At 41.5% G+C, this 60,948-nt stretch overlaps 1 protein-coding gene across 6 annotated transcripts; it reads right to left on the reverse strand.

Moving 5' to 3' along the window:
• Positions 1–13,821: 13,821 nt before the first annotated feature.
• On the reverse strand, positions 13,822–60,614 carry ACSL3 (acyl-CoA synthetase long chain family member 3). Of its 6 annotated transcripts, none has more exons than XM_030227112.2 (16): positions 60,531–60,614; positions 46,594–46,697; positions 41,671–42,092; positions 35,203–35,380; positions 31,254–31,363; positions 29,905–30,043; positions 27,988–28,138; positions 27,244–27,367; positions 27,012–27,083; positions 26,383–26,522; positions 25,509–25,681; positions 24,670–24,744; positions 23,855–24,046; positions 22,943–23,057; positions 18,253–18,410; positions 13,822–17,919 (listed from the first exon to the last, which is right to left on the reverse strand). In XM_030227112.2, the coding sequence occupies exons 3-16, from the start codon at positions 42,019–42,021 to the stop codon at positions 17,756–17,758; spliced, it is 2,142 nt and encodes a 713-aa protein (XP_030082972.1). In that variant the 5' UTR covers positions 42,022–42,092; positions 46,594–46,697; positions 60,531–60,614; the 3' UTR covers positions 13,822–17,755. The 6 variants fall into 6 exon arrangements, with proteins under 6 accessions (XP_030082972.1, XP_030082970.1, XP_050833874.1 ...); XM_030227110.2 differs by lacking the exon at positions 60,531–60,614 and adding an exon at positions 60,459–60,523; XM_050977917.1 differs by lacking the exon at positions 60,531–60,614 and adding an exon at positions 51,483–51,564.
• Between the last annotated feature and the right edge of the window lie 334 nt (positions 60,615–60,948).

Raw genomic sequence — 60,948 nt, forward strand, 5'->3', positions numbered from 1 at the left:
AATTCTGAACCTGAGGCTCAGATTTCTTCCTGTGTTTCAGTGTTTTGGTACTAGTCCTGATAGCCACAGCTGTGAGCGTGCAGGGACAGGGTCCCTGAATGCACAGTGCAGAGAATGGGCTGTGAGCAGTGCAGGATCATGCCAGCTCTAACAGGACAGCATTTCTTTCCTCTTAACTGTTAGGACAACTTTATTTCCTTCAGTTAACACAAGCACTCCTAATCCAGCCCCGTGTGGACAATGATGGAGTCTGAACAATCTAATCCTCCACCACCAGGACCTTGGCTAATGCCCTCCCATTCCTCCTGCATGACAGACATTTGGAAGGAGCTCCAAGAGGGCTGGGAAAGCCCAAGGAGAAGCCCTCCTGAATCTCCCTCACCATTGCTGTGAGTGCCCCCCTGCAGATCCCAGGGGGCTGCACTGGCATCAAACTGAGCCAAGTGTGCAGCCCCCAGGAATCACAGCCACATTCCACACCCTGCTGGCTCTGTGCCCACACCACCCATGGAAAACTGCCCCTGTGCCATGTGGGGAACAGCAACAGGAGAGAGCACACAGCAACAGTGCAACTAGGCTGATCAAAGGAATCCAAACCAAATTCCCAAATGGATTATTAACAAATTATACCAAAGAAAAGAAATTTAGCAATAAAAAAATGCCTGCTCTAGGCAGAGGTGGTTTACTTGCAAATGATAAAAAAAAAAAAAAACCCAGAGGGAATGCATTTTTCAAATGTAATCTTTTATATCTCAGTAGGCAGACATGAAAAAATTTTGTTAAAGGAAAGATAACCATTGTTTGGATGGAACTGTGCTTTTAGAACTTAGGGGAAAACTCTCTCTTCCTCTCTTGGATGCTTGTAACATGTGAATAATCAGCCCAAAGTAAACAACATGTGGTCTTGGGCTGTCTTTTCATGTGAGGTTGGTATTTCACTTGAAACTAGGAGGTGGCAGGAAGTGGGGAGCTCTGCACAGATACAGGAGACCTTGTGCTTTCCCAACAAGCTCTGGAAATATAATGTGTCTAAAGGAAAAAAAAAAAAAATCCTGTTACAGATGGGAAATGCAAAAAAAATTACATTTAAACACACAGAATGAAAAAATGTCTCTTTGAGTCACATAACTAGAGAATTTTGTGTAGCCTTGCTTACAACATTTCCTGACCCTTTCATGAGCATTTCAGTGCTCCAACGTCACTGAGTGCCAGGCAATTCTTAAACTGCAGTGTTAAAGGAGCTCCTGAAAGCAACACAACTGCTGCATTATCTGCACTATAGCTCCTGAGGAGTGGTGGCTGCTGGCACAAACCACCCACCTGGGGAAGAGGAGCAGTGCCCTGGCACAGAAAGGCTCAGCCCAGCAGGGGCTGTGCTCCCCTCACAAGGAGTCCATCAGCTGCTCTCTTCAGCAGGGCTCCTGAAAGAATGATGAGTGTTTGCCATGCTGCTGCCCATTTTCACATCCACACGGGCTGTGGAAGGTTTGTCTTGGTTTTCTGAACCACTGCTCACTCACCCAGCCCCAGCATGACCCAGCTCCTGCCTCCCTGGCAGGGGATGCACACAAAGCATCAACTCCCTGAGTTTTCCAGCTGCCTGCTCCCTTTCCCTGCCCCAAAACCTCTCTCCCACACGACCCACCCATATCCCCAGCCCTCCCTCTGTATGGTTTTGACCCCCACCCTGCCCAGCCATTCAATCCAGCTCAGCCAAAGCCCAGGAGAGGTTTGTTCCCTCCAGGCAGCCCACAGGATTTGGCTGGGTCCCTGTGTCCCCCAGGCTCAGCTTCGTGCTCTGTGGAGTACCAGGGCAAGAGGACACAGTCTGCTCTCACACAAAATCCTTCCTCTGGGAACAGAGAATGCAAACTGGAAGCCATTGCTTTGAATACTGGGATTCATGAGGTCCTTGCTTTCATTTCTGGGCTTGTCACTTTCTGAGTTTAACACCCCACCTTCCCCTCTGTGGCTCCTGTCCCTTGCCTTTGATTTCTCCCAGATTATCTCATTTTCAACATCAGTCCTTCCAAAACCAGGTTGCCAAAGCATCTCCTTAAAAGCTCTCTAAAATCAAGCTCCTATCTTGTAGGGTGGGAAGTGAGATAGAAAAAAAATTTTAAATAATACTAAAATACTATGAAAAATATTCCTGTGCACTCAGTACACATCCTTGTACTTGTCTATACCTTCTGTGCCTTTTCTCTGACATTACTGGCTGTACACACAATGTGTCATACCAAACCAAATTGCTGTGCTTGTGCTGGGGCAGGACTGTGCTTTTCTGGAGCTAAATACCTCACACTTTTCTGAGCCCTGAAGTAGCAATCACACCCCACACGTTTGGGAAGCACTCTGGGACAGCTCTGCAGGGTTCCAAGGGCTTTCCCAACACCTCCCTTGAAGAAAGAGCTGTCCAAACCCATTCCTTCCTTCTCCCCAAAAATGAACTCCCTTTTTTTCCAGATTTCCCTGGGGGTGCAGCTCAGCACCTTGCTCTGGGGCTGGTGCAAGGCACATTCCAGGATTGCTTCCAGCCCCTTCTCCTCCTTTTCCTGAGAGATCACCCATGCTTTAGTCAGATATTTCTAATTTTAAATAGTTGTTCATTTGAAAGCAGAGAGGGGTGCATCTATTCTGGAAGGTTCCCTGCCCAGGTCCTCGTTGCTTGGTATATTCTATTAGGATTGGAGTGCAGACCAAGAAAATACTAATCTGAATTCATTTCCATTTGTAAATAACAGATTGAAATGAAAGAGTGAATGCAGATTTAACAGCATTAGGATTAGCTAGCAGCATAAGCAAAAAAATGAACCATGAAAAAAAACCTCACCAAAAAAAAAAAAAAAAAATTTAAAAGCCAGTTCTTTGGGATTAAGGAGTTTTGACAATTAAGCTTTATGATTTGCTGCTGAACCAACCAACAAGTCAAAATATGTCATTATTTTTTTCTAAACCCAAGAACTAACAAGGAAAAAAATAAACTCCAATCAATGTTTTGGTCTATTATAAAGGCTTTTTTTTTTTTTTTTTAAATATCAGGATCTGAAGATTACTGCAGAACATAACTGAAATGTAAACAGCACAAGATTGCCAGGGATGAGCTGTGCCAGGGTGCAACTTTGAGATGACAAGGGCAGAACCAACTTGTTCTGGACTCCTGCATGATGTGGGGATGAATAAAACAAAACTAATCTCTTCCAGTTATGGGAAGGATGAAAGGCAGCTGCAGAATCACTCAGACAGGCACAGGTCAGAAGCCCCTGAGGATACCACAGCCCTTACCTGCAGGAGCAGCAGGCTCTGCCCACCTGCTGCAGCCCTCTCAGGAGGCAGGGCTGAGCTGAGGGACATTACAGGATCCCAAATGTTCCCAGCAGGAAGCTCACAACCCCCCACTACACTTCATTTTAAGGAAAGAAAATATCTCTTGTATTACAGGCACCCAACCAGCACAGGCACAGCCTGGGAGCTGCTCAGTTCCACAGGTCACAGCAAAGCCACACAGAGATCATTCCTCACTGAAGCTCTGGGCTGCTTTGTTTTTCTGGAAGGTGAATCATACTCTGCCCTTGGGGTTTAATACCTACATCCTTTTCTAGAAAAGGTTCCTACCACCTCAGCTCTGCAAATTGCCTCACAACATCCCACTGATGTCAACAGCAGCAAGGGTTGGTCCCCTCTTCTCTGTGCCCCAGAGCACCACAAATCTGCCCCTTTGCAGCCACCTCCAGGTCTCACAGTTCAGTGCTGGCTGGTCCCTGGCACATCCCTGCCATTGGCTCCCCCTCAAACACAACTCACATGGACTCTCTTTGGTGTTCAACAAACTGTAGAGGGTGATCTTGTCCCCCAGTGAGTTGCAGCTGGGTCAGTTGCTGAAGATTGGAGGTGGGCCTGATCTCAACAGGCCACACCTGCAATCAATAAGAACTAGTGCTATATAAGAGTAAGGAAAGAGGAGAGTCAGATTACTGTGAGGACCTGGAGAAGTCAGTGTGTAGAGGAGCTGCCTGTGAGCAACATCAAGAAGGTATGAAGCTCTGATAATATGAAATCCTTGTACTATGATGATAGAACCTTTGCTATCTAAGACAACAACAAACCACAACAGGTTTGCTGCAGGTGGGAGCTGGGATAGATCCTGTCTCATCAGCAAACTCAGGGTAAGGAAGCTTAGATCACCACTAAAACACAAAGTTGCCTTTTTAGGTTTTTTGGTGTTTGGCTCGTGTCTTTTTATCCTTATCCTTACTCGTTTCAGGGCCTGATGAAACTCAAAAGGGATGAAAAAAGAAAAGAAAATAAAACACAGACATTAATTTAGGTACCCAGTGCTCAGACACTTCCAATAAATTGCCCAGTGCCTTGCTGTAATTGAGCTCAGGAAAGAAGCCATTTTGCTAAATTAAAGGGATTAGAAGCCTTATGAGTAAAGTGATCCTAGGCTTTGCCCCCTAATTTATTAGCATTTTCATTTAATTTCTCTTATTTTACTCAACCCTTCATATTTCAGAGCTGGTCAAGTTGCAGCCACACAGGTTCATTATCACATGTTAAAATCCACGTGGCAGGCACCTTGAGAGCAGGGACTCCAGCAGGAGGAGCTGCACAGCCCCAGCCCGAGTTGCCATGGCTACAGTGATGCTCAGGGAGATGAGATTGCCATGGCACCGGCAGGAGAGGCCACGGGGGCAGGGGACAGCTCCTGATTCCAGAGGCCGAGGCTTTAATTAATGAGGGATTGTAATGGAGCCAACTGCACACAGGTAATGCAGATTTCTGGGGCCATTTCTCTTGGACTAAACTTAGCAGAGGTTCTGGCCCAGCTTTAAAAACAAGTGGCAAAACCACACGAGTTTGCTAACAAAATAAATCACAGACAAAACATATTGGATTTCTATTGTTATAATAATAAACTGGGGGCAATTAATATGGACTAAACATAACAAAAAACCCAAATGAGGATTCCTCACATCTACATGAACTCCATACAACTTTTTAAAGATGAAAGGTTGAGGCAGATATAGTGCAAGGAAAACGAGCAAGCAGCAATCTCCTCTGTACCAGGAATTTTAATACTGGAAATTTGTCCAGGACTGGGGGTGTTCCAAACTCACTCTGTGTGACTCACAGGCACTCCTAAGCAGGACCATGTTATCAGCTGCCCCCATTTAATCAGATACCTTGCAGCACTGAGGCACTCACCTCACACAGCTGAGCTGTTGCCAGGACACCATTCACACTTCTGGCTCCCCATTAACATCAGCTAATAATCTTCTGCCCTGGGCTTTCAAAGCACTCCAGAAGGATCCAAGGCTGCTGTAAGAAAGCAGGACAAGAGAAAAAAGCTTCTTGCTCTTGCAAGCAGTCAAATTAAGTTTAGCCCATGGCTTTTGCATGCCTCAGATAACCAGGAAACCAGAAAAATAAAATCCTAAATCCATTACTTTAATCACCTGGGGATCTGAGTTGTGAATTTTGAATTACAACTTGCCAGGAGTCGGCAGGAGCAATTAAACTTTAAAAAGCAGACATGACCACAGGTTACCCTGCCTCCACCCCTTTCTCCCTTCCCTCTCCCTGCTTCCATGCACAGCTGGGTCCCTCCTCCTTCCCTGGAAGCCCACAGCACAGCCCCATCTCTGCTCAGCTGCCTTCCCATTTTGTTCAGAGCACAATTTGAACAGAGGTTCAGACAGGGGCACAGAACTGTTCATCCTGAACAAAGCTTCTGGGATCAGCATCCCAGGGCTGGGGAAAGCCCTGCTGCAGGGGCTGGCCAGCACTGCTGCTCCTCAGCATGGACCAGGCCAGGGAGACAGAGAAATTCCAGCCAGCCTCATCTCACCCCATTATTTTGCTCTGACTGAAACACACTGTTATCTTTGACCCGACTCTCCTCCCAGGGTGCAATCACAGCACTTGTGAAATGCTGCTGCTTCTGCAGCACTAAATCCTCAGTGGGGAAACCAGATCCACAGATATGAGTCTGAGCAGGAGCTGCAGACCCCCAGTAAGCACCACGTTTCCAGGGCTGTGAGTCCCAGGCTCTGCACTGCTAACACTCACTCCATGTCCTTACCCTCAGCAGGAAGGGAACAGGGGCACAGGGAGATGAATGCCAAGGCTGCTGCAGGAAGCCAACAGAGCAATAAATGTCCAACCTCTACTGCAGCAACCAGACTGTTCTTAGCCTCAGGTGGGCTTGTGTCAAATCTTATTTCAGCTGAACTTGATATTAGCCTTCAGAACAGGTAAAATAAAGAAATCCTTGCATCTATGAAAAAAAAAAAAATTACAGGCAAATAAAAGAGGGATAAGAACACCAAACCAAGACATTTTGTTGAGGTTGGTGTGATGGTACCTGGGTGTGAGAAGTGGAGATTTCCAACTTGCACCCTTCGTTCTGTCTCTGGACACGTCACTGGCTCCAGGACTGAGAGGAAAACACAACTGGGTCACTGCCCAGCAGGAACACGACCTCCAGGGAGGTCAGGGGCTCTCCCCTACAGCAGGAAAACTACAAAGGAGGGATTCAGAAGAGATAAGATTTTTTTATTTTGCTCTGCTATTGTGAAATAGACAGTCAAAATCCTTTCAAAAATAAACAAAGTAGGACTGGGAAAATAATTCTTTACAATAATGAAAGGTATTGCTTTTTTCTTGATCCAAAATGTGAGGGAATCAGGTCAGAACCGTGGGTCTTTGCTCTTGTGGGAGATTCCCAAATTCACAGGAAAACAAACGTTGCTGCTGCTCACCCAGTCATCCTGCAGTCACCAAGTCATGCACGCAACTGCTATCGTAACTGAGTCATTGAGGAGCTGCAAACATTTCCCACCATTTTCCTGTAAGGTTGTGGAGTTTTTTTGGTCTAGTGACTGAAAAGAAAAAAAAAACCAAGTCAGCTCCAGCCCAAAAATTTAAAATTACACTTTAAATATTACTTAAATTGTATTTAAATAGTATAAATATCTATTGCCATCATTCACACCTTCTGTCAGCTGAGCTTTCTTACACTGCAGTTTCAGGGAATGAACACACTCTGACTGTGCCCCAAGATATTCACACAGCTGACTTTTAAGGCTATCACATGGGCCAGCAGAGAAACAGCAGCAGAGATTTTTTTCTTTGAAATTATCAATTCCAACATTTCAATTCATTAGGCCGAGGAAATAAAATAAATTCGAGTAAATGATCCAACCTCACACGGTCTGAGTTACTGATTCCCTCAGTGCTGCAGGAGCATTCCCCCCAGAGTGGCTGCAGTGACAAGGGGCTCTGTGACACCTGTTTGCTGATGTCCCCAGCACCCCACACTGGTTGGGAACCCCCTGGCTAAGGTGGGAGCAGCTGCAGGGGAGCCAGGCTGCTCCAGCCCCACCTCTGTAAACACCTCCAGAAGTGAAACTCCTGCCGACAGCTGGAGCTACAAACTCTAGAATCCAACAGATGGAAAGGAGGGATAATGAAGAGGATTAAAGTTTCAATATACTGTAGAAAAAGTTTTGACTAGACTTCTGTCAACTCAGAAAGTCTTTTGCTGCAGCAAACACATGCTTCTGATTTTAAAAATGATTTATAAATTAGGAGTAAGATACCAGATGTGGAGATGATGCAAGCATTTGAGCTGCATCAATCTTTAAAGCTATTTCTCTCTGAAAACTATGAGAAAGGTCTTGGCAGCAAAGTCAAAAAGTTTTTAAAAAGGGTGAAAGGATACTAATTGTTTATTAAGGGGAGCTGGGAAGAAAACCAAAGCAGGGCTGTGGACCAGTGGAAGCTGGGTTATCATTTTGTGCAGCCTCTGCTGAAGGCTACACAGCGTCCTTCGCTGTGTAAAGTCAGTGTTCAGGAGGAACGAGCTCACTTCAGGGGCTGCTGTGGGGAGGGAAAGGCTCCGTTTGCCCGGCGGGGTTTGTGCCAGCCCTGCATGGGGAGGGCGGCTCTGCCCTGCCCTGCCCGGCGCCCCCGTTGTCCTGCGGCCGAACTGCGGGAGAGAGCCGGGGCAGGAGCACACCCACTGCCAGCACTCCCGTGGCACTGCCAACTGTCCCCATGGCACTGCCAGCGCTCCCCGTGGCTTGCCAGCGCTACCCATGGCACTGCCAACTGTCCCTGTGGCACTGCCAGTGCTCCCCGTGGCTTGCCAGTGCTCCCCGTGGCACTGCCAACAGTCCCTATGGAACTACCAGCGCTCCTGTGGCACTGCCAGCCCTCCCCATGGCACGGCCAGAGCTCCCGTGGCACTGCCAGCACTCCTGCAGCACTGCCAGCACTCCCTATGGCACTGCCAGAGCTCCCGTGGCACTGCCAGCACTCCCCATGGCACTGCCAGCGCTCCCGTGGCACTGCCAACAGCCCCCATGGCACTGCCAGAGCTCCCTGTGGCACTGCCAGAGCTCCCCGTGGCACTGCCAACTGTCCCCATGGCACTGCCAGCACTCCCCGTGGCTTGCCAGCGCTACCCATGGCACTGCCAACTGTCCCTGTGGCACTGCCAGTGCTCCCCGTGGCACTGCCAGAGCTCCCTGTGGCACTGCCAGTGCTCCCCATGGCACTGCCAACTGTCCCTATGGCACTACCAGCGCTCCCGTGGCACTGCCAGCGCTCCCAATGGCACTGCCAGCGCTCCCTGTGGCACTGCCAGCACTCCTGCAGCACTGCCAGAGCTCCCTGTGGCACTGCCAGTGCTCCCCGTGGCACTGCCAACAGTCCCTATGGCACTACCAGCGCTCCCGTGGCACTGCCAGCATTCTCCGTGGCACTGCCAGCGCTCCCAATGGCACTGCCAGAGCTCCCGTGGCACTGCCAACTGTCCCTGTGGCACTGCCAGTGCTCCCCATGGCACTGCCAACTGTCCCTGGGGCACTGCCAGCGCTCTGGCTCGGGCAGACCAGGGAATAGCCAGGGACTCACACAGGTACAGGCAGAAGAGAGCGGGGAAGAGAAGGAACCCAACAATTCTTTAAAGAGTCTCAGACCAAAACCTGAGAGCAGGCGGAGGCTGGCTGTAATCTCAGCCCTGAGGGGCCAAGAGGATGTGAAACGGTGTCAGCATGAGTTCCTAAAGAGACTTTCTGAGGCTTTGCTGCATTGAATCAGCACAGGATTCTTCAAACCACAACGGGCTAGAAATTTCTATCACAATAAAGCTGTTCTGAGTACTACTGGAGCTTTCTTGAAAATGTAAATAAACAAAGGCAAACAGATGGAAATAATTATAATTCAAATACTTGGAATTGTTCTAGTGCTGCTTACAACTGTCCCAAATCGAAAAGACGAGAAAAAAAAAAAAAGAAAAAAAAGAAATCCCTCCTGGCATAACCAGGTGGGAGGTTCCTGGGCTCTGGCCCATGCAGCACACACTCCATGGAGCCCTGAGCAACAGCCTGGCATCCCGGGCACCCCTCACCCCCAGAGAGGGACAAGCCCTTGGAGTGGGACAGCCAGGGAGTGGCCCAGCAGTTCAGGTGACTGACCAGGTATTTCCTGTGGCACACAAGGGCCAGGACCGTGGTTTAGCAAAGGAGGGGGGCAGCCAGTGCCCTCCAGCACAGAGGGGGATGTAGAAGGGGTGAAGGGGCAGCATCCTGGCATCAGGAGTGCATTCTGTGGCCAGTTAATCTGTCAGACATCACATGGCAACTCAGAACCTTGTTTAATATTAACTGTGGGGTATTTGGACTAATGGAAAAAGAAAGGTGTCATGATAATGTAATTTTTTTTCTTTTCCTTTTTTAAAATCAGGTTTTCCATTTCCCATTGAGCTGGGGCTGCTACAGACCAGCATCACTGACTATTCACAAATCCTCAAGCCAGAGGCTGAGGACAGCAAATCTTTGCTTTCATGGCAGGCATTTCTCCCATGGAATTCTTTCTCTCCACCAGATTAGCTCACCTGGTTCCACCAGGAGCACAAGGGCAGGGTGGGTACTCACCTGCACAGTGCCCTGAGCACAGGCTGCTGCAGGTGACACCTGGCAGTCACAGCCTCACTGTTCCAGCACTTCTGAAAAAATCCTCTCTAGGAATCTCTGCCAGTCAAGACTTACAGGGAGCATCATGCCTCCTGTGGAAGCAATCCATTCTATCTACATCTTTTTGTCAATTCTGTAAAATAATTTAAAGACACAAACCATCAGTTATGGAAAAAAAGCACACCAGAAAGGTCTGATCAGCCCATGGTATAATGAAGTTACTGGTAGAAAATAAAAGTGATAGAAGGAAATGGAAAAATGGTTTAAAAACAAGTATTCCTTAGTAGCACTGGGAAAAATTCTGGGGAAAGTCCCAAATCTCATCTATTTATGAACACATTAGGAAAATTACTGCAAAACACACACTTCCCATCAGCAACATGCTGCCCTCAAGCAGACCTGTCACCTGCCAGTCCTGGAAAACCTCAGAAAACCCTCATTGCTAAGCACATGGAAGAATAACTGCATGGGAGATACTTTCAAAGGGATTTTCCAGAAGTTTGTCAAGACTTCAAATAAAAATGAAAGACATTTCTGAGACAAGTTTTAGCACATTTTACTAATAACATCTTTGGAGAGACATCAAACAGTTCAGCAGCAACCATCTCCCCCCAAGTTCCACGGTGGTCTGCAGCAGGAAGGGACAGCCCAAAGCCTCCTGGTCCCAAATCTGCCCTGCTACAGGGTCACCTACACCATGTTTGCTTGTGCCTGTCAGCCTGGGGAAGTGCAAAGGCACAGGCACACATCCCACTGGAGCTGCACTCAACCAGCAACTTATCAGCTCATTTTGCTACAGAAATATATCAATGGGTATCAAATCAACCCATTTTGCTACAGAAATTACTCTTGAAAAGTCTCCTTTTTTTGGTTCTCCTGTTGTTTTACAGCTCTTTGCCGCTTTGGCAATCAGGGGAGGGAAGAGGATGTGATGCTGAACAGGCCACGTTGCTCACTGGCAGCCTCAGTCCTCCTGCTAATGATGTCACACTGCTTTAGCTGGAACACACCAAGTCCTGAATTGCAGCAAAATGGAGCAAAGTCACCTCATTTCCAAGAAACCTGGCAGAAATACCTAGTAAATGTGTGTGAGATCCAGAGAACTGATGAAACATAAAATGCTTAATGAGTTTCAGTGAATAGCTTCCTTACAGCTTGTTAAACACCCACAGCCTATCTTCCAACTACACTGCATAACAGGAACTATGCTTTCCAAATCATTCTTCAGCCTTGTAAGCTATATGCTTAAGATTTAAAAACAACTATGCGTATATGGTACTAGAAAACATACTAAAAATAGAGAGTTTGCTGAAAAATTCCCCAATACAAATCTTATTTCAAAAAAACTGAACTGTATCTGATCAGCACTATGATAAATACAGTGAATTTTATAAGAATTTGATAGTTTCATTTGCTATTAATAATTTCATATTTCAAAGTGATGCTTCTTTCTCCCTTAACATCTCTAGGAGCCTAAAGTAGCAGAAACTCGATGTAAATTCACTTTTTGTAAGCAAACTCACTCAGTCTAAGGGTCTACATCAAAATCTCACCATTTCAGAGGACTAAAGGTCACCAGCCAGCAGGCTCATTGCCAAACACTACTGGGATTGCACATCAATGGGAAGCCATGTAAACTATTCCACTGAAGTTTAACCCTTACATTCACAAAGTTGGCTCCCAATTATCTGCAAATAATCACCAAAACAAAAACCAACCAACCTACCCAGCCTTGCCACCAACAGAAGGCATTCCAGGTCCAGAGAAAGAAATAAACACACACCTGTAATGCAGTGGGAATACATGGAAATTCAGGAGCTAGGGATTCAAATATGGCACGTGGCTTTTCCTGCTGTTGCACTTGGCAAGGCTGAGCACCCCTGAAGTCTGATATAAAACATCTTTTTGACATTTCATGCAGGACAGGCAGCACTATCCCTTTGGGCACATGTGCTTCCAGGAAACTGAAGCCACCCAACTCCCAACAGGGAAACAGTGCTTGTTTTTCTACCAACCACCAGGTACAGGGGACCAGGCAGCACTTTGGGGATGCCCATCCAGGCAGATGAAGTGCCCCAATGGCCAGCCCTGGGCAAGGTCTCTACACTGGGCAGGGAGGCAGCTGAAGCCAAGCCTTGTTTGCACATAAAGCAGGAATTAAATGCTGAAGCCAGTCTACATGATGAAATCTGGGATTCCAATCAGAGACAGTACTTGGTAAAAGCCACGGGTATCTATTTTAATTGTAGCCATAGAAAACACTTGCCAACACTCTCTGAAACATCCAGCCAGCCACAGCTGCTGTCCCTCCAGCCCCACAGCTGGATCCAAGCTGGACAGACACAGTCCCACTGCCCCCAGCTCCAGCTCCCCATGTGCAGAAGCTGCCCTGCCTGGGAACACTCCCTCATTTCCCATTTATCACTGGCACCTTTCATCCCAAACAGAAACTCTTCTCCCACTGGCTGCCCAGCACAAAGAAAAGGCACTTCTGTCACCTGCTCCCTGGATTGCAGAGGGCACACAAATCCCCTTTACATCAACTGCAGGGAAAGCCAGAGCTCCCTCCCACACCACTCAGGTGTGCAGGAGAGCACTGAAAAGGAGGGCAGGTGACCCAGAGAGCAGCAGGGCCATGGCCAGCACTGCCCAGCAGCGCCCTGGGACTGCAGGGAAGGACAGGCACTGCTCTCAGCAGAGCTCAGGCCTGCCTCTCCTTTAACCTTCAGTGCCAAGACAGAAATCCTACACACACAGAAATAAAAACAGGCTTTAAAAAATATTTAGAAGTATTACAATTATTTTTTTTAAAATGACTCACCTTTTCAACTGTTTGGGTGCTCCCTTTCCCTGCTGTCACCCTAGATTTTTGCAGACAGTAACAGCAACTCAGTTCTACAATGTTTTTATTTGCATTTTTATTATATCTATTTTGGATCCTATGCCTCTCTAATGGCTACATTAACATATTTATTGTTATGGCTACACTTACCCTTCCTGAAATTAGTTGCTATTATAAATAGCTATTGTAATAGTTTTGAACTTGTTTATTTCTCTTTACTAAAGAAACCCCTAACAACATTTTATTAGCTATAAATGTCTAACAGAAAAAGAAAAAAAAATCAGTTAAAGTGAATCACATTATCCTAAATAATTTGAAATAAGTTTTCAGTCTTAAAACCTTCCAGTATTTTTGAAAGAAAAAAAATAACTTAGGATATAACTGAATCTAGAGGAAGCTGGAGCATTCTCCTGGCTGGTTAAAGGGATAAACACAAATATCAGCTACGAAGCAAGGAGGGTTTGACATTTTGTCAGCACTATGAATGACCCTGGGCATTTGGGGAACCTGTAAATAGAGACCCAAAAAAGGGAAAAAGAGGCTTCTGCTGAGATGCCTCCAGGCTGGACTGTCACCAGCAATGGTTTGTGAGATTGTAATCAAAATTTGAAATGTAAGGGCTCAAGACCTCTTAAGAAGTCCAATTGCAAGCATCTAGTATCTGACCCTTCAACACACAAACTTAAGGGAAATTACACACTAAATACAAGTCCTAGCACCTTGGATAAGAAAAAAAACAGTCATAAGCCTACAGCTTTACACCAGGTATTACCCACAGCCAGTGCTTTTAAAACCAGGTAAATGGCAGATCATATGCAAATAAAAATTGGCCAAACATGATTAATTTTTTGTAGTGAAAATCCAGGCTAACCTGGTAATTCCTGCTCCTGCATTCAGTCCAAAATGGTCACACACATTTGAAACACCTGACAATAGTGAACACATTTCTATATTATCAGCTCTGTACCACTGAAAAAACTGGATGTACAGGACACAATCTGTGAAATTAATTTTATTTTTGAAACATGATATCCAATTACAAATAAATAATTCATACAATATAACTCCGTTAGGGTATACAATGTTCAGGCAGTTCATAGTAACAACCAAGATCACATTGAAAATGAGTTTACATTAAATAACCCATTACAACAATATACAATTGGTCATTCAATTCATGTTTCAGCCTGGTCCAAGGTGTAGGCAAGTTGAAAATTGTTCCTCTTACCAGTAAAGAAACAGATGTACACTATTTTATACCAAGTCCAAGGTAGTTAATACACCACAGTAATAAAAATTAAAAATGCTGCATTGCATCACCTAAATGTAGGTTTAGTAGAGAATAAAAAGGTTGTGAATTTTAACAGGACAAAGGTTATTGCAAAAGAGTTTTATGTCCTATAGCAATTTCTGCATAAACTTACCAGCTTTACAGGGTGTTCCTAATGTAGGGTTTGGATTCCACACCCTTCTCTGCATCCTGTCTGTAAAGCAGTGGGATGTAGGGACCTGCTATGTTCTTAGCTCCAGTCACACATTGCTGCTCACTGCCATTTCAGCAGAATGTTTCCCTGCTCAGCTACAGCTCCCCTCTGAGGTGTGCTCCTGCCTCTGGGAGACCTGCACCAGCAAACTCAACACTGGCTTTTCTGACATGCAGCTTTTGTACTTCTCACCTACCCAGAAACCCTATGCTCTGTAAAGAACACTTCCATCTAGACTGAATGATAGCCTAAAGTCCTGAAAATATTTCAAAGAATTGTGAAATTTAAAGGATATTCACAGCATCCCTGGAATTTCTTGGTCAACCATTTTAGTAATGAAATAGATAGATTTTCACAAGAGAGTAAGCAGTTACAATTTTCAACGATTCAGAGACCTGATAAGTTTTTATTTACAAAAGTTTTGTTAAAAATCCCCCTCTTTTGGAGGCCCTTCAGGTGAGGTATATGCCCCTTGCTGAGATTGTTTAAAGTTACAGCTCTTTCCATTACAGATCCCCCACGTGACAGAGACCACTCCTCCCAAACACCCATCTCAGCTCCTGCACAGCTGCCCACAGCCCCTGGGACAGTGCAGTGAATTCCAGCAGGGACTTTTGTTCTTGTTACTCAGGGCATGGGAAGACACACACAAAATAAAAAGAAATTAAAAATAAAAAGGAGGGAATTCCCAGCTGGCAAGCAGTGCATCTCAGCAGGGCTGGAACAAACCCCTCCAGAGCTGTGCCTGTGCTCAGCAATGCAGGAGCACAGGGTGGCAGCCAGAAGGAGCTGGCAGCCCAGAGGAGCTGGGGAAGGAGCCCCACACCTGAGCTGCAGCTGACTGAACATCCATCCCAGCCCCAGCACCCACAGCACAGGTGGCCTCAAAGGGACAGGGAAGTACTCACAATCCAGCAGGAGAGGAGTCTGTCTTCTGCTACAAATCAAAAGAAAAAAACCCACACTCATCACAAAGATTTTTAAAAAGTCTATCTCCAGCACTGAGAATGAACTTAATGAACTGCTTTGTTTTCACATTCTGTAGAAGAAATAAATGTCCACAATGAGTCTTAATGCCTAATGAAAGAGAAACTATATATATCACATCCATTTTAAACATAAAAAAACCTGAACTGTAAAATCAAATGCACAGTTAGACTGCAACCCCATCTTGAGACTGGATTAGAAAAAAGAAAATAAAACTACTATTTCCAAACCATTTTAAAAGTTTCCTTTATGCAATTTCTCAAAAGGGGATTTAAGCCCTTAGCAGAACAAAATACTAACTTCAGATTTGTTTAACCAAAAGCAGATTTATTTTCTTAAATCTGCTGTACAATGCACCAAGTGATATACATAGTACTTCAGCAATTTATTATTTTTCACTAAAAAAATCACAAAAATATTTGAACAATGTACAGTCTGTGCTGAGTTCTACATAAGAACATGTTGATGGAGCACAGACACAGATTTAAGTGTTAGTAATGTCTAATACATGGTGTGACACTTCCCTACAGCCTTGGCAATTTTTCCACATTTGGATCCTTCAGTCATTTTTCAACATTTGTCTTATATCTATTTGTCACAAGGTTTTCATTCATGATCTGGATATCTAAAGGCAATAATATCAAAAATATGGTTCTGATTTCTTTTGTTGCTTCTATTTCCATTTGATTACTTACACCAAAATTTACCAAAAGTTAACAGTTTGTCATGGGCAGCAGCAGGAGAAATCCATAATTAGCACAAACCACCTCATTATTTCATCAGGGAACCTGCTTGATAGCCTTCAACTCCTATGAGTCTGCTTTCTATAATCAGTGGAGAGCATTAATTAAAACAGTATTTCAGAGGTTTATAAAATGAGAATCTGCACATCAAATACCTCCCAAAACCTCATGTCACAAAGACAATCAGCAGGAACTCCCTCTCCCAAACCAAGCTTCTGACCTTCAGCATTGCTCTGTGCTACCACAGCAGGGTACTAAGTAAGCATCAGGACCTCGAGTTTTAGTACTACAAGTAAATGATACACAAGAGAGTAATCTCCAAACTAAATCCATTTTAGTATTTGCTTCATCACAAAGTTGACTGATGTATGCTTTTTCACATTCTCATGTAACCCTGAATATTCTTTCCAGAAATATTTCGAAAATAAAATTCACATGTGAAACAAATCTGAAAGCTCTTACTCAAGATGAAAAGAGCCCCCACATTTTCTCAAACAATATCCATGAATCCCTATTGAAACAGAAATGGAGACTCCTTCCCAAAGTAAGAATTAGATGTAACAAACCAAACAACATAAATAACTCTGGCTGACAAATGCTTCAAATATCTGTTTTTAAAGCAAAAGGTACTACACAAAAGAACACAGAATCAAAGGGAGATTTTTAATGGCACAAAGGGCAGCTAGGCACTGTGTGAGCTGAGAACATAACTGTCATTATGACTTTAAAAATCCCCCCAGGAAGATTTGGGTTGCAGCTAGGGCAGAGCAGAGGTCTTGCCAAACCTTAATAAACAACAAAAGTGGAAATCCACTGTAATGTCCGGACCTAATGAGAAAAGACAAAGGTTGCTACAGTCCCTCTGCTAAAAGGACACAGTCAAGATTGTAAAGTATAAGGTGAAATTAATGATCAGAGTTCATATTAGCACTACACAATTCAGCTCTGGATGAAATGGTCACGAGCTATTTAAAAAAGGAGTTTCTGCATCTGAGAGATTACTCTTAGGTTTAACTTCTGCTGTGTTAATAGCATCTTCTGTATGAAAGGAGCTTTAACTAACACCTGCAAGAGTACCTGCCTCGAGGCAGAGCTGTGCCATGACCATCCTTCCATTTTCAGATAAAAATAAAAGTAACCATTAGGCACATATTGAAGGTGCATTACACAAGCTGGAATGTCAAACATTTTCTCCCTCAGATTTACACAGAAAAATAGCACAGCAGCAAATAACCTGGTCCTCTGTTCAACAATTACCTTGTTACAAGCATTTTCAATGTACATCATGTCACAACTTCAATACCTTCTTATCTTTAAATAATTAGGTAAAAAAAGGCCCCCAGTATAACCATTTCTTATATAGCCAAGTTCTCTCTATATACATCCAAATTTTCAAGATACAAATAAAACATTATACAGGATTTATAAATGTTTAAAAACTTGAGGCTTCAGAATCAGGCTTCCCAAAAAGACCTGGGAAAATCCACAGACTGACAAGGTAGCAGAGAAAACTGGAGAAAAGGAGACACACAAATTTGCTGCCGTAACATTTCACTAAACTTGCCAGTCATCACGGTGATGTCATTAGAAAGAACAGTTTAAGCTGGACATGAGGAGTGGTGGTTTTGTGTGTTATCTCAAGTGTTGAGTTGAGACAGGCAATTCAAGTATTTGCTGTTTGATCCCAGCTCAGCAGAGCAGCAGTGGGCAGAGGGGTTATTTGACGTTTTTGCCGTACATGCGCTCAATGTCCGGCTGGTAGAACGCCGTCAGCTCCTTGCGCTTCAGCTTGAACGCGTCCGTCACCAGACCAGTCTCTGGGGTCCAGGGATCTGGGCTCAAACGGATCTTCACTGGGATTTCAAACTTCTCCAGGTTTGCTGAGAAAAGAAACATTCTTAGTACAGAACCTCAGTGGAGCCCTTTTCCTAAAGTTAAGCATAAAAAGAGAAATCATATTCTCACGCACGTGACCCAAATGAAGAAGTGTTCCTCCACCCCTCCACAGGTTTGACCACCTGTGGGGTCACAAGCAGAAGGACAGAACCTGCTAGTACTTCTTTGTACAATTTCCACAGAAATGCTGGAATAAAGCCCACTTCATACAGGTTCAATGAAATGTACACACCCAAGGAAATATTTTAGGGCCTATGCTTACCTAGTTCACAGACACTGCAGTCCACAAGATTGATAGCATCTACCCAGCCACTCACCTGCCACAGCAGCCTCAGCTAGAACCTTCAGAACTTCTTTTTCCATCTCAGGACTGTTACAGATCTCTTCCCAGGTTCCTTTAAATCCTTTCTTTCGGGCTAGTTCTGCGAGCTCCTTTTGATTTGGCACAACAAATCCAATGACATAAGAATGGAAACTGAGAAGCACAATGTACTTTAGTATGAATTTGGCAAAGTAAACAACTCTTCAAAAACAACATTTCAAGTTGGGGGTTTTACACTTCATACAGAGATATTGCTCTTAACAGCTGGCTTTTGTTCACCTGATAATCCTCCTGAAATAGTACACAAATTACCTCTGCCTGCTTAAAAGTAAGTAGAAAGAGAAGCTACTTACCTTACAGTAACTGGATTGCTTCAAGGTGTGCTGTCCATATGCATATTCCACTGTGTCTCATGCCCAAAGCTTTGGGAAGCAGCAGCCACACGATGTCACTGCCCTGCTCTGCTCATGTTTGGCAGCCCGGAATGGAGCCTGGTGTGCGGCCTCCCTACCTCAGTTTCCTCTCAACTGCAGAGTCCAGTTACTGTAGAGGAGTAGAGGACTGCAGTGAAGAGGGGTTGGACAGCAGGTTGTGGAATGAGCATATGCACAACACATCTCAAAGGATGCCTGCTTCTGTAAGGAAAGTGACTTCTCTTTCTCTTTTCAAGTGATTGTCCATACACTCACTCTACTGTTGGCACTCTGCTCCTGACATGCCAGAGCATAGGAAGATGTGATCTCCTATGCTTGGGCCCTAAATTGTGCTTTAGTCTTTGGGCCCTAAAGCACAATTCACTCTGAAACAGGTATTCAAAGCTTTTCTGATGGTGTAAAGTTTAGGTAAAATGTGCACAGAACCTCACACAGCAGCTTTCTAACAAAGCAAATCACAGAGCCAGAGTTGAAAGTGATCTCAGAAGAACTCCTAATCAAATCACCTGCCCTGAAGAAGGGTCAGATACATCTAACAGATGTTTGTCTACATCTTGCTTAAACATCAGCAGGCACTAATGCCAACACCTCATCACTCGTAGCATGGATAAGCTGCGGATGATGGCAACTCCTGGCTCTTCCTCTTTGAAATTTACCTCACAATTGTCAGATGTCCCCCTCTTTTCCACAGAAGCTATTTATTCATTCACAGATTTTTCTTGTCACCTTTTTAGTTTTGCTTCCTTTCTTAGGTTTATTTAGACATATCAGCAGTGCCCCTTCCTCCTAATTCATCAAAGGTCTCTGCCCAGACATTGCCATTTTTTTCCTGGACTCCTTTCATGAGGTCCCTCTCTTCACATGGGCTACATGTGGAACTCAGACCCCTTAATACTTGTTAGAGCAACTAGATCATCATGCATTTGTAGGCAATACATCTGATTATGCCTTTTACCTTCTAACAACAGCATGGCAGTTGTGGACTCATGTCAGCTCCTACAGATGTGCTACCAACTGGTGGTTCTCACCCTTAACTTCTGCAGTCTATTCAGCTGTAAGTATAATTTACAACTTCTCTCTTTCAACTTACTGCTGTTTTCAAGCAAATCTCCATCTAGCCAAGCTTGCTCTGAATTCTCATCCTATCCTCCACTGTGGCTTTGGTTCCCTCCCATCTTAACTATCAATAGAATTATTAAATCTTTTCAAGTCTCACCAGACAGATCATTAATACAAGCTCTGGAAACTTAGCCCTAGCATACAGACTACTGTACTATATCCTTTAAGGTCTTCAAGATAATTTTAAGATATTACCTCTAAATATGCTCTTGGTTACTGCACATTACAATTTTCTCCTTTCTTACTGGCAGGAACCATAATGGGCATCTGACAGGCATTGAGAAGACTGCACCAGAGACCACGATAAACACAGACTTCCCTGGCAGCATCATCACAAACTTTGCCTGCCAGCACAAAACTATTCTCATTTTTCTCTTCCTGTAATTGTATTAAAGGATGATTTCAGATTGGCCTCACTATCACTACTGCCTGCATCTCACCTTCTGCCTTTGCCTCTGCCCCATTTCCCCCCATACACACTCATGCTGTACTCTGCACTGAACCCTTGTGAACTTTGTTCCCTGCTGTGCATTGTGTGTGAAGGCACCTGGGACACAAAGGACTCAGGCACTTTCATCCCTGGTTCCTGTATTTTGACATGCTCAAGATCATGTCCAATATTACCAGTGTCTCCAGGTATAAACAGCACACAGAAGTAATCAGTTGGTTGTATAAGCATCAAACTTTCTAAAATTCAGCCCCTTCAGTAGAAGTGTTCTTGTTCTGGACAAACAGGTTCATCCAACTGTTTTTTTTCTTGGAAAGAACACCTTGCAGCTCTCAGTTCCTGGTATATGTAGTTTTTCATTCTGTGCCACAAAGTTAAATCTTCACTTGTTGCAGTTCAAATGCTAAAGCACTGCTTTGTCTTGAGAGGTATCCTGAAGGTACATCTTCCCTCTCAGCAGTCACTGCCCTGTCACTGCTCCTTATGCCAATCCTTTGTATTTGGCACCTTTGTCTCGGAAGTGATTTTCAGTGGAAATTTTCAGACTTTGGCCCTCAAGACCTCCTTAGTCATCTCTTCCATGATGAAAGATTTTGCCAAAATGTCAGTCCTACACTAGGCAGCCTCATTCCTTGCTGTGCTTACAATTCTACCCACGTATGGCTCTCAGACCTGTGGTCAGAAACATATTTAATGGCACTACACATAAATATCACTGTTTCTATTCTGTAAAGCCTGGTCCTTATCTTCTTGAGATAACTGAGGACTTCCTCAGGTTTTTTGTTATGTTTGCTCATTCCTCAGGTAACTGAACTACTTATTTTCCTGAAGTGATGCTTGAAGCCCACTTAATGTGTCTTGGATGGGTGAAATGTTGATAAAGCAATAGGATTCTCCCCTGACAGAGCTCTAATCACCATTCCTTTTAGCAAATGTTTTTTATTCCTTATCTCATTTATTTTGTCTGAAGTCAATACAGCTTTTGAAGTAGCAATATCATGCAACAACTCTGATTCCCTACTACCATGTCCAGAGGAACTTTGCACCCTAAAATCTACGGTCAAATCAGATATTAAACCCATTTGTAAAAGTCTGCCCTCCTTGTCCTTTTGCATGTGGGAGACAGAACAGCTACAAATAAAGGACTCCTCCTGCACACGAGATCACCCAGGCAAAGTATGAGGAGAGACAGGATCCAAGAAAGGTCACAGGCACTGCTACAAAACCTCTCTGAGCTCACACTGCTGAGCTGAGCAGTTGCCCACAATGAAATGTGCATATGGACAATCATTCAGGGACTCTGTTACATGGCTACTCAGGCCACATTACACACATAACAGTATTAAGTGCAGCAGCCACAGAAAAACCAGTCTGGAATGTCTTGTCTTGCTTCTCCTTGGCCTGGAGTCTTGTTTGTAAATCACCTTTAAAAATTGCTCATAGGTTTTCCTGTTTTTAAGTGACAGACAAGACATGGCCTATCAGAGTCAAGTGTCTTGCTGGCAAGTGCATTTTAGCTTCCAACATTATGCTGACCTGGCAAAATTAACACAAGAATTCAGTAACCTGAGTCCAATAGTGAACAGCAACCCTGGAAGAGAAGAAATCACATGTAGGAAGCTCTTTCTCCACAGATTACAGAGGGTGCTTGGAACAGCTGCAGCTTCAGGCTGTCAAAGCCAGCAAATGTGAGACTCACACAGTCCAAACCAAAAATAAAGCTTAAAAGAATGCAAATTTCCTCAGCAGTGGCTGGCCCAATGCATGCCAGCTTACTGATCCAAAACTGTCAAAACTGCAGTTACAGATGACTACACAAACTCCCCCAAAATTAGAGAACCAGGTGAACAAACCAGAAGTAATTGTTTTATTTATTACCACTGAGCAATTCTCTGGTATGCTTATCCTGGCTTCTTTCAAAGTAAAGTGGGGCTTTTTGAGACATTAATGGGAGTCAGAATATTTCTGATCATTCAGAAGCTCCAAAACAACTTTCCAAACATCAGTGTCAAATGTCAAGAGGAAGCAAAGACCACCTGAATTATATTTATATGTGTAAGAGCTAAGAAACTCTAGAAATAGAAACTTAAGACATGTTTGAGCCCTTATCACCTCATTTATTAGTACACATATAAAGCAAATAGAAATAACATTTGATTGTCATTTATTGTGTGTTTGCACAGTGTTTAGATTGTGGTTTTTCTCAAACTTCAAGGTGGTGCACTGCAGGGATAAAGAAAAGTAACTTTAAATCACAAGCCAGCTACTGGGCCATTGGTGGCTTTCCCTCCCAGCTTCCTCTGAAGTACCAAAGTACTTCCTCTGAAAGACAAATGACAACTAATCACAGCAAAGAACAAGGTGTCCTAGGGTTTCTGAAGGTAACAACCTCACAGTGCTTGAGTGATGCCTTTAATTAATGCAATAGAGGTCAGCTGCTCTTCAGATTGGGGAAGGGAGAATGTAAAACTCATCAGTGGTATTTCCCAATAAATAATGACAACAAATGAGAAAGGAAAAATAAAAATGGATTTCAGATCTTTTAGTTTTGATAGTTATTCCATTGTATTATAAGTAAAATCCTTTCTTTAACTGATTAAAAAAATTCTACCAATTGAATGGCAAAAAATTTTGCTTCAAGAGGACAAAGAATAGAGCAGTAACGAAGTATAAGCTGCTCTTACCTGCTTGCATATGCACAAATATTATCCACCAATGGGAGATTCTTCAGAGCTGCTTCCACTTTGCCAAGAGAAACGTATTCTCCTGCCTGCAGTTTTACAAGATCCTTCTTGCGATCTAGCAAGGAAGAAAGGAATTAGGTGTTAATTACAGAACAGAAAACTTTGAGACACTGCTTTTACATTTTTCTGAAATGCTTATTTAAATACCCAAACTGACTCATGCTTGGTGAATGTACCAGAAACCTTTAATGTCAGGTTTCTAGAATGCATTTTATCAGTCTCTGTCCCAACAAAATGAGGGATATTACAGTTCCATGCATTTTCTGCCTTCAGAACAGCATTTCCTATATGACAGCACCATCATGTGCATGGAAGACAAACAGGACTATGCAAAAGCCACTGTTAGCCAGGAGCACACATTTTGTGCTGTCTGGCCCAGACCCATAAGGCAGGACATGCATCATTTTGTGGCATTATGTTACTTATTTCAGGCTAAATCCATATCTAAAGAGCAACTGTTCACCTTCTACTTGAAAAACAACAATAGGAACCAAAAATTATGCCTAAATTACTTGAGGTTACTGAACAGAACCATGTAAAATTACACAATAAAAGGCAGTCTATCTACTCAGTTAGCTTGTATTTAACTCCCTAATTACTACCCAGTCTCACTAACTTAGGGAGTCAATGTTAAGACTGCATCAAAGTGAACCAAAAATCAGCTTCTAAAACACACAAACAAGTTTACATTAACATACATTAACAGGACTTCCCTGGGATACATGGGAAGGCTTTAGATTGCATGACAAGATAGGGAGATTTTTTTCTCATCACTGCATTTCACAGCCCTGAAAAACATGTGTGTATATGAATATCTATACATATAGACGTTACCTGCATTTATTTACTCACCAATAATTTTTAGACATCCATCATGATGAAACTCTCCAATGTCTCCAGTATGGAGCCACCTCTGCCCATTCTCATCAACAGTGAAATCTTTTTTGGTTCGTGCTTCATTTTTGTAGTAGCCCACAGTCACATTCTGCCCTCCAATAAGGATCTCACCTCTAGGATACGGTTTATCTGTGTTGTAATATCCACCTAGAAGGATGGGGAGTTGTATTAAGTTTATGAGAATGAAAACATATTTCAAAGGAAAAATTCATGTCATCCTGGCAGTAGTAAGTAATGTGATTTATCAGTTTTACACAGGCTCAAATAAAACCAAATAACTTTGCCTCATAGTTTAGAGAAGAAAAAATCCATAAGGTTTTGTATTAGTCCAAACACACTTAAGTATTATGCATTTCTACTCTACAGTACATAAAAGCCTACAGTGAAAGGAAATATCTAAATGCATTTCAAAATTTATTGTATGTATTTTTATAATGTATCCATTAAGCTTCTATTCTACATGCCAATTTTTAATGACTTTAATATTATGAAGATTATTTTAAAATAATTTCTTAATGGCAACTGAAGTTATCATGCATACTACCTAGTCAAAATGCCACTTGCATTGATTACATCTGTCTGGATATTTCCCTGTATTGAAAATACTGACCAATTTATTTTACGTAGAGCAAACTTTTATAGGCAAAAGTAGCATTTAAAATGCAAACAGCCAAGAAATAGTCTTTAATTATTACTACTGAGGAAAGCCCAATAAAAAAACACAGTTCTTACAAACACATTACAATTAAATCATAAGCAGGAATTCTCACCTTCTTCCCAGTTCATTAACTTGATTTCACAACAGACCAAAGGCGCTCCCACTCTTCCTGTAGTGTAGTCCCAAACTAGAATTTAAATAAGTGCATTTTCAGAAAAACAAAAAACCCAAAGAGGGCTAGAAAAAAAAAATCTTTTGTTGCCATGGATCCTCGGTGAAAATTAACTGCTATTTTTTTTCTGAACTTTAATTCCAAGAAAACTGAATAGATTTATCAAGAGAACACAGATAAAATTCTTATCCCACTAGGAGAGTAGATGGCTGTATTAACAGATACCCTCAGTATCTAAAAAGCAACTGAAACCATTAGGTTCTGTCATATGAAATTGAAATCTGGTGCAGTAAGATTTTAACTCCTGACATCTCAATATACTCAGCAAAATTTGAAAAAAATTACTCAGTTCATGTGGTAAGTACAACCACACCAAGATCCCATTCACACTAGAATGGGTGGCTCTACCACTCACTTTACACATGGGTCACCTGCTTTAGCACAATGCCTCCAAATCAGCACTGCCACTGTCTGATGCATTTTTGGGAACACCTGACAGCAGGACTCCCCGATGACATTTGGTGGCACCAGCAAAGGAGCAGGCAAGCAGGGCCGAGCAGCACGGGGCCGAGCAGCGCAGGGCTGAGCACGAGCACCAGTGCCCAAGGGACATGGTGCCACCCACCTTGGTGATGATGCCAGCCTCAAGGGATGCAGTGCCACCCGCCTTGGTGATGATGCCAGCCCCAAGGGATGCAGTGCCACCCACCTTGGGTGATGCTGCCAGCCCCGAGGGAGGCAGTGACAGTGCCAGCCCCAAGGCCCACAGTGCCACCCACCTTCGGTGATGGTGCCAGCCCCAGCGGACTCGGTGAGGCCGTAGCCCTGCCCCACGGGGCAGCAGAAGCAGATGTTCATGAAGCGCTGCGTGGCCGCCGAGAGCGGGGCGCCGCCGCACAGCAGCACGCGGATCTTCCCGCCCAGCAGCATCCGCACCTTGCGGAAGATAAGGCTGAAAGGCAAAAGGACATCTTGGAGCTTCAAAACAAAGCAAGAGAGAACCTAGTTTTGGATCTGAACTCAGTTTCTACTGTCTTAGAATACACTTCCAAGGAAAGCTTTGAAGGAGCACACTGAAGTTTCCAGAAATACAGGCACAGATTTTTAAGACTGTTTCCATGTTCTAGTTTGAAGATGGGTTTTTGAAGATGTTTGAGAACGCAGATTTAATGAGGCAGTATAGTTGCATGATTTTCTCCTAAAAATACTTTAAGTTGTATAAATTTTGCAAATACCTTATCCTTTACTCTCATGGAAACACAGAGTTAGACTCAATGGTCCTGTGGGTTCTTTCCAATTTGAGGTATATCATCGTTCCCCTCTTGTTAAAATACGGAGTCTACAGTTTTCTGCAGGAATAAACTTCTCATCTTACCCAAAAATTGTATAAATTGATTATTAAATTCCTGATGAAAATTCAATAAATGTAAATTTTCAATCAGTTTCAAGTTAAAGAACACTCCAATTGTATCAGTAAGTATTTAAATCCATCACACAAACTCCTGATTTGTTGTTTCAATTTACACTCAAGTACAGATTTGTTCATGTTCCAAGTGTCAATGATAAAATGAAGAAAAGCACAAGAAAACCAAATATTGCTCCCATGGTAAGACTTTGATTTTTTGGTGCCATTACAAAGGAAGTTAACATTACCTGTCACAGAGTGGGGTAGTGTAACCTTTGGAAATCTGTTCCATTTTGTAGTTGTAGGCCAATATAAATAGATTCCTCTGGAAACTTGTCATTTCATTCACTTTATTCATGACGTTTTTGTAGATTCGATCCATAATTTCCTAGTTATGCAAAAAGATGAACTTTATCTCAAAGAAACAGAAATCCTGAGTTCAGTACAGCAAAAAGAAAACACAATCTAGAAATTCAAGTGAGCTTCAGGTGACAGCCCCACTCCCAGGTTCCCTCCTCTTCCCTTGCTAAGAGACAGCAAGATGTTCATGGAAAGGAAGAAAGCAAAATCTGGGCAAGAGCAGCAGTTAACCCCCAGCTGCCAACTCTCTTTATTCCACTCTTTCACTGTAACAAACTAGAAATGACTAATTAAAAGGGAAATTGAATCTCTCTAGCTATCTTAATTTTGAAAAAGTTTGATACTCATATCATGACTGTTTATCCCCAACATACAAACAAATACCAAAACTATTATTTTAAGGCAGCTTAACATCAAAGATGCTACTTTTCCTATTTTTTATTTTGTTGCTAAATATTGAATTATAAATTATATTTTAAAAAAGGTTTTAAAAACTACTCATCCTTCAGCTACTTACCGGAACTGCTGCCATTAGAGTTGGCTTAAGTGTAGTAACATCCCCTTTGCTTCCTTTCTTGATTTTAGAAGACTAAAGTGAAGAACAAGTTTATTAGCAGACACATTCAAGATCTTTAACATCAGAAACAAAAATTGTACTATTTTTAGAGAAATATTAAAAATATCTGATGTAAGTAATTTTTTATTAATTTCTTTTTTTTTACTGTAAGGACTTTACACCTCCAACATACCTGGTCAGCCAGTGTCTGAGGGGAAGAGTAACCGATGCGGCACCCGTGAGACAGACACACAAGCTCAGCACTCAGCTCCAGAACGTGGGCAAGGGGCAGGTACCCAATATAAATGTCTTTTTCCCTGCAAAGAATTTATTTTAAAATATAGCTTTATGCTGTATCACTAGAGTCCTCAGATGCATCATTAAGCCAAATTCATGCAAAAGTTCACTGCAGAAATGAGAAAGTAGAAAACGCCTTCGAGCTTGACAGCATATTTCAAATCATGTGGGTTTTGTTTCAAAAGTTGCACACTATACTCTGTAGGTTTTAGGCATGAAAAAAGGGTGATGGTTACTCTGATTACTCATCTCAAGACAATTAACCATGTGTTATGGTTGCAAAGACAACTCAGTGGATGAGATTAAAAACTGCACCACATAGAAAGAAGTCACAGAATTTAAACATTAACCAAGGCAAGCACTGCTTAGGAAGGCTTTCAACCACTCTAGTGCAAGGTGGCCTCACAGGTTCTTGTGTGCTGGTCCTGCCCACATACCAAAGAGGAGAGAACAAAGAGTACATGAAGTAGTATCATGTCATTTAGTGCAGTGCTGGAAGATGCTCAGATGTCAGTGCATAGTATGATGTGTCACAGCCATAGCAATATAAAACAATTCACATTCTACACAGTAATTAGTCTAAAATTAAATGCAACTACGTGACTTCTTTACTTGCTGGTCAGTAACAGTTGGTACCCACCCCAGATTTGGGATCCTCTCAGCCATTCCAGTTATTCCAGCAATTATGTTGCAATGGGAGATCATCACTCCTTTGGGAATTCCTGTGGATCCACTTGTGTACATGATCACTGCAATATCCGAGGGCACAGGCCTGGATGGCTGCTTGTTTCCTGCAAGTTGTTAAAAAACAGGATGTGTGATGTGTGGAGAGCCTCTCAAGCTGGGAGATCTGACACACTGACACATTTCAGCAGTGCTGCAACACAGCACCACGGGACTCCTGCTATTATATTCTGCTTTTGCTTGAAAAAGATTGTGGTCAAGCTTAAGTGCCTCCACAAAGAGCAGGAACTCTGCACTGGCTGAGTAACGACTGATTGTCCTTATCCACCACAACAGTTTTCCTATTATTTTTCCCCCACTCCGGCAGTGGAGAGAAAAACAGGCAGAGCTTTGTCTTATCCAAAGCAGCACTGAGCATCCCTGCTTGGGAAGGTTCACTGCCCTGCTTCCACCCCTCTGTGCCTCATGTGCTCCCTGGCAGGGAACAACACACTGCCTCATTTGCAACACCTGCAGCAAAGCACTGCTGAGCCAACCTGAGGTCCCACCTCCATGAATATTTAAAAGAAGTTCAACAGCTTTAATTGGATTAAAGTGCTTTTTAAATACTTGTGCTGAGAGCAAGAAAATACAAAAACTACTGTGCTTACTCAGAGGGAACTGCATCACACACAGTGCGTGAGGCACAGTGCACACACTGAATGAGAAGCATGAAAGCAACATTTAATAATTTTCCACTCACTGAATCCTGCCTATCCTGCACAAGGAACAACATAGAGGAAAAGAAACATAAGCAATAGCTCATCTACTTAATATTAATTGGACATGCTTGACCATAAACAATTCATGATGGGATTTCACAGTTTATGAATGGTTAACTTGACAAAAATAATGTTTATTGTAGTGCAGAGTATGTGACATTTAAAGATTAAATACCTTTTTATATAGCACATAGATTAAAAAATTCCAGGGCTACAACCAAAATTTTTCTGCTGGTGTTGTATTAAGTTGTTTTAGTAGTACATGAAACTGGTATATCAAATAGGGAAATGGATCTTCCAAAGAAATTGAGAGGTCATGGTGTTTGGAACAAACCTGCCATTCCCCTGAACATCAAAATCAGATGGACTGACCACCCCCCCACTCCTAAAATACAATCCAACATTCCTGAGCCTGCAGTAGTTAAGAGATTCTGAAAACACAAAGGATAAGAACAAAAGAAAGCAATTACTGAATATACTGAAATCTCAAATATTAGGATGGGCAGCTCTTCAGAGCCAAGAATAAAAATTTCTTAAGATTACAATTAAAATAAGTACTAAAATTCTGAATTAGAGTTCTAAAAATATTACATAGACCAGAAATAGAGTTCAATGAATTTACATAGATTGATGCTTTCAGAAATGGAATAAGTGACCAAGTTCTATCAGATTCAAATGACTATTTTACATTCTGTTATCTGTGAATTTTACAAAACTGAATAGTAACAAAGTACTGATTTCTTTTGTTATAAAATACACAATGATTTTCCTTCTGTGCCCTGAATAACCTGGTTTTAATATGTCTGATGATAAAAACGGTTTCTAAGTTTCTATCCTGAATTAATTGCTTATCCTAAAAACTACCCTTCAACCTGTGACACTTGATTGTGGAGTCAGTTTTTACTCTGTTGAAAAACAAACTTACACTCCAAAATCCCACCACCCACAACAAAAATAAAACAACAAAAAAAATCACACATATTTTATTTAACAGAAAAGGAGATAAGAAAAGGTTAAATCTGCAGAATTTTGAAATCTGCAGTTTCTTCAAGTTTACTCAAGGGGGTCAAACCAGGGCACCAAGAGAGATGGTCTGAAGAAGAAGAACCTACCAGTGCCTGCCTTGGCCCCCATGGCTTGCACAGATGCCATGGTGTGAACAATGACCCCCTTGGGGAACTCTGACCACGTCGTGGGTTTGCCATCCACTGTAATTATGTGTCGCAGAAGTGGAACTTGAGAAACAATTTCCTGTGAAAATGAAAAATAGGTTCAGAATTTAAAAATTTGTTTTATGCCAGGAAGTAAAAAAAAACAAAACCCAAAACCAAGAACAAAATCCTCCATGCTATCTGCTGTATACTTTTTAAAAAGCATTAATATAAAACATAAACTATCTCAGAATTTTAAAGGATAAACCTGCCAAGCTCAAATAGCTGCAAAGCTTGAAGCTTACCAATTTTAAGTCCAAAAACTTCTCCATACATTTACTGATTTGTATTTTATTTCATTAAAACCCCACAAATAAGACTGCAGTGATTTGTAGACATAATTGACTTTCTCTTCCCATAGAACGCAGAGAAAAATTGGTGATACTGAGCTCACAATAATTCTTAGGCTGCTCCTTGGTTATTATGCTATTTAAAATAAGCAACAGCTAGCAAAAATATTGAAAATTACCAGTTAAGCATTTCAAGCAAAACATGAATTCAAAGACATTTATCAGTGTTCTCATGGAAGAAGAGATCATCACCTACAGAAGAGCAATACATTCTCTCACTGCAAACTGAAATAAATGTGCATGGCATAGATACTGTCATTGCAGTAACTTCTTTTTAAAGTTTGGGAAATTCTCATTCAAATTTCCACAGCAGCACAGTTTTTCATTAAAACAATTTCCTTAACTGAAAGGCCCACTTTCCCCAAAACACACAATGATGAAACTCATGCAGATTAGTTGTTCCACTCGGGTATTCCATCAGGGTCAGTAAGTCAAAAAAGTTCTTTGACTGTGCTAATGTTTAGTGAGTTTTTTCTCCCCCTGCATGGAAAAACAGCTCTAACTCCTTAAACACCCATCTTTAGACATAAAAACCATTCTCTGCTGGGAAAACATCTGATAATAAGCCAGGAGCATGATCACAGTTAGCTCTTCATACATTTTTCTGTTCTTCCCATTGTTACATTTATAGGCACTAAATCCACCCAGAAACCACAGCAGTTTCTTGTAAAGGTGTTTTTCCAGGCAGCCCTCCTGCTCTGCAATACTGCAAACTGCTCATTCTCCAGTCACTGAGCAGCCTAAAACCCACTAAAAGCAAACTACCACTTTCTGTACACGAAGACAGATACATAAATTTTCTTCCAAAAGTGTCTACCTATGCAAAGGCAATAAATCATTGCTCTGTACAATGGTGAACAGACACATTGCAAAGAGATAGCCAAAGAACAGCTTTCTGACCTTCAGTTTTGTTTGCATCAGCTCTTTACTAGTAATGATGGTGGTCACCTCTGTTTCGTTCAGCCCATGAACTATTGCTGGGCCTCCCAGCGTGGCGTACAGAGTAACAACTGAAACACAAAGCAGGGCAAATGGTCAGTCCCTGGGTTACATTTTCAAGTGTAGCTCACAAAAAAGAACTGACATTAATCTATTCCAACTTAGGCACCACAGTAAAAATATTTGTCAACTCAAAGATGGGAAAGTTTTGTATTTAAAAAGCCTCTTAACATTTGAATTTAAATACAGTGTGATCTTCAGTTACTCCCAGAAGGCAGAATGAACAACCATTCTCTATGTGACTGTTTACTCTTTTCCAAGGTCTAATTAGAGGTCCCAAAACCACATCACCTTATGAAATTCTCCTGGATCTACTCTCATACTCTCACTGCTTTTACCATTTGAAAAGTAGGCAAACCTTCTCAGTTTAATCACTGTGTTACATTCGTCTTGCACACAGGAAAGAAACGGCTTTCATCCATGTAACTTCTCTTTCCAGAATTCACATCCTCTGCTAATAACCTTTTACAATTGACTGCTAATAACAAATTATTACAGCATGGCAATGTGTGTCATCAGCAGAGAATTCTCACACTCAGGAATTAATCTATGACTAGCTTGTTCTGCCATCTATTTAAAATAATGTAATAAAGGTTTAATCATCACAGTCATTAGACCTTGAACTGACATCATGAGAATCATACAGAACAGCAAGAAAGAAAATATTTAGAAAATTGACTGTAAGAAAAATTGTTTCCTGTTTGTAAGGTCAGCTCATTAGTGAGCGTGTTACACAATGATTTCATATTAACACCTTTAAAAAAATATTTAATTTCCTGGCATTTTCAATGGAATTGAATGATAAGAGAGCAAAAGAGACTAGATAAGAAAAAGGCAACTAAAAATTGAAGAGAAGTATTTCTCTCAAAAAAAAGAAAAATCCTATTTTCCAAGCAGAACACTAAACAGGGTCATCTCATAAAAGCTCTGAGATCAATCAACACAATCCATAATTATAATAATCTTGCTGGGATTTTTGTCACATCAGGTATCTGAATATCTTCTGCTTTTTAGTCTGTATATAGCTGAATATTTAAAGAACATAATTATGAAAATAAGACAATCATTACATTAGGACTGCAAAATTACTGCAGCAAAGATTAAAAATTAAATTAAATAAAGTTCTGTTGTATTCTAAGATTTTTATTTTAATATTTTAAATCCAAGGAGTTACTAACAGAAAACAACTCAAAAGCAGTCTTCCTACACACAAAAGTAAATAGTTGACCTCTACTTATTTTTTTCTTGTTAAAACAGCCCATCATAGTTCAGAACTGTTGCAGGGCAAATGCACATGCACTGTGTTTTCTTTAATTTGGTGGGAGCAAAGTCCAGAAGAGTGCCTCTCCTCGTTCCCACGAGCTCTCTCTCCTTACTGCAGTGACCCCTGTTATATAAACATGTAGCAGAAATTCAGCTGCCCCGAGCCAAGAAGCAGAACCGAGCTGACAACACCGCCCAGAAGGCAGAGCATCATCTCGGGAATAACCACGGGGTACTTAATTACTCATCTGCAAATAAGTACATTAGGACACTCAGAGCTATATGACAGAGCCAAAGGAAAAGAGAGACCATTCATATGATGGTGCACTGATGTCATGGAGAGAGCAAAACTGAGCAATGACTCATCTCTGAAATTCTCCCTTCTCCACAATAGCACTCAAAACTTTTTCAGGCAAATACGAAAGTTTTGATAGTTTTTTCTCTCTTCACTCTCTTGAAAATGTACTAAAAAGGGATTATTTTGTATTCCCCTTTATACATGCAACAGTACAAGTGAGTCTTTGTTATCTGGCCAAAGGCTTGACAAAAAGAAAATCCCCAACAACACTGAATTTACCAGCTCGTAGGAAAAGACAAAACCTTACCCTAAAGAAACAAACAGAACTTCTACAATTTATTGCAAGGTAACTGGAATGTTAAACTGAGTATTTCAGCACCCATCATACATCAAGAATAAAAAGCAAAATGCACCTTTTAAAGGCTTCAGCCACATTTACTTCTGACAAAACCACTCCTGCTCAAGTATGATTGAAAAATGAAACCTAACCTCTCCTATTCTTCCACCATTTGGGGATGCACTTTTGTGTTTATCTGCCTATTCTAGTGAAGAGCTGTTCACACACATGAAGAGGTACTTGGGAAGAAAATCTGTTTTCATGTTAGTACTACTTCTTCTGTCTCTGATCTAGCAATCCCACTCTACCTCCTGCAAATATAAGACTTAAGAAAACTTCAGAAAAAGTCACTTGAAGTGTCATTTAAAATCAAGCAAGTATCTCTAACCATAAAATAACTTGTTTGTGCATGTAATCAGTAATAAATATAATTTTCCTCATTTCAATTCTATAGTGCAAAAGGCATTCTCTCCAACACTACATATGAAGTAGATGAACCTGCTCTATTGGCACCAGCTCTGCGCCCAGCCCATCAGACTGAACACATCTCATATTTGCAAAGAATGTCCCAACACCCCCACAGCAGTTGGCTGGTATCAACCCTGCACACTGAAAAATGCTAACATAAGCCATTTAGCAATGTCTTGCCACTATTACTGCTTCAACATCATCTGAATCTTCCAATTTGTCCTGCAAGCTGCCTGTGAGCACTGCACAGCTCTCTCTTCATCTGCCAGCACAAGTCAGCCAAGTTCACAGAAGATGACAGAGCTTAGCTGCTGAACACCACGTCAGAGTGTGTGCCGAGGCACGTCGCAGCAAGGGGATTTAAAGCTCTAATCCAGCAAACCCAAAAACATCCCATTCTGCTCACAGCATCCAGCCCCTAGCTCAGATTTCCCCCCTCAAATTAGAAATGTCCCTAGGATTTGTGAATGTGCTTCAGCTCCAAAGGAAAAAAAATTGTACAAGCCCTTGTATTTTATTCCCAGGACAGCCACTAGGAATCTGACAGATCCCAAAAATGATAAAAGGGAACTGGCACAGAGACATGTAGTTTAAAAGCAGCACAGGCATCTTATCTGAGAATAGTCAGTGCAGTTCTCTGCTCTGGCTGGCAGGCCAGCAGCACTCACACACTGAAGAACCAACCAAAACCATCACCCATTTAGGTGGGAAGGCACCTGCACACACCATCCACTGCAGCAGAGTGCTCAGAGCCAGGGCCAGTCTGGGTTTTATTTTATGGCTCTACAAGGATGAAGATTTCACAACCATATCTTACTGAAAGGGTAAATGTGGCACAGAAGGGAAAAAGCCAAAGCCTGTGAGGAACAGCAGTTCCTGGCATGCCCTGAGGGACAAGATGTGTCACCCCTGAGAGCATCACAGAACCCAGCCAGGCTGGGCTTAGATAAAGGACATATTAAGGAGTGATGATGAAACAAACATTTAAACAGCTATAGCACTCTGAGACCAGCACTCAGTACATTCCTTACCAAGAAAAAAAGGCCCAACCAAAATCAAAATTGAAGAACTGACAAAATATTCAGATAAAACAAAACTTGCAGGCACAGATGAAGGTTTGACGTCAACTCCTGAAACTGAGTCAATGAATTCGTGTGTGATTTTTGTTTGTTTGTTTTCAGAAACTTGGGAATCTGTACTGATTTGAGATGAAAAGAAAATAAACCCCTCACAAATTCATTGAGCAAACTATACTTACCAAAACCATTCTCCCCATCTGCCAACAGATATAGGTTTCTCTAGTCACCAAAGCAAAAGGCTACAAAGTGCAGTTTCCAACTTAGGCAGTATTTTTTAATTTGAAAACTTTAATGCTCTCTATAAAATCTAGATAAAGTTTTCTTAGTACATAAAGCAAAGCAAGAAAGAGTTTTCAGATTGTGAGGTTGAAAGCCATAAAACCTTCAGGGAAGACAGGTACTCACGCTGGTAGTTGCACATAAAGCAGGCCTGGGCTGCAATCATCCACTCTGCTCTGGTCTCACAGAAGATAGCAATGTTAGTCTTTGGCTGCTGACCCAAGACTGCTAAGCCATTTCCAAAATTAACAGCTTTAATGTATACATCTTCATAAGAAAGCCAGGTATACTTGCCAAGGATGACCTAATAGAAACAATAAAATCAATTTAGAAAATGAAAATCCTTAACTCGTCCAACTACACCTTCACCCACGTGAAGAATTCACGGATGTTTGAGTAACATGTGCTTGAATTGTAACTGCAATTCACTCAAGATAAAGATGACACTTTCTTGCCAAAAGCTACAGGACCTGTGGAAGTTCCAACCTAAATACCATACCACAATACAATATCTCCATGCATGTTACCATCTCAGTTTCTATTTTCACAGAAGGGAAAGCACACGATTCCCACCATCTTTTGTAGCTTCAGGAGCCCTCTGAAAGACTGCTTGGTTACCTGGCCCACATACCTCTGCTTTTTAAAAAAGTTTGGTTTATGTAAAAGATGGGAAACACTAGTGAGCACAGTACATTCTCTGTATTTGCTGTCTTGGATAATTGGGCTACAATTCTACACAAATATGACACTCAGATGTTCATTAAAAAAAATTATTTAAAAAATGGAAACTGGACTCCAGAAAGCAGTATATCAATGGCCTTAGTCAGAAATTGTGAAATCTCTTCCCATTTGTTCTGAAACAAATGTCAAGGGGATGAGCAGTAATAATTTTGCCCTTTTTTTTACTGTTAAACAAAAGCAGGACAGAAGACAGGATAGGAAATGACTGGCAAAGCTCAGTTCTGAGAAGTCATGTAGAATATATTATGCAATCTCACTTTTCCATATGGGAAAGCTGGTGCACAGTAAAACTGGATTTGAATTTACAGGTTTCTGTGTGCACTTGCACCTTGCAGTACTATTTCCTTACTGACTGAGGATATTTCTTTGAGACCAACCTAGAAATTTTCATATGTAGATATAGTATGAAGATGTTTTACACTGAAAATCTGTACTTCAAATTCTTATATCCTACCCATCTATTTATATAAGCACAATGACAATTTCCAAACACAATTTATTAATCAAGTATTTCAGACATGTTCTTTACAAAGAATTAGTAATAAATGCATGCAAACACTACAAAAACAAGAAAAGCTAGAACTAGAAAAGCTCCTTCATTTTTTTCCATGTTTCATTCATGAGTGGGAACTAAATTTCAAAGTTTGGGCTAATCTAACAATTTGTGACATGTAACTACATTTCTAATGTGTCTGTAATTACACATCCGCTTCTTTAATAAAACATATTTAAAAATTTCTCTCAAATTCTAATAGAAAAATAAAATTTAGTAGATTTTCTTTGTCAAGACACTTTTCCAAACTGTTTCATGGTTACAATTAGTTGTAACAATGAGTTGTACCTACTACAGCTTCACTGCATACTGCTCATTAACCTACTTGTTTAGTAGGACAAACAGGTACATGTGCAGCTGCTTGGAATTTCATAAATGTCTTTATGGGAAAATATCATTTAACAAGTCCAAAAAACAACATTTGTCAACAACAGCAATATACAGCAATTCCACCTAAAATACAGATTTCTCACACAAATATCTGCTCAGTTTTTCGTGGTTTACTTCCAGAACCTCTGTTTCAGTGGCAAACAGGCTGTTTCAAAACCCAAAACCTGGGAGTTCCTTTTTGTTTCAACACACCAGGATATTTCTGGTGTGGAAAATTCTCACTGCTTCCAAAAAAAGTATTGCACCTCTTCCTGTCCATCCAAATTTTGGTAATTTGGAATTTAAATTCCAATTTGGGATTTTTTTTCCCCAAAGGCCGTATTTTTGGCAGATGGGGAAGTTCTTGACAAGCTCATCAGCTGAAAACAATTTATAGCAGCAGTAACTTGGGCAATACCCTTTCCCTCATTATACTCTGCCTACAGTGTAGCCTCAGGAAAACTGCTCACAAATAATTAGACCAAGAAATACAAGCAGATTCTTGTTACTGTTTCTGGTAAGCTTGCAAATCCATAAGAGGTTTTAGTAATTTCCACCACTCTCACTGAACTGGGGAACATAAATCTGTAACTGGCCAAAAACTAATCTCTCCAAATAATACTTGTGATTTTGCTTTTTCCCCCCTTTTTTATTCCCTTAAATAATTCATCTTAAGCTTGTTGATATGTAGTGAAAGACCACTCAATGGTGCTTTCTTTTCTTAAAAAGGAAAAATCCTTTTTAAGGATGTGTAGCACTATTGGCTGCAGCTATTTATATGAAAAAATACATTTCTGAAGAACACTGAGATGAGAACAGGTAAGACCTTTTTCAATGCAGCAATTTTGAGTTTTACTTTTCTGCTGCCTTCCATATATTCAAATTCTAGTGTTCCTTCTCTATTCCATCCCTATGACATTTACATTATACACACATTAGTGAATAATAGCTATTCATATATACATATTACTAAACTGGCTCTAAGTCCCTTTCTGCTGCATTTCTCTACCAGCTTCCTCTGCAGGACACAGAGCAGGTCAGTTTCTCTCATACTCCTCATGCTGGAGTGTGTCTCCAAACCCATTTCCCTTCTTGGCCTTGCCCTCAGTAGCTTTTGCTAACATTTTCCAAAGTGTAGGCAAGAAAGACAAGGAGCTACTGGAGAGAGTGCAGTGGATGCCACAAAGATGGTGAGGGGTCTGGAGCATCTCTCTTATGAGGAGAGACTGCAGGAGCTGGTTAGTCTGAAGAAGACTGAGGAGATCTCATTACTGCACACAAATATCTCAAAGGGGTGCCAAGAGCATGGTGCCAGGCTCTTCTCAAGGGTTCCCAGTGATGGGACAAGGAGCAATGGCCATGAACTAAAACATAAGAAATTCCACTTCAACACGAGGAAGAACTTCTTGACATTGAGGGTGAGGAGCCCTGGAGCAGCTGCCCAGGGAAGGTGTGGAGTCTCCCTCTCTGGAGACATTCCAAACCCACCTGGACACGTTCCTGTGCCACCTGCTCTGGGTGACCCTGCCTGGGCAGGGGCAGGACTGGATCATCTCCAGAAGTCCCTTCCAACCCTAACAATTCTGTGATTCTGCTTCTGCTGCCAACAGGTAAGATTGGCATTAGGCACCATAATCCTTTAAACATTCACAGATGTTTAACTTAACAACTTTCAGAGCTTACTTCTGCTTGGTAAATAATGGAAAGAAGATAACTATCCAAGAGCTGGCAGAAGGGCCCAAGAAGAGAGTCTGAGCAGAGATGGAAGAGCCCCACAGAGAGCAGGCAGCAGGACCTGCAGCGCTGGGGTTTTCCCTGGAACCACGGCATTCCATAGGAGAACGCTGCCCTCTCGTGCTCCAGCCTTCCACTGCAGCCTGAGTCACACAAAACACCAGGAGCTAGCCAGACTCCATCAGTATTTGGAAATGCAGAGAAGCAGAGACTAAACACACAGCTAGCATTTCTTTTATCTGGATTTTAGAAACATTAGAATTTATGGTACAAAGGTGTAATAAAAGGTTCTTGATAAAACTGCAGGTTCATGTAGAGTCATTAAACTACCTGATCCCAGTTACCTTTGAAGGTCTTCCTAAAAGTACCTTATAAGGTTTAAAGAACATTGGCTATGATCATGAATTAAATACATCTTCCTGTAAAAGTATATTAAAAATAATACAAAGGAGGTTATTTGAAATGCCCACTTTTGGCCTTTTTCACATGAACACGTGGACTGCAGCTGAATGTATCTGAAAACCCCCACCCTAACATACCACTTACATAGCAATCCATGTTTTTCAACATGATAAGGTTCTTGGCATGGCAAGAACCTTCCTGAACCTTGACTTTAGGCTTTAGTATGAGTTAAGTTCTGAATTTCAAGAATTGCCCATGTGCTTGCTGTTGTACCCAAGTCTCTCAGGCTTTAGATGCATCACCTTCCCCAACAAAGCTGTGTTTTCTTCTCCCCACTATGTCTTATTTATTATGTTCCCAGTAATTCTGTTCTTGGTTACCGTCCCTTTTTAAAGCCGAGCAAGACAAACAAACAAACAACCCCCAAATCAAACAGACATGTCCCACAAAAAATAAAGCAATTAAAGAAAACACACAAAGCCAAATCCACATACCACCACAGATCAAAGCAAGCACCTGGTAATATAACTTACAACTAAGACAACACAAAATAATGAAGCTCATCTTTTGGGCATCATAAAATTTCAGCTGTGGTTAAATTAAGTCCCTTTTCCAATTAATTACACCTTAATCTCAGAGATATTTTTAACATTATTTTATACTGACTTAAACACATGGTTTATGAAATTAATATTAGGTATCCATGATATTGGAGAAGGAAATTGCAGAGTACACTACAGAAGGAAATAGAAGAACTAACCATTTATGAACTACTATGAAATGCAACAAGTGCATAAGCAAGTATTTATTTTATTCACATCCATGAAATTTCTGCTGCTTTGGAATCTGCACAGAAACAAATATTTTTGGAACAATATACCATTATAAAAATTTTAAAAATTACAGATTATCTGAGATATCATTGTTCTCACAATAAATTAATTGATTTTAAGGATGTTAAGAAGCTCTAAATAATTTTAGCTGGAAGTGCAAGGACACTTGGTTTTCCCAATAATCAAAAGCTGAATATTTCACCTTCTTTTTGAGATATATATAAAATACAAAATATATTGCAGATCCTGTAAGGTATAGAAATAACATACATTATACCTAAGAATTAAACTTGTTGTGCCCCTTTTTGAAGGACTGCACCAAACCTCAGCAAACTGGCTTTGTCTAGAGGGAACCAGGCAATAAAAGGTGCCTGGAATGAAAGAAATCACCTGACATTTAGAATCAACATAGTATCTTGTGAAATTTTCTGATTTTCCTCACTTGCTAACACATGCTATGAGGTCATAAGAAACACTGTATTCCCTAACAGAAAAAAAAAAAAAAAATTAAATGGTCTTGTGTGATAATGCTGCGACTTGGAACAAAGTAACAGGAGAGCAAGTATGGCAATTGACCACAATGAACCCTTGTGTAAAGCTTGGACAAAATTACCTAACTTGGGTAATTTCTAAGCCTAAATACTCACAAACAAGTAATTTAAGTGGATCAACACAAACATCCTTCAGATTTCCAATATTCACAACGCTCTGCTTGCATAATGGAAAAGGCTAAAACTTCTAAGTCCTTAAGTCTTACATTCAAAATTATGATTAAAAAACAGGGCACATGTTTTTTATGTAAAAAACAGGGCAGCCAAAATTCTGATCTGTGCTCAGAAGCCACTCTTTATACAACATGAACTTTTTGTTTCTTTATAGGGTAATGAGGCAGCAAATGTGCATGAAGCAAGAGTACACCAACCACTCACCCCAGCATTTCCTTCATACTGCAAAACTACCTGCACAGCTAAGGGGAAGTTTCACTAACAATAAAGTTTGAATAAAGATTTTAACAGAACTGAACTTTGCCATATATTGTGATATTAAACAAAATTTGATTTTAAACCTACTCCTCTATCAGAATTAAAACTAGCATCACAAAGAGAAATTTTCTCCATCTGCACAGAAACTAATCTTAACTAAAAATTATCTGTTGTGGATTTAATAACTTCTAATACAGGGATGCAGAACTTTAACACACAGAGATGCACAAATATGAACATTCTGTTGAACAATTCTGCCCTTCTTCAGGCAGAAGTGCATTTCTCAATCTGTCTGAACAGATACAAAGCAGAAATGACAATACAGGCTTGAACTAATACACTACAAAAAGTCAGTCCCTTGAAACAACAGAGCTGTTGTCAGACACTGAAATCACATCTCCCACACACATCAGGATTACAGATTGGCAGAGTGGTTCACCTTAAAGGAAACTCAAAGAAAAAAAGACTCTTCAATCAAATCTGAGCAATCCTTTTCCAAACAATAAATTCATTTAAGTCCTGAATTCCCTGGACAGAACAGAAAATCCTTAAATCACAACTAAGGCTGCTGGAAAGGCACATCTGAGTACTGGCATGTATTTTTGTATATTTATCTGATGACAGCTCAGTATAACACAAAGGGAGACTTTTTAAAATTCTTTAAAAAGAAACCTTTAAAACCACTTACATCACTAGCTGAATATTAAAAACAAATACCTAAAACATACTTGTGTTTTTTCTTTGACTGAAACCATAAATGGGATAACTATTCAAGAGTGCAAAAAGGTTTAGATTTGGCTTAAATGCCAAGTATTGAAAGATTAGGAATTGGATAACTTAATTTCTTTTCACAGCTACTGAATTTAAGCAGAGAAATTTATTTTTTCCCCATCTTTGCTCTACTGGACTAGAAGTGCTGCGTAAAAAAGTAAACATACTTTGGAAAAAACTCTTGAAGGCAGACTGTAAAAAGACTTACCTTTTTAAAAACCTTTCCAGATGGCTGGATTTCATCCTCCTCTTTCAGAATTTCACGTGTTCCCAAGAGTTTTTTGTCCTTGTATTTTGTTTTAGCATATTTAAAAACTTTGTCGAGGGTATCACACCCAGGATATAAAACTGAAGCTAAGCAATGCAGACTGTTCACAGATCTGTATGCACCCCCAGGCTTGTTATTCACAGGCCTGGCTTTAACCTGCTTGGCTTTTGCTATAGCCTGCCTTGATCCTGAAAGGATGTACCATGGAATGTATGTTACAAGGGAGTACACCAGGACTATGAAGTTTATAAACTGTAAAAGAACAGGGTTGATGTTATGCTTCAACTTCATTTTGGCCGCTTGAGAATGTTACAAGAGACAGTTTGGAAACATGGATCAGCTAGACAGGGGTCCAAAAAGATCTGAAAAGAGAAAAAAGAAAAGGTTAGTAGTAAACTATCACTGTTGGCAGAAGGAATTTTTAAACATGATATTAGAATCCATATCCCAGTAGGTGTCTTTAGGCAGGAGTTAGAAGTCTGAGCCCCAGACACAAATGAAAGTAGGCACTGACACACAAGGCAGAACTGCTCCACTCCCTTTAGCAGACTGCAGTATAATGACATGTGCATCACAAGCACTTATCTGAAAGCGTTTTGTGATTGTGTAGTTTAAAAGATCCTCTTCAACATCAGAGCACCTCCATGTGCACCTAGACTAGGAATCCCCATGACCTTGACTGGGAATCATCAGCCTCCAAACAAGCCCTAGGAACACAGGCAAAGTCCGCACTCTGCACATGGGAACCCCATCCGCTAAGGATGTCGAAATGTTTCCCAAGTGTTGGACACAGTGGGACACCCCCCCGAGAGAAGGAAAGCTGTGTATGTGACAGAACTTTGCTGCTTCATTCCTAGGGACTTCCCATCAGTCCTATGATTTCAGTCTCAGAAGCAGTATCCAATGAGCCCACTTGGATCAATAAACACGAGCTAAGCAATATTGGGTAAATACCAGAAAAAAGCTTATAAATATCCCCAAATTCCTAACAACAGCACAATGAAGAGATGTGTAACATTTTCCAGAGTCCTTAATGATGCCAGGATATTCACTTTGTCTGTTTTAAAAGCATAATTTACTATATCTAATGACTACAATGATGATGCAACTTTCTAATGTATTCTACTGTTGAGTCACGGAATTATGCAATCTGTCTAAAAGATTAAAAAGGTAAATCAACAAGATAACTGAAATCCTTATGGAAATCAGGGATGGTTGCCATAATGGCTAAAGATGGATTTCTGGAACAGACCATAAGCCACTAGCTGAAAAACAGTGTTTTGTACATAATGAACTACAAATGCACTTCACTGAGTTAACCTTTCAAACTTATTGATACAACTTATTAAAAGCAGTATCATAAATCAAACAACTAATAATGATGTATACATAAGCTGCGGAGCTTTTGACAATTCTAGATTAATTTTTATTCATGAGATGTATTATTCTGTGCTGACGTCTTCCACTGACTTTTCCTCCCACTAACTCTCTGAAAACCCTAATGAACAGAAATTTCAGTTGAAAAAAGTAATGTTTCAATCATATAAGATCCTTCAGTAGCAATGGAAATTCATTAATCCTAGATCTGCAGTCCTTTTGGGAATGGATCAATCCAGCATCCTTCACTTCTAGGACGAGATTCATTCCATCTTTCCCTGAAACACAAAACTTCCTGAAACTCCAAGCAAAAATATTTCATGACCATCTTTTTCCCTAACAAGCTGCTGTAATCCCACTGTTAACACTGCATTATTACAGGCAATTTGAAGGAACCAAACAACATCGAAGGCTGTTCTGCAGAGCATCCTGAGACACATACTCAAATAAACCACAGGAGCTCTTCACAGTAGGAACTTACTGCAACAAGCAGCAGAGGAGAAAAGATTTAAAATATTTTAAAAAATTAAATGGAAGTGCATGTATTTTAATTTTCAGATCAAAGGCAAAAAGCAATGACAAATAGAATACAAATTTAAATAGGCTAAAGGGCAAACTCAGTAATCACTTGAAGAGACTTATGTTCTTAGGGTGCCACTGAAGGATACTTAATGAAAATAATCATGAGCCAGCCAATCAACTACTGCAGGCCAGAAAAATTATACTGTTGTTGATAGCAGCACAGAACAAGATGTTTAAAAGCTGAATCCAGAGTTCACACAACAAGAGCAAGAGTTTGCCCATTTTTTAAAAAGTTTTATGCTGTACTATTATTTTGCCTGGCACAGTTCAGGAGATGAGCATCTTTTTTCTCCTTATAGAGCTGGAGAACTTCTCTCTGCCTAAAAAGTAGAAACAGAATTTAACCAAATACTGCTACATATGAAAGTTAAAGCAACTCATTTAATACCTTTAGGCAAACTGTTCTTCAAAGAAATTCCCTGACACACAGTCAAAGCTGTTTAAATAATGTTCTCTCTAGGTTTCCTAACTTTCCTTGGTTAGAGAGGCACTGAACCCTTCCAGAACAGAAGCCTCCAATTTCATTTTGCAGTTAGTTATCCCAACAGCTTAATTCTTTCCTCAGAAGGAGAGAGGAACTTTTTCCACTATTTCTATGATAACCATGCCAAGGTGCCATGTCAAGCCCTCTCTTCTGGCTCATCCTTGCATAATAACCCCCAAAACCTGGCAATCTTTGCTTTGAATTGCAAACATAAATTGTGCTTTGCTCACCATTTCATAAAAGGCTGCACTGCAAGAAAGGGTCTAAGGAACACTCCAACAGCACAGACTAAAGGGACAGTCTTGGACTGTTCCCTGGCTCAGAAAAGCAAGCATCCTGCTCTAGAACTCTGCTCTGATGTACATCTCCTTAATTGCTAATTATTTCAGTTATTCCTTCACAAAAGTGAGGCTATTACCAGCCATTTATTGAAAACAGTTTATTTTAAAAATTAAGACAATTTTTTTCACTCAAAATGTAATGTTTTTAAGATTCAAAAGTATCTTTTGCAAATGAAGTTTCTTGTCTTACAGTCCAAGTAAGAGTCCATTTTTTTCCTTCAAAAAATCTTACAATTATGAGATAGCAAACTTTGTCAAGAGAGAGAGCTCAGGGGCAAATGTCTTAATTTGGCAACAGATTTAAGACTGTGATATTTACAGAGCATCTGTGCTTGTAACTAATTGTAATTACCATTGTAATTGGACATTGGAAAAGTGCAATGCCTTTTGGAACAAGAAAGAAAAAACCTATATTCCTGTAGTTTTATTAGAAGAGTAAGCTCCAGGATCTTTGTAGGGTGATGGTTCTAAGGAGAGCTGAGCCATGACACAAAGGAAGTTCCTTGGTGGCAATATAAAGTCTCCCCCTCTTTCCTTGTGTAACTGAAGAAGAGAAGCTGCATTTTAAGTCATCATTTTGTTGATTTGTTTGCTATGTTGTTGAAGAGGAAAATACCAGGTAAGAAAAGGAGATGCAGTTTAAAATGCCTTGGTGCCCCACAGATTTATAATTGCTATTCCCAAAAGAATATCAAAGTCAGTTAAGTGGATCACTGAACATTCAATTAAAAAATCATTCTGATGACAGTGTAGAAGCAAAATTCTACCCTGACTTGAGGCTGGAGTGCTAGATGTAAGGCAATTATGACTTACAGCAAGCAAAACCAATCTAGCTGAACATGACAGTACATTTTCTCTTGGTTTTTTCCCTTATACAAAAGGTCATTTAACCTCCATTAAGAAAACCACTTTTAATGACAATGTAAAAGAACAGCATCACTTACATTAAGATACAATGCTTGCTCATGCATTCTTCTCTGTAACAATTATTGTTTCAAAATGTATGCTATTTTAAAAACCCAAAATGAAAATACAGTATTAAAAATCAACCTGCAGAACTAATCTAAAAATTAGAAGTTTTAGTGAAATTTTCAAGGTTATATCAGATCTGAAAGGCCTATAATGGAAGCAATGTTTGCTGTTTATTATTCTGCTTTAAAAAAAAGAAAGTAGTAGTCAACAAAAACAAAACTTTGAAAGGTTTAGTGAAATACTATACATGGTTTAAACATGTAATTGAAGTACAATATGTTGGACTTTTTAATTTTGGAAGTAGATGACTGCTTCTGACTATAAAGAGTGTAAGCAAACCCATCATTTTGGGGCAGGGAACAGAAAGCAGAGGACTTGATCCTAAGCAGTTTTTGCAAATATGAGACCCTGGCACAGTGAGAAAGTTCACTGCATTTTCAGCACTGGAATTTTGTTCTTGGGTAGCTCCTGCTAAATCACTAACAAACAGAAACACATGACATGTGGTAATATTCTAACTTAGTGGTTTGGTCTGCAGATAAGCTGTAAACACTCAGGTTCTTACAGAACATGAGTCCACCCTGGTTTCACATAATCCTGCTAGGGTTTCTGAGGATTCAGTGCTCAAACCCTGACTAGTGATGCAGGAGATGCTGGGAGGTGAAATCCTGGATGAAAGGGTTGCTTTTTATACAAAAATATACCTTAGAGACAACCTGCTCAAGCAAAGGGTTCTGGACATGCCTAAGAGCTGTTCAGTTACATGTCATTCATGTTTAGTGTGGTAGTCACCAAATAGGAAAGAGCAAGACCATAAATTAAGTCTGACACACTTTTTCAAAGCAGAAAGAAGCAGCAATCAGCACATTCATTCATGAGCCTGGAGAAATAAACCAGTACTTTTCAGGACTGATCCTTCTTAATACATAATCAGTGATTTGGCCTGATATACTACTTATACTAATACTGTTATACCCTTTAGTTTCAGAAAAAAACTTTTGTTAGATGACAAAGAAAAAAAATCCTTCAAGGAATGCGTTTACTAATTGACCTGCTTATAACAATTACATGACAACAAAAGCATGAATTAAGAAGAAAAAAAGGAACCTTATGCAACTTCTCATCGTGGCAGGTACAGGTACAAGAGCTGATACAAGATGTTCCAGTCTCAGTTTACTCAACAGGAGCTGTCACAGGCAACTGCATGAAATCTAAAAATGGAAAATCCCCATTAAATATGGCAATTATAAAACACATCCTCCATTTTTTCACTCGTATTTTGTAATAAATAAAACCTTTTTCTCATCTGATACTACACTGTATCACCTCAGAGTCCAGGCCCACTGCATGCAAGTTAACACAAAGCCAGATGTGACACAGTCACTGCTCAGACTTGAGTCCTGTACAATCAAGGTGGCTGCAGCAGCTTTGGCTGAACCCAGGAGCTCATGGTACTTGTACCCCTGAGAAATTCTAACTCCCCAGTGCCTTTTAAGTGTACACTGCTTCTACCATTTGAGGCAGGAAAAAACCAGACCTATCCTTGTGTATCCACCCACATAGAAAATGCACTTCAGCCTAAGTAATAAAATATTTTTGAACACTTTACAAAAAGACTTAATAAAATAGTAATCATTGTATTTATTGATTTTGCTCTACTCTACATTAAAGTTTTATTTATTGTCCTTTGCAGAAAGAAGTCTTGAAAACCTGTGCCAGCAAATCACATTTAAAATAGGCAAATGTAAACATTTTGTACCTATTACCTTTCTGCAAACATTACTATTTACACAGTTCTTAAGATAATCTTTTCCAGTTTCAATGGATTAACTATTTGCTGCTTGAGGTGAGTATCCAGGGTGCTCACTGCCCTGGTTTTTGACTTCCTTGTCTTCACACATACTAACCGAACTCCAACCCAGAGACTCCAAGATACTCTTGCACAAAAAACCCATTTTGGTCAACAATTTATAGTTGTATAAACAAATATTAAATTTCTCTTATCGGTGAATCTTGCAAAAAAAAAAACCTGATTTATTAACATTCACTGAAAGGACAAAAAAGTTATTCACTGGATTAGGCTTTAACAGACAAAATAACAGAGTATCTCCATGAACTGCCCAATCTCTTCATTACAGAATGTAACAATAGGAGTTCTCAAGACAATGTAACAAAGCCCTTAATTGTACCAAAAAACCAGCCTATATTAGATGACATCTGGACTCAAAAAGTACCATTAACAACCCTGAAGAGGCAGGCTTTTACTACATCTGGAATTCACTCAAGAGCTGTCAGTATTTGCTGGTAGGGTAATTTGGAGTTACCTTATTCAGATCATCTGTAGCCTCCAGCTGTGACCCACCTCTAGCACAAGCCTGGGTGAACCTGAAGGCTCTTTAAATGCTTCCCCTCGATCTGCCAGGGAGCCCAAGGCTGGCAGATGGCCAGAGCCAACACAACACTCCCACTCCTGCTTCCACAACTCAACCCACTCAACACTTCAGCCTAAGCAAATCTACAACTCAGCTCCAGTCCGAGGGAAACTCAGGCACTGCTCTGCAGGAACATGGCCCTGAACAGCACAGGGGCACACACAGAGCAGCAGGGAAGAGGCATCACGACCTGGAACAAACCAATGCCCAGGCAGGAGTTTAACAGACTGCTGGGGCACCAAAGGTTGGGCATGAACTGCACAGCCTGAGGCTGTGATTTCGGTCTGGCTCAGGCAGATTTAACGCTGGGCTGCTAAGAAAAACAGACTGTTCATCTCCAAAAGGTAATGCCACTCTTGCCCTCATTGTAAACACACAAGTGCCTGTGTGGCTAGGAATGAGTCAGATTAGCTTGTTGATCCAGTTTAAACCCTCTCCTTTCTCAGGGCAGAATGGTGGATTTCCCTTTGTATCAACTTCGGTTTGAGCCTACCAAGAGTCACTGCAATCACCTAAATCATCACAAAATTAGCACTACAAAAGATGTTATTGTTCTGCTTCGGCAAACTGAGTAACCATGAACTGACAGGAGTTACTGACAAGGCAAACACCGGAGGAGGAGAGGGAAGGAGCCTGGCAGTGGAGCTGCACATGAAAGCCCACTGGGCTGGGGAGGACAGGCTCAGCACAGGGACAGCAGGACGCCCTGTGACACGGGTGTCACAGCACACCGCTCTGGGATCAGGGCAGAGCTGCGGGCTGGGGATTAACCTGCTGCTCTCCCACTCATGATCTCACTGCTTACTTTTATAGGAGCTCAGCCTTGGGGGTTTCAAGTGCTACAAGCTTAAATACCTTTAAACTTTGGGTATCGGCTAATACACATCCTACAAAAACAAAGGGGTTTAATTTATGTCCTTCACATGTTTGTAAAATTATACTCCTATTTCCCTAGGAGGCAGCCAGAAGGCATGTTATTAGGATTAATAAATTATTATGTCCTTGGTAAACACCAAGATACTACAAAGGTAGGAATTACATGAACCAAAGAAATCCTCTACCCTAGAGAGACACGCTCTACAGTATTATTAAAACTTTTTCCTTTCAATCAAAATTTAGTTATCTAGAAAAGATTCCTTTTCCTCTTAGTAGACTAATTTACATCAAGTGGGGAAAAAAAAAAATCACCCCTAGTATTGGCAGACACCAGGGAGACAAATGCAGAAGCACAGAACTAAACTAGATAGAAGGAGCTGACACCTCGAGGGTGCAGAACTGTGCTTTCTCTAAAACAGAGCCTTAGTATATCCAGTTATTCTAAAAAGTTAATGGTAAGAGGGTATTAAAAACTTCTATTTGAGATCAACCTCTTTTAGGTACACCTAAGCCCCACTGTGTGAAATATCACTGCACAGTGCAGGACAGCAAGGGCCCAGGTTTGTACATCTCTCCTCTGCTTCCTAATGAAACAGTGACATTTATAAGAAACTGAAAGCTAAAGTGATAAAGCAGACAAACAGATTTATTTCCCCCACAAAAGAACTACAGGACTCCAACACACAGCCTGACTGCACAGGCAACAAACTTAAGTTCAAACCTTTGTTCCAGGTGAAAAATAAAACTAAATCAAAGTGAGTTCAACACTAATGAGCTGCAGGAGCAATAATTAAACACTCCTAAAGCTACCTTGACCCACAAAATTAACACTCTTCCAATAAAATCAACTAAAAATGCAAACCTCATTGTAACACTGCATCTTGGATTTTTTTTCTATTTCAAACACTTTAAAATTTATTTTCCTTAAATAAGAGGTGTTTTTTAACTTATCCAAGACAGCTTAGATATTTAGTGGATTGACAAACACATTTTTATTAATAAGAACAATAAATACAGCTCTAAGCTGACAACTTTGTCAGCAAACCTTCCCAAAAAGTGCTAAAACCACTTCTTCAAAATCATGTCACAAAGTAACAGCTATGCCAGAACACAATCCAGGGCTGCTCCATCTTTCATCTCCTTCCCCTCCCACTACATACATGACACTTCACGGCAAACAAGTGTCTTAACCCATTTCAGGCACTTTACTAGATACTGTCAATACACTGCTTCCATTCCTTTTCACAAGCAATTATTACAGCATTTAAGAAATGCATTTAGTGCCAAACTAAATTAAATGTTTTCATGTTTGTGACAAGAAAAAGAAAGAAACTAATGGGTAAAAGTACCTTGCTAGGGGAGAAGGCCTCAGAGAAACTTGGGTATCTGTCAATTCACTGCTAGAGAGAGATGAAACCACCAATTTCCCCAGCATACTGCTAGATTTTCAAACCAGACACAAATCAAACATGGAAGAGTACATAAACAAGAACATCAACACCACGGCACACACAGTATGAAAAAAATCTGAATAAAAAGAAGCCAGAACCTTCACCAGTAACCTTTGCCTACTGAAGAAGTGGTGTAACAACTGAGTTATCACTGTCAGCTAATCACTCCAAATTCCTACAGTAGTTTTCCAGCTCGTTTAAGTCAACTACCCTAGGTGCTTCCACTGGGAGGCAGACTCTGCTCTCCATCCCAATCCAAGAGACTCAACAGAATGGTTTCATGTGCTGTTTTCCTACAACACACAGCCTAAGATCAGCCCTCCAATGTCTGGGAAATCTAAAATACTAAGGCATGAACAGTTCTGGCTTGTTTGTTTCTTAGAAAACAGAGCAAAAATAGATGGTCTACTGCCATACACTCAATGTGGTTTGTACTGCATCCTAGTCATGTATTCATTAGATCAGAACAAAAAAAAAATTAACAAAACAATCCCACATATTTTTAACTGTAAAGGTGCTTTGGGATTTTTTTCTCCAGCAGAAGCTATACATGCAAAATATTGTTCTTATTTACTTTTAGATGAATTTGAGCTCATGTAGTGCCACAGTAAAAATTATAAGTCATAATCCTTTATTCATTTTTCAATGAACTTTGGCTGGGTCCAAAATCTGGTAAGCCTGTATATTTATGTTGTCTTTGCCTTCTTTCTTTAACATTTCTTCTCTATTTGTTGGATTTTGTTAGGGATAACTGTTGGTCCTGATGCTGGCTCATTCCCTGGTGTGCAATTCACACACCAAGATGAGATCTTTGACTTCTTTATTCTAGTTTGCACAAAGTAGGGATCCGGGTGTAACCCCACAAAGTCAGCAAAACTGTACACTAGTTACACCAAGGGCATCAGAATTACAAATACACAGCCTTCTCACTAAGTAGTACTCAAACCCCTACTCTCTCACTACTCCTTGCTCATTAGTCCTCATGCACAGCCCCTCTCTGCACTGGAGTCAGGGTCTGGTTTGAGTAGGTGGTCATGGGTGGGTGGCCATGAACCCCCCTGCCAGAATCCCCTTTCCCCTGTTCCTGCTCAGTCCTGCTGACTTCACTCCTGGTGGCTCTTGTCCAGACAGCCCTCTCATCTTGGATCATGTTCCCCTTCTCTCCAAACAGAAGATTAACCAAGCCTGCAAGTCTCTACAGGTTTCACAATGCAATTGCTTAATCATAACTGCCTACCTATAGCTTCTAATTAACATCAAAACAGCTGCACAGTTCAGTTGAAATCTTGAGGGACTTGATAACCTTACACCAGTAGCTCCTGAAAAACAAGAAGTAGATGAATACTCAGGTAACAAAACAAATCTGAGAGAACAAAATAGAAGATATAGACTTCACAAGAAAAAGTGTGAAAATTCCAAGTCTTTAGGCAAATTTCTCACAAGAAAAATACCAGATGAACAATACCTATAAGAGAATTTTACAATACATTTCAAAGCAAGAAGGATATCCACAGCATGATCTAAGTTATCAAAGTGATAAAGTGGGATGTTTCACCATTTAATTAGAAAAGCTAAATGACATTGGCTGGTGACATTTTTAATACTCTTTTTCTTTTGAAGGATAAATACATTCTCAGGTTCTAATTACGTGGCACTTTGCTAGATTTGGTTTGGTTTGCTATTTTTTTTAAACATCATCATTGTGTCCAGTCATCTACAGTGATTTACTGTCAAAATAAATGGAATTAAGCAGATCCCACGAGAATATCTACTTTTCTCACACCCCACACTTGGCACTGTAGTGCCCCAAACTCCAGAACAGGAACAACCTCTCTCCTCTGGCCTGCAATGGAAGTCACAAGTCCTTCAGAAAGGATCACCACCTTATAAAGGAAGCACTACTGCTCCCAACCCATGTGCATGGTTCAGACTGTGTTATCCAACACTCACTCTCAGTAAAATGAAGAGATCCCCCTCAATCCACACAGCAGAAAAACATCAGGAATGCAATTTATAAAAACCACAGCTCTCGCAAGTCTTGTCTCAAACCAATACTCACACAAGATTCATTGGGACTTTCAGAGTCTGTAGACTGAATCTCTCTGTAAGGACTAAGCCAGACATCCCAAAAGCAGTGCTTCACTCCAGCAGCAATATAAATGCAAAAAATAACTTGTGGAGCTTTTCCTGGGCACAAATTCAAAGGGAGAAATGAAATTTGCTCTAAGGTCTGGGAATATGTATTTTTCACTTTTGGTAACTTTACCTCTGCCACAGGTTATAAACCTATCCTCAAAACCAGTTATCTGCTTCTTAGTTTGCTTACAGTGGTGCCTGTGAAACCCCACATCCTAAATATCCAGGTTTGCAGATGATTAAGCCTGACTCTTAACTAGTTTAACAGAAACACTTGGCTTAATATTTGGGGTATAGCAAATGTAACTATTGTCCTGCAATGGCCAGAAACTGCCTCTGTCCTAGTATTATTTAAGACCTAATGCTAAAAAACTACTTCACTTATTTAACTTCAGATTTCAAAAAACTCCAACTAAATCAAACCAATTTATAAGACACCACAAATGCTGCACCCACAATCAGCAGAAATGGGACTTCAACAAATATTTCCTATGGATACAAGCCTAGCACCATAAACACCAAACTGCCAAAAGGAACTGGAAAGCCTGGAAACCATGGTCAAACCATTGAACAACCAAGCACTTGATGAAATCTGGGGAAAACTACCAAAGATAATTTTGGCTGTTAATGCTTTAGCCTCACTTCCCCATCTAATTATGGACAGACAGCACATTTTGCATTCAACAAGTTGTGGGGTGACTGATGGGAAGTCACAAAAGGCTGAGCTACAGAAAGACAAGTAGGCTATTTCTCTGCAAACTGCTTTGTATGGTTTTTATTTCTCTTGGCTGCACTTAAGTTCCAGGGACAGTGGGGAATATGGTGCTACAAAATAAAGAAACAGCCAAGGAAAAATACAATACTTCAAATTCAGTGTTTTCCTAAAGAACTACTTGATCTGGATTTTATATCTATACTGCTTGGGGAAAAATTATCCTTTTGTTCAAAATCCAGCACTATAATTTATTTAAACATGGCATAAAGAAGTCTACCCTGCTTATTTGAGTCATCATACTATTTTCTAGCTTTAGAAATAACAGAATATCAGGACAACCTCTCTCCATCACACTGGAACAAATATCCTTTTCTCTCTTTTTATCACTCTTCCTTTTGTGAGCAAAGCAAGGCAGGATCAGTCATGAACATGCTCAAAAATTGCATAACTCGAAGCAAACACAGAACAAGGTCTCATTAAATTAGAAGCCATTTTATTCTCTGAGAAGCATTACACAAGTGTGGTTTCTCAGCTCCAAGCCCTTATGTGTCACCCTTAAAAGCAAAACTTACAAACACAGGTGGTGACAGTCAGAGGACAATATCCAGCACCCACAGATCTGCTCGGAATGGGATGAAGGTGAGGAAGGAACTCCTCATCCTCCCAGGAGATCACTCAAGTCACTGGTTCAGAATCAGTACACAAATACTGCGTAGGTAGAGGGAGGTTTGGGTAGAAGAGAATCCTGTTCTTCTCTTCAGGGAAATCAAACACACCCTTAGACTCTGATTATGTAAACATGACAAAAATTGAGGTACGTGGCTGGGCAGAGCCTTCACTGCTCATTTTCAAGAGCATTGACCTTTTTTAAAAAGAAAGGTGCAACAGTAGCAACACCATTAGTAGGAATTTTGTGAATATTCTCAGGAAAAATTATTTTGTCTTATACAGATGTCAGCATTACATTAATACAATCTGACAAGCTGGAAGTCCAGAATAGACTATTAAATATTTCTAGAAGAAGAATATAAATATTTCAATGTTTCATGAGCCACTAGCATTTCAAACAAGAGAAATACATCTCGCTTTTTAAAAAAATCCCCCAAAGAATCATGAAATATTAAGCTAATGATGTAATTAAAATATATGCAGTTTCAACCATGATTCTCTTAGAATGTGTTATCTTAGATGTATACACATTTATAGATGCACAAAAAAACAAGTCAGGGTAGCAGATGTGTCAGTTCTTTCACAAGCTGACCTGGCCACAACTGCATTTGTGACTGTGTAACATAGGATTTGGGCAGAGAGTTTATTAGTAAATTAAAGATTTCAATTTTTTTGAGTGTCTGTTTTACTGAGCTTTCCTGATCAAAAACCCTCACCCCCCCCCCTTCCAACACCCACTAACAGCCTTGGCTTGGTGACCTGGACATTCATACATGAGCACGCAGCCCTGCTGGGAAGTGGATTTGTACCTTGCTCTTCAAAGTACTGGATGTTACCAAGTTAAACCTTTTGTGCAGATTTTAATAAAATCAGGTAAGAATCTCCACAAGCATCTTCCCCATCAAGAAAGGTGAAAAAATAAAATCTACACAGTTTTCAGCACTTCAGAATTGGAAAATGTTTTCTATGCTTCTCAAAGTAATCCATTAGGAAAAACATTTCTCTATTCACAGTTGCTCTAGAACAATACAGTGCAGCAATACTTCATCAGGACAATTAAACTGCAGCTATAAATGCCTGGAAAGTTCTGTTACCAGGGCTTTACAAGTCATTTGTGGACTTACAATGGGACAGAGCAAACCCAGCTTGCCACAAAGACCACCAAGCTCCCTGCCTGAGCACTCCTGGGACAGCTGTCTCCCCTGGGTGCCTGCTGCCTTCACCTATCTTCAGCACTCACAAACAAAAATCCTCACAGAATCTGCAGACACAAAAAAGCAGATGCTTCTCTACATAACCACTTAAATCCTCCTGCAAGCCATCACCTCCTGCTTCTTCTGTTCCCTTCTGCCTTTCTCCATACCCATATACTCAAAACCAACTACAGATACTTCTTCACCAAACACCAATTACCAACTCATCTAAATTCTGAGTTCACCGCAGATGCTCCACTTTCCAGTTTTTCATGGGTTCTCACAGAATGAGCTCAAAAACATTGATTTTAATAATGGTTTGGTGAAATGACTCCAGACCACACACAGTTTCACAGACTGTCTTCTCATGCTATCTTAACTTTGGTTGGTACAAATTTCATTGTATGTCTGATTAACAGACCTTAGGTCACCATGCACATTGATATATGGCACTGCACTAACTGCTCAAGAAGCACAGCAGCCATGGAAAACCTTCCTGAGGACAGCCAAATGAGGGATGTTCCATACCCTGTCCTGGAGAGCAGTAAGGTAAAGGCAGAAGTCTTGCCTCTAAAGATGCTGAAAAAGCATTTTTACACAGTTTTCAGTATCCTTCTGAAGTTATCTCAGGAGAGAATGTTCTACAGGCAGGAATGTAACACAGCATAGATGGGCAACTGAAAGTGGCAGTACTGTACTAGTGCCACTTTGCTGCTTCTGCAAGTCACTTCTAATCTTCACTATCTATTTTAACCTTCCAGGTCTCATACTGGTCCCATCTAATAGATACAAGCACTCAAGGGAAGGATACTTACATAGCTCTAAAAGGCAAAGCACTAGATTTCCAGTTTTATAGTGCAATGGGAGAAGGTTTGCAGTTTGTCCTTGCCGTTTTCACTATCCACAGTGAAAATCCATAAGCCAGTAACTTCAATAATCTTCTCTGCTTTTCAGGAAATTCATCAGACTGAGAAGCCAGCTTGTCACGTTTCAGATATGATAATTAACTAGCACATTTTTGTAATTAACAAGGCTTATGAACACTCAGGGAAAGACAAGGTCCCAACGCACAGGTGGTGACAAATTGCCACCTCCTCCTCTGGTATTACAGACACCTGAAGTCAGCACCTTGACTTCCCATGAGCTGCAGGCTCCCTTAAGGAAAGAGAGGACATGTGGGTGAGGATTCCTTCCCAAGGATCTGTAAAAGACTCTTACAAGTTTTGAAGTGAGTTGATTCAAACCATTTTGAATTGTGAACAACTTTCCCCTTATTGATTCAAAAGGTAATACAGAATTAGATTTGAGTTTCCTTCAGAGCTGCACTCTTCCCCCCACCCCTATTTTGGAATATTCAGGAGGTGTGTTGAGGATATGGCCTTGCCCACATGATTTCCTTCAACAGCCCCAAATTCATTAGATCCCAAACTGTATCTGAGTACTGAACCCTCTGAGAGCCCTTCAGGCTTTACAACATGGCAAGTCCTGATGTAGACCAGGCCCTCAGGATGAAGAGCAGGTTCTTCCAACTTTAACTGCATAATTAAACAAATAAAGTCCTGCCATTTGAGAGCTGCCTAGGACTGGCTTGAGTGCTTGCTGTACTGCTCCAAGTCTGACATGTAAACCTGCACTGCCAGACCACAGGCAGCCCTAAATAAGCTGGCTCACAACCTTCCACTGCAACTGCTCTGTTGGCAGACACTACATAGAGCCATGGGATAATTCAGGTGGAAAAGGACATCAGGGGGCTCTGGTACAACCTCAAAGCAGAGTCAGCTGTGAAATCACACCTGCTTTCTCAGGGCTCTATCCAGATGGATTTTGAAAACTTCCACAGAAGGAGTATGCAGGAGATCTCTGGGCTACCAAGTCCCACCTCGTGACACACCTCAGGGTGAAAAATGCCTTATGGACACAGACCTCTGTGACTCCAATTCACACCTGCTATCTCTGGTCTTCCCACCACACACCACTGTGAAGAACTTGACTTCACTCTCTCGAAAACCTTCACACAGGTGCTGGAAAGGTCCCCCAAGCCTTTTCTTCTCCAGGCTCAACAACAGGCACAGCTCCTCTACTTCTCACAAAGCAAAAGCTCACAACTCCAGCCAATCTTGGCAGCTGTCTACTGAACTCACTCCAGTTTATCAACATTTCCCTTGTCCCAGGGAAGGGAGCACAACTGGATGCTGTGTTCTGGATGTGGTCTAACAAGGGCCACATGGAATGGGATCATTATCTCACCTGACCTACTGGCTGTGCTCCTCGGGCTGAGCTCGCTGGCCACCATGACCCCCAGAGCTTTCTCAGCTGGGCTGCCCCCAGAACAGGCTGTGCTGGTGCAGGGGTCACTCCTGACAGGGAGAGAGCCAGGAAGCCCCCACCATCCCTAAGGAGCTGCTTAAATGGTAAATTTGCTTAGTAATTGGCAGCAGATGAAACGGATGGAAATTGAAGCCAAGTCTTCTTAGTGTTAATGCACCTTACTTAGTAGTACTAAGTCGCCTCTTAGGGCCATATTCAGATGGCCTAAATTCCACATAAATCCTTCTGCCTCCTATTTCTTATTAGCTGGCTTTCAGGCAGCTCCCCACTCAGTGTCTTATGTAAATTCTCTGAATTGCTTTTTAGAACCACCTAGAATTCTCCACTGACTCGGAAAAGGGCCTTCAGTGGAATTCAGGCCACTTGAACCTAGTTTTTAAGGTCCAGTAACACTGCAGCATCTGACTGCATTATTTTTTGGATTTGCCACCATGGCAGTAAGTAGCAGTTGGCTGTCAGGACAGGTTTAGTTACTCTCCCACTGGAACAAGTATTTTAAATGAAAATGTAGACTGCTAAACAATTCAGGACTCAGTTCTTCCTGCTACTTTCTGGAAATTTAATCCATAGCTGGATTTCCTTTAACAAGAACACTTTATCCATAGTTCTTTTGAATTTTGTCCTGAGCCATGTGCTATGTTTGTTCCAGAAGTCTTGACAACCCATTCAAAAAAACTGGGTCTTTAGTATGACTCAATGGCTCAAACCATTCACTGGGCTACAGAAAGGAAGAATAAAAGCCCTACAATCAGCACTGAATGGGGGCTGGGGAAAACAGTGGCTTAAATTCTCACCAGTTCAGCAAAAGCACACCATGCTTTAAGTCAAACATGATGACAACTCCCCTAGTTCTTCAGAGATTAACAGTTGTCCAATAAACACCATTCTGATTTTCTGAGGCTTCTGGCTAAACCACATCTTGTGAATTGAGAAGTTATTTCTTACAGGCATTATGGTTTTGGAAGTGTCAAAAGTGAGAAATTACTCACACCAGCATAGTTAGCTCAACAAGCCCCACTCGGTGTTCTTACATACTCAGGATTCTCCAAACAAAAGAGATGAGCAGGGAAGATGGGAACCACCTATAAACACTGCTGAAAAGTGGAATCAGCTTCTACACACCACAGTCCTCACACCTCTTTTTAGGCCATTAATAGTGCTTTTATCAAAGCCCCACAGCACTCAGGTGCACAGGTAGGGAGAGTCTACCCCTTGTTCACAGCTGCAAGCCAGAGCTCTCTCAAAACATCCCACCTCTGTGAAATATAAATAATAAAATTGAGGCTAGAAATTATTACCTGCATCCTTACTTGACTGGAATAGGACATTTGAGGACAGCACAAACATTCAGAACCAAGTGCCAGCTTATTGCAGGTCAAAGACACTACTGTGGAATTAAGTCAGTAAGCCAAGAGGGACCAGATCCATACCACAGACTGACTTCATTATGAGTTTCAAAATTTTTCACCACACAGACCAGCAGCTCCCTCAGACTGACTGAAGTTTGTCAGCCAGCCATCAACACTGAACAAACAAATGTTAAACCTGAACCTACCTCCCGTTTCTAGGGACCAACAATAATAAACATGCCGAACAATTACAAACAAAAACAGGTCTGTAAGTCACAATCTTTAGTTTCAGCCATTCCTGAGGCATAAATCTACAGGTCAGGGAAGAATTGCCAAGCTTAAAAATGTCTTTCCTTCACTTTTCAAAGCACACAGAACAAATGAGAAGTGCTGCAGACAGTAATGAATATAAAGTCTTATGAATGCACCCAGATGATTACCTCCCTCTTAGGATACAGTTAAGACCTGATAACATATCTATTATTTCATGCTTCTTGTTTTTTAGCCCCAGGAAATAAAAATCATAAGCCACAGTGATTTTTTTGCCCAATGAGAGAGCAATCCACTCTGGAGAAAGACTGTATCAAGAGCAGAATGTAACCAGTCAAAGATCACATTAAGGCTTTTGGTTTTATTTTATGTTTTTCTTTACATGATACTTTAAACAATAACAAGACAAAACCCCAAACAAATTTAATGTAAACTCAGATTTTTGTATTTTGAGTAAAAATGACTGCCCTTAGCACTAACAGACTTTCTAAAGCAATCAAAACCTTTTATCATTAGTATTACTCTTTTTCATTAATGCTGTACCGATAACAATACTTTAAAACTGAGGCTACTCAAATACAAGAATTTCACATCTGGTGCTATCAAACCCATTTCACAGGCCAAAAAAGTGCTAAACTATAGAATCTGATACTCGTAAAGAAAATCTTTTACAATAAGTAAAAGATTACATACCAGTTGCTGTACATAATAATTAAATGTCAGGGGAGGAGGGCTTGTTTCTTCAGTAAGGTAAAAATAATGTAGCGGTCATAAACTACCTTATAAATATTTTTACTCTAACAATATTGTTACTGCCCTCCTTTTTCTGGAGGTTACTGTTTTCTCATTTCCCAGGGATTCTGTATGAGTCCCAAACACCGAACTTCCTGCTATTTATTGAACTATCTGCAGCAGCATTTTAAGGCTTGCTGTTCTCCCTACAAGTGAAAGGTGTTCCTGTGCTATCTTTCCCGGGCTAGTCCTGGAAGGGAACGCACCTCAACCTTAAACGCCGCATCAACCCTTGGAAAACAGCCCGGCAATCCTGAAACGAGACTGCAAATCCCGGCCCGCTCCTCCTGCGGCCATGCCGCGTTCGCATCACCCGCGCCCACCGACCACGAGCCGCACGCCGAGACCGCGGGGCCGCGGAGGGTCCCGGAGCCCGCGGCGGGCACACGGCGTGTCATCACCCCGCGGCACCGGGCACCTGCCCCACGCCGCGCTCCCATCACCGCCTCGGACGCCGGAGCCCGAACACAAAGCAGAGAGCCGAAACGCGCCTGTTACCGACTATTATCTCGCTAATTATCCGGAGCGCCGCTCCCGCGGGGGCGGCACCGGTGCGCAGACGCCGGCCCCGCCGGCAGCCGGGCCCGTGGCAGCCCCGCCGGGAGACTTCAGCACCCCCGCGGCCCGAATGGCCGCCGCACTCGCCCCCGCGGAGGCGGCGGGACGCCCGGCGGGGCCCCGCGGCACCGCACGGCGGGGCGGGCGCGCCCCCGGCGGCGCAGGACCCCGCAGCCCGCCCCGGCCCGCGGCCCCGCACTCACCGGCCCCGGCCCGGGGACGCCGCGGCGGCACCGCCCGCTCCGCGCACCGCCCGAGTGCGCGCCCGTGCTCACCCGCGGCCGGGCCGCCCGCCGCCGCCGCGCGCGCTCATTCCGTATGCGCCACGGCGCCTCCTGGTTGGCCCGCGCCGAGTGGCGCGCGGGGCCGGGCTCCGGTAGAACGGGGTTACTACAGGTCACCGCCGCCGGGGGGCGGGGCTGGCGCCGGGGGCCAATGGCTGGCGAGGGGCGGGGCCGCGTTGGCGGCGCGTCGTTCCGCGCCGTGGCCTCAGCCCCTCCGCGCTTGGCGGTGAGCTACCCGTGCCGGTACCGGTACCGGTACCTCTCTCACGGAGCCTCCTCATGGCCCCGGCCCGCCGGTGACCGCGCTGACCCACGCGCGGTACCGCCGAGGCGCGTTAAAGAATGCTTTCTGCCAAGTCTCCCGGTCAGAGTGAGTGACCACGGCAGCGGCATGAACGTGCTCCGGAGC

Source organism: Serinus canaria, chromosome 9 (genome assembly GCF_022539315.1).
Source record: "Serinus canaria isolate serCan28SL12 chromosome 9, serCan2020, whole genome shotgun sequence".
NCBI classification, from domain to species: domain Eukaryota; kingdom Metazoa; phylum Chordata; class Aves; order Passeriformes; family Fringillidae; genus Serinus; species Serinus canaria.

Excerpts from the sequence above, each read along its gene's own strand:
- ACSL3 (XM_030227112.2), bottom strand. The coding sequence starts at position 42,021 with ATGAAGTTGAAGCATAACATCAACCCTGTTCTTTTACAGTTTATAAAC. Across the intron at positions 35,381-41,670 it reads CTGGAAAGGTTTTTAAAAAG|GTCATCCTTGGCAAGTATAC; the intron begins GTAAGTCTTTTT and ends TGTTTCTATTAG. Across the intron at positions 23,058-23,854 it reads TGGATGTCTAAAAATTATTG|ATCGCAAGAAGGATCTTGTA; the intron begins GTGAGTAAATAA and ends CTTCCTTGCTAG.